Source organism: Procambarus clarkii, chromosome 45 (assembly GCF_040958095.1).
Source record: "Procambarus clarkii isolate CNS0578487 chromosome 45, FALCON_Pclarkii_2.0, whole genome shotgun sequence".
NCBI classification, from domain to species: Eukaryota; Metazoa; Arthropoda; class Malacostraca; order Decapoda; family Cambaridae; genus Procambarus; species Procambarus clarkii.
In genome coordinates this window covers 35,838,507-35,910,595 of record NC_091194.1, presented here as the reverse complement: position 1 = coordinate 35,910,595, position 72,089 = coordinate 35,838,507, and the positions used below count along the sequence as shown (strand labels likewise).

Here is a 72,089-nt window from a genome sequence, read left to right as displayed (position 1 = left end):
ACATACGAGTTTATGCGATCACAATATTAACTGGAATGGGGCAAAAAGCATTACCAATTGTGGGGATTTCGTGGAACGGAATTTGATTGAGTCTGCTCTAATCAGTCAGTGTCCAAATCTTCTTAATGTTAGTACTGGAATGTACAAACTTGATCCATTTTTAAGTTATAATATTGCACAACAGTTTAAGAAACAACTCTGATAGAGAGGCTTACAATGTCTGATTATAATTGTATATTCATATATTGTGTGTTCATGAGGCTTTTCTTTAATCTCTCATCCTTATTCTCTGACCGCTTAATCCTCTTTGACCATTCTAAGCTAAGCTATACCTGTTTTTGGTTAATTACACCTGACCAACCCAAGGGATGGGTTGGTCAGGTGTCGGCCTATATATCCTCCACCTTCTCCCTTCTCCTTAGTCAGTCTGGTGTTGACAAAGGCTTTAACAAAGCCGAAACGTTCACCTCATTTCATATTTCTCTGTGGATTTTCCGCATAAAATGATCAGTGTTTTGTGATCGTCAATTGCATATATATATATATATATATATATATATATATATATATATATATATATATATATATATATATATATATATATATATATATATATATATATATATATATATATATATATATATATATATATATATATTATTAAATATGACCGAAAAAGTAAGATTGATAATTCTAACACGAATTTTCTCAATCTTTCGTATATTACGCTTCACTGTTGGAGGTAAATCAAAAATCAATTCTCCAAAATTCATTTTTATTTCTAGTCTGACGCGACACGGGCGCGTTTCGTAAAACTTATTACATTTTCAAAGACTTCAGTTCACAAATACACAACTGAATAGAACTTCCGTATCTCCGATTTTATATCTACATTAGAGTGAGGTGGAAGGGGTGATGTGGCATTAACACAAGACAGAACAAAATGTGGTATTAATAGGGTATTAATATTTCATCAACACAAGACAGAACACGAAACAATGGATATTGAATAGAAGTGTTTGTAGAAAGCCTATTGGTCCATATTTCTTGATGCTTCTATATTGGAGCGGAGTCTTGAGGTGGGTAGAATATAGTTGTGCAATAATTGGCTGTTGATTGCTGGTGTTGACTTCTTGATGTGTAGTGCCTCGCAAACGTCAAGCCGTCTGCTATCGCTGTATCTATCGATGATTTCTGTGTTGTTTACTAGGATTTCTCTGGCGATGGTTTGGTTGTGGGAAGAGATTATATGTTCCTTAATGGAGCCCTGTTGCTTATGCATCGTTAAACGCCTAGAAAGAGATGTTGTTGTCTTGCCTATATACTGGGTTTTTTGGAGCTTACAGTCCCCAAGTGGGCATTTGAAGGCATAGACGACGTTAGTCTCTTTTAAAGCGTTCTGTTTTGTGTCTGGAGAGTTTCTCATGAGTAGGCTGGCCGTTTTTCTGGTTTTATAGTAAATCGTCAGTTGTATCCTCTGATTTTTGTCTGTAGGGATAACGTTTCTATTAACAATATCTTTCAGGACCCTTTCCTCCGTTTTATGAGCTGTGGAAAAGAAGTTCCTGTAAAATAGTCTAATAGGGGATATAGGTGTTGTGTTAGTTGTCTCTTCAGAGGATGCATGGCTTTTCACTTTCCTTCTTATGATGTCTTCGACGATACCATTGGAGAAGCCGTTATTGACTAGGACCTGCCTTACCCTACAGAGTTCTTCGTCGACTTGCTTCCATTCTGAGCTGTGGCTGAGAGCACGGTCGACATTTGCGTTAACAACACTCCTCTTGTACCTGTCTGGGCAGTCGCTGTTGGCATTTAGGCACATTCCTATGTTTGTTTCCTTAGTGTAGACTGCAGTGTGGAAACCTCCGCCCTTTTCCATGACTGTTACATCTAGAAAGGGCAGCTTCCCATCCTTTTCCATCTCGTAAGTGAAACGCAGCACAGAACTCTGCTCAAATGCCTCCTTCAGCTCCTGCAAATGTCTGACATCAGGTACCTGTGTAAAAATGTCGTCAACATACCTGCAGTATATGGCCGGTTTCAAGTTCATGTCGACTAAGACTTTTTGCTCGATGGTACCCATGTAGAAGTTTGCAAACAGGACACCTAGGGGAGAACCCATGGCGACCCCATCTACTTGCTTATACATGTGCCCATCCGGGCTCAAGAAGGGTGCCTCTTTAGTACAAGCTTGGAGTAGTTTCCTCAGAATATTTTCTGGTATGTCAAAAGGAGTACAGGCTGGATCACGATACACTGTCGGCTATCATTCCGATTGTCTCGTCCACAGGTACGTTGGTAAACAGCGATTCTACGTCCAACGAGGCTCTTATCCCTGTGGCCCGTGTGCCCCGCAGTAAGTCAACAAATTCCTTTGGAGACTTCAGGCTGAAGGCGCAAGGAACATAAGGAGTCAGCAGGCCGTTGAGTCGCTTCGCCAGTCTGTACGTGGGTGTGGGTATCTGGCTAATGATTGGCCGAAGTGGGTTTCCAGGCTTGTGCGTCTTGACATTTCCATACGCATATCCAGGTTTATATTCCCCAATGATCTTTGGCAGGTGGAGTCCGGATTTCTTGGCGTTCACAGTTTCGATTAGTTTGTTGACCTTTGCTTTTAATTCGGCTGTAGTGTCCTTCGTTACCCTTTGGAACTTAGTTTGGTCAGAGAGTATGATGTTCATTTTCGCCAGATATTCGTCTTTTTTAAGAATGACATATATTGGCGACTTGTCACCTCTCCTGACAACTATCTCCTTGTTCTCACGAAGGCTTTTAGCTGCCGCTTTAAGCTCGGGGGACAGTATGGTGCTTCTGTAGTTGCCTCGATTCTTTCCTCCTTCTGCAATAAGTTCTGCTTGTAAGGTATCTTTGGTAGTGACCTTCTTTTGTGTCTCGAGGTCGAATATGTCGTCCAACAGAATTTCCAACTCTACTTTCCGGGCCATCTCACTCGGTCTGGACATAACATGACAGTTTATGCCCAGATTTAGGAGAGTGACTTGGTCCTCAGTGAGGTTAATTCCTGCAAGGTTCAGGAAGCCATCTCTTGGTCGTGGAATTGCCATAGGTCCTCCATATAATGTCGTTAGTTTCTTGATAATCCTTGTTTCAGGTCTGAGGTGATGTTGGTCTGTGAGGATGTCGAGGTGTTGTTCAATGCGGGTACGGATACTATCGACGATGTTGCTATTTCTCCACTCCACTTGTTGCTATTTCTCCATATATATATATATATATATATATATATATATATATATATATATATATATATATATATATATATATATATATATATATATATATATATATATATTTCTTTATAGGCCCTTCGCCCTGCCGCCCCCATCCTCACCGAACATAGGTGCATCTGCGGAACTGCGATGGCAGACCAATATGGTCGTCATGGTCTGGTATGTCGTAAATCACAGGGTAAAATTGCAAGACATGAAGAAGTCAACGACATCATCAAGAGGAGCCTCGCCACAGCCCGCTGCCCGGCACAAAGAGAACCACACTTATCCAGACCTAACGACCCTCAGAAGCGCCCTGATGGGGTCACCTTGCTACCTTGGAAGGATGGTAAGCAAGTGGTATGGGACTACACGTGCGCTGCCACACTGGCCAGTACCTACCTCCACTACAGCACACGTGAAAGCGGTGGTGCTGCTTCTTTCAGGGAATCGCAGAAAATTATTAAATACAGAGGTCTAGCACACTGCTACAGCTTTGTTCCGATCGGCTCGGAGACCCTCGGTTCGTGGGGAAAATGTGCATTGAAGTTCCTGAAGGAATTGGGGGACAAATTGATCAGCGCTACAAAAGACCAGAGAGCAAAAAGTTTCTTGTTCCAGCGCCTCAGTGTTGCGATTCAGAGGGGAAATGCCTGTTGCGTCTTGGGCACTAGTCCAACTTCAGAGGAATTCGAAGAAGTGTTTGACTTGCAACAATGATCGAACCCGTCTGTGACATTCATCAATGTTTCCCATTGTTGTGTTCTTCAAGAGATCCATAACCTTTAAGCACCTTTTTGCATTATTATTTTTGTATCAACCCATGTATATCTTGTAACCATCAAATGCATAATAAAGCACAAAAAATATTCAAGGAAGGGGGTGGTAGGAGAAAAGCACACAGAAACTGTATTGGAGGGGATCTAAACATTCCCTCTAATGCGTTATGCGTGGTTTCCTCCGAGGCTATGGGTCCCCCTTCTTCCAGCTAGAGGTGGTACTCCCTTCCCCTATATATATATATATATATATATATATATATATATATATATATATATATATATATATATATATATATATATATATATATATATATATATTTATATTTGTATTTATATATAAATATATACATATATATATATATATATATATATATATATATATATATATATATATATATATATATATATATATATATATATATATATATACTACAATATGGAAGGGAGTACCACCTCTAGCTGGAAGAAGGGGGACCCATAGCCTCGGAGGAAACCACGCATAACGCATTAGAGGGAATGTTTAGATCCCCTCCAATACAGTTTCTGTGTGCTTTTCTCCTACCACCCCCTTCCTTTTTTATTTTTTGTGCTTTATTATGCATTTGATGGTTACAAGATATACATGGGTTGATACAAAAATAATAATGCAAAAAGGTGCTTAAAGGTTATGGATTTCTTGAAAAACACAACAATGGGAAACATTGTTGTGTAACAACAATATATATATATATATATATATATATATATATATATATATATATATATATATATATATATATATATATATAAAAGTTTGTGAGGGTACCACGTCTGGTGCCAATGTGGGGACCCATAGCCTCGGAGAAGAAAATAAAAAGTATTCAGAGGAGAACTTGTGGTTTCTCACTGAACACTAATATTATCTTCTCCTACCACCCCCATTCTTTTGTATGTACACATATATATTTACTTTATTTGAACTTTGTTACAAAAAAGGAGTTACATATGGGTTACAAAGATGGTTATCATAGGTTGTCGAGTTCCTCCAGCTCCTCAGATGGCGGGCAGGAACCCTGGATGCAGTACGCATTTCCCCTCTGTATCGCCACACTGAGGCGCTGGAAAAGAAAGCTTGCAGCTCTTGGGTCCCTTGTTGTTTCAATGAGCCTAGAACCCAGTTCCTTCAAAAAACTGGTAGCACTTTTACCCCAGGCGCCGAGTGTCTCAGAAGCAATGGGGACAAAATTGTAGTGGTGATCCAGTTCTCTATACTTACGGGATTTGGCTGCTTCCCTGTGGGTGGCAGCGCCACATGGTTGTGCAACACTGAGGTTAATGTAGGTGTTAGCCAGGGTTGATACGCACGTGTAGTCCCATACCAACTGCTTGCCATTCTTCCAGGGGTTCACTGTGATACCATCCGGGCAACCAATAAGAGCATCAGAGTTACGGGGCATTAGGTAACGGGGCTCTCTTTCAGCTGGGCATCCAGCTGTGGTGAGGCTCCTCTTGATGATGTCGTTAATTTCACTGTGCCTCGAGTGCCATCCCCCTGTGCTTTGGCAGAGTAGGCCATGGTGGCCGTACCTGTCAGCCACCACCTCGCCGCAAATACACCTATATCTGGTGTGGATTGGGGCAGCAAGGCGGAGGGCCACAGCAATTCGGAGGGCGTGTGGTGTGAGACGCGTGCCAGTTGCCAACATTGGGGTTGCTAACAGGAAATCCCCTGCATGTGGTGCTGCTACTGCTGTGAGGCGAGCAATGTCGTGTTGTGTTGTTGCAGCACCCAGGCACTCTGCAGCAACTTGGTCTACAATGGGGCCATCCCAGCTGGATTGCTTGTGGGCTTTTGGGGATGGTGGTTGAGGTGATGGGCCTGCATGAGAGACCCACTCTGTGGCACAGCGTGTAAAATTGGGATCATGTACACCTTCCAGCTGATGTAAGTGGACAGGTAGAATTTCCTTCACAAGGTCGTCGGATGATGATAAGGAGGACAGGAAGGCTGGAACAGCGATTTGCGTTGCTGTTCGAACTCCGAGGCCCCCAAGTCTTACGGGAAGAGAGACTTGTTTCCACTGTAGGTCATCGAGAGAGAGGTTAAGGGCTTTTTCTAGCATTGATTTCAGTAACCGGTCATACTCACTTAGTTTTTGGCTACTGTAAGATGGTGAACACCTCAGAAAGTAGGTTAACCTGGGGAGGGGCAGACATCTGGTGATGAGGTAGAGTGCATCATGAGCATCAATATCCTCAATCCTCCCATCCATCCTCTTAAGGTCGGCGATTTTCTTATCAAGGACCTCATCGATGGCTTTCAACCCCAGGGGAGCTCCTAGGAGTGTGCTGTCTTCAGGTTTAGTTTTATGGATATTTGGCAGAAGACCCTCTATTCTCTCTACGATGCCCTGGTTGGAACATATTATTTCACATTTAGAAGGGTTCAGGGTGAGGCCTAAAACTGCACCTTGCTCCTGGATTTTTCTGATGTCTTCCAGGAGGGAGTCTTGGGAACCAGCTAGGGTACCATCATCCAAGAACCAGATGTTAAGCTCGCTGGACAGGACCTCTGTGACTTGTTTGATGACTAAACAGAAAAGGAGAGGAGCAAGGGGTCACCCTGTTGGACGCCTTCTCGCGAGTCAATTTTATGTTCGCCAAAAAGTAGCTTTAGATCCATACTGTAGCATGAATGTACAAAAGGGTAGAGGGAAGGGAGATGACTATGAACCGCACGGAGTACAGCATCCCTCCGCACCAAATTGAAGGCATTTTTGAAATCTAGCTTGATAAGGGCCTTTTCGTCTGTGATGTTGGCGATGAAGGCTCGAGCTGCATGGGCTGCCGCCTCACACCCTTGTGGAATGCCAAACCCGAGCTGTTTTGGCTTCAGCATGTTGGCCGCTGCATCACTAACCGTTCTTGCAGCTGCCTTTGCGACGAGACGCCGGAGAGAATTGCCCACAGCTATTGGCCTGATCCCTCCATCCTTTTTCTTTAGAGCACAGAGAGATGCTCCAAAAAAGATAGGTCTTATGGACGCTGATATGTTGCCAGCTAGACATGTGTTGGTGAATCTGGTTAGTTCCACCAAGAGGTTCTTTGCAATGTCACCCAGTGCAGGGTTCAGCATTTGCTTGAAGTGGTTGGGTTTTAGTCCTGTGAACCCACCTGCTGATCCTGTAGGGAAGGACATGGCTGCTTTATGGACCACAGATTCAGCCACCCAGAGAGGTTCTGCTCCGGTAGCCCCCACTTGTACAATGTCGTCCTCACGCGGAGCCCTGGGTGGGTGTTTCTCCCTTAGGGCTTGAGCTGTTGCGGCATCTCTGTCGGCAATTGAGTCCTCACTGGTGATGACTCGTATTGCGCCAATAGTGTTTTCTTCTTCTATTTTCTTGGTGACTGATGTTCTGATTTTTGATGTCTCGGATATGCCACTGTTACTCTTCCTGCCGTGGGTGTTTCTCGCGCGAGTGGGAAGGCGCACCTGGTTGTCCTCCCTGGGAAAATCATTTATTGCTTTGATGACTGAGGCAGCTAAGGTTTTGTCTCTCCTTGCAGGGGTGGCTAGACAAATGTTGCCACACAGTAGGAGGTTGTGCCATGCTTGGGTCGTTCCAGGAGAGTCGTTGACCTTTCTCAGGAGGGCAGATAATTTGGCTGCTGCATGGGGGCGGGCTGCTTTAGGGATGTGTTGCAAGGTTCTGGCCGATGTTGCTTTGATAGCTTCTAATAAATTTTCTGTGGGAATGAAGGTCTGGGAGGTGTTTTGCCTTACGGGCGGTGTGGGCTGTTGACTGGTGTTCTCGCTGGGAGGGCGCCCAGAACCCAAACACCTGACTCCGTTGTTGGAATGAAAGCGCACATTATCGTCCCTCAACCGGATATAGCATACCCTGTCACACGTCTGACATCTACCTTGTCTACCCCTCCTTGATGGCTTATCTTGGCTTGGAGAAGCCAGGCTATCTGTTGAGAGCTGCGACATGGGCGGGCGCTGGGCGGGCGCTGGGCGGGAGGGTGGACGGCGGGTGGAGACTGGAGGGTGGGCGGCGGTTGTGGGCTGGGGGGGATGATCAGCTGGCCGTGGCACTTACTACTCAGATGAGTGGTAATACATATACCACCTCTATACAAAGTGTGGGTATACACCCACTACACAATATGTGGGTATACATTGGGTGGGTGGGTGGTGTAGACACACATGGGAGCCTCCCGGCTTATATGGGCGGGTGGCAAGGTGGCCTCGTGGGTGGGGAGGCGACGTGGTGGGGTGGGTAGGAGGGGGAAGAGCAGGTACTTCCCGGCCTGGGCGCTGGGTGGGGGCGGGGGTCAGGGCGACACTAACACTGGTATAATTACCCCGTATATCACTGCACAATAATGAATGAATCACACACTTGTAATCTGGCTCACTGCACGTGTGATGTACTAACAATATGATAGATATGTTGCGCCAATTATCGCTGACAACGTAACTTGTTAAACGAAACTTTCAAAAAAGAAAAACACAAAACACTATTTGGCACACGCGTAACCCCCACCTCTCTCTCCTGACCACACAACACCCCTCACTCACCCCCCACCTCCCCTCGCTATGGGAGGCCTGCAGGGTCCATCCTGGCCCATCACTCCAGCCTCCATCACTCCACACTGCCAACCCACCTGTTTTGATAAGTTTTCACATAGATGGTACACAGTAGGCACTTCCGGCCAATTCGACGTCTGCTTGGTGTATTCACGGTGAATATGGTTGAGTCTTGGTACGGTGAGGCCAAGATGTCTCAGGGTAATGGCTGAGAAGGCAGCAGCTCCTCCGCCACACGTCCGTCCCCTAGGCCTCTCCCTATATATATATATATATATATATATATATATATATATATATATATATATATATATATATATATATATATGTATATATATATATATATATATATATATATATATATATGTATATATATTGTGACGGTAACGCGTTGGTGTTCGGCTGTTCAAAAGCTAGGGGTATGGCCTCGTCACATATAGAAACAAAAAATAGAAAATCTGGAACTTCGTCTGTGGTAAGGTAATGAGAAGACACACAAAACACAAGTAAATTTAACAATGCGATTTTAATTCAGTTAGAAAAAGCAAAACATGAATAAAATGGACATACAAATGCGTATAATAAAATCAATCAAAGTAATACGAATAATCAAATGACAAAATGAAAAGTTACGTTAAGACAAGTAAGTAATAACAAGTGTATAACAGACAATGTAAATATGGGTGCCGGAATATTGGCTTTAAGCTGCCACCTCTCTTAGTACACGTAAGCCTGGGGCTTAGTCTACCAACGAGACGTGTTAACTTGATGAAAGCACTGGATATTCTGAGAGCGGTAGGTCGTGTGGCCCCAGACATCAGGTAGTGTGGGGGGGTGGAGGGCAGGTGCAACTGGACACGCAGCCAATCAGCGAGGAGCAGGCGACAGACAGGTAGTTTGGCGGTTCGAGGTGGAGCAGGTGTTCCTGGCTGCATACGTTTTGCGCTCTGGCAAACCTTGCTGGTGTAGTTGTTGGATATTTCTTCCATAGTAGTTTTATATAGATGTATATATCGACGTATTTTTGGAGGGAAGAGCAGGCTCAATCTCTTGAAGGAGATTATCATCACAAAAGTAAGATTAATAATTCTAACACGAATTTCCTCAATCTTTCGTACATTTCTTTTCACTGTTAGAGGTAAATCAAAAATCAATTCTCCAAAATTCATTTTTATTCATTTTGGAGAATTGATTTTTGATTTACCTCCAACAGTGAAAAGAAATGTACGAAAGATTGAGAAAATTCGTGTTAGAATTATTAATCTTACTTTTTCGGTCATATTTAATAATATATGACTACAGGAAAGACTGCTACCAAAATATACTAATATATATATATATATAATATATAATAATAATATATATATATAATATATATATATATATATATATATATATATATATATATATATATATATATATATATATATATATATATATATATATATATATATATATTTATATTGTCACGTGGGTGTGGGTGGTCCGGGGCTCTGCTAACACTCGGCTGTTAGGGGCTCAAAGGCCCAAATACTCAGCCCCTCCGACTCCCTGGATTCACCGGAGTCTCCTTGGTCACACAAGAGAGGACCAACAATGCCCACCTCCGCAGGTCTTTGCTTCCACCACAAAGGGGTGCCACTGATTCACCCTGGAAGCCCTTCAGTCAAACACAAGGAAACTGCTGTTAACAGTTCCGGCCTAGACCAGTGGGGGAGTGAAGGAAGACTCAGGCTTACCTATAACCATAACCTCCCTGAGTCTTGCCTGCCAGACAAAAAAAGGTTGCAGGAACTCCTTTCCCGCCTGTCTTCTCTATCTTCCTCTTAGCAAGGTCGCCAGCTGGGTTATTATATCTGCACCCCAGCAATGCAGTTCAGTGGGTGTATTATATATTGTTTGTAGCCAGAAATGTATGCTCATAGAGAAATATCATAAATGGAGGCACACTCAAACACAGTAATAAAATGTGTGGATTTACTGATGCAAATTACATGAACACACACACACAATCACAAGTAATACATGAATATGGAATATGAATAATGAGTCTGCATGGAGATCGTCAGCCTCTTCTTCCACGACCATCCAACACTCCTTCAACTGGGCAGGAAGACAGGAGTCTCACACTCTCACAGGAAGGCCTCTTCACCACGTCGGCACCTCTTCTTCACTGTCCTGCCATCCATACACACTGTCCTCTCTGACAGTCCTGGACTCAAGCTGCCTTGCAGCCTATTCTACTCTCAAAGTAATCAAGTCTTGCTGCCACATACACAAGTAAATATTGTGGCCTAACTAGCCTACTCATACAAGGGGTAATGGGAGGGAAAATGATCTACCTTACATTCCTGGCTCACGACGCCTGTCCCTCGATGGTGTGAGGTTCCCACGCTTCCTTGGGTCGATCCTTGACGATCCAGGACGTTCCACAGGTCCTCAGGTGTCGTGGAGCCTTCGCGTCGTCGCCGTTCCAATCCCTGAGATTCAGCTGCCCCAATCCTGGTTCATCGATGGGCGCTGAGCTAATCACTATTTTTCCCCACACTCGCCTCTCCCACAAGGCGGTGCTCCTTGTCCTAGGCACGGTGTCGTCCTTCCAAGATTCTCAGTGGATGTGACCCCAGTCACAGCTAGGCCTGCCCGCCCACCTTCCAGACCTCCACGTCCAGCCAGCGGCGCCGCCCAGCGTCGTCGCCGACTATTTCCCAAGTTTGGCACTCCTCTGCTCAATGAACTTGGTTCCTCTTTTGCTTCCCAGAAGCGCAGGGTCTCCAATAACTATGGTGGACTGCGACGGCTAGTTCAATCCACTGAATAAGGCTTGCAGAGCCTCCAATCCTTGAGAGCAGACCGAGGCGCGTCCTGTCGCTTCCAAGGTCAGAACCACTCTGACGTTGGCGCCGCCCTGGGCACTCGGTGACGTCATGGCGGGCCCTGATTTGTCGCCCGCGACCTACATCGACCAATCCGCGATCGGCTAATGTCCCTTCCAAAAGGTCATATCCGCCGTAGGGGATACTGTTTCATTTTATAACAGGGCGCCAATTTTCCTTTATTTACAACTTATAATATAACTTCCTTCCCTTAACGGGCAGCCGGTCTGGTCGCCACATATATCATTAGCCTCCCTGAACCTCAGAGAATCAGTAGGGAGAGCTGAAATATGACTCTTTAAGCCGGCAAACGAAAGAAATAGGAGAGGGCACCGTAACATACCCCTCCCCTTAAAATAAGAGTCATATCGGAAGAGCAGCACTCAAGAGGGCAATCTATACTCTTGCTCCCTCCGTTCCTGAAGTGTCACTCCTCCAGTTGGTGACGTGGCTCGTACCACCTTGCCAGTCACTCGCTTCATTGTATCTCCACCTCGCATAGTACCGGGTGTGATGGGTGTTCCCTGAACACCTACAAGAAATCCCCTCTCCGTGGCTACGAGTGTACTCCCACGGCTCGTTACCACTGTAAGATTCAGTGCATGCGGCGCCTCCACCGCGTCGTGCACTCCGAGATAGTCTTGCATTTCCACTGCGTCCTACAGGTACTCCATGTTTCCTCTCATGATCTCCTCTTCGCCAATCTTCTCTCTTCTCGGTTCCTCTTCTCCCGTAGGTGCGTTGTCTTCTCACAGTGGCACTTGTAACCTGTACTCCATCCAGCAGCTTCCTCTCTTCCACACTAGGCTTTTGCAATGGCCCAATGCCCCTCTGGTTAGGCTGGCGCCTATCCTGGGTGTACCTATTCCCTGCTTTCTTCGTATTGCCTTTCCTATACCACTCGATCCTTCGTTCCCGACGAACATCTTCACTCCTCCATGAGATTCTCTTCCCTGCAGACGTCTTCTTCGGTTCGTGGTTGGGCTCATCCACCTCCCTGTGGCTCACCTCACCACGGTGGTTCATCTTGCACCTACCACTATTCATCTGGCCGGCATAGGGTGCCTTGCGTCGTGGCTCCTCCACTCTGCCCCTCACTGCCGTTCGCTCATCCACTGAGCTTACTTTATTCACGTTTCTGTATGGAGGGAGTGCGGTCTGCAGCCTCTTCACCGCCCCAGGCGTTTGTACAGCTGCTCCTCGCCACTCCTCCACACGCATCATCAGGCTTAGTCGGAGGTCCTCGTCGGGGTTTTCCACAACCTCCGACGACCTCTCTGCACTCTCGCCCTCGTTGTCGTCGTCTCTGGCGACGTTTCCCCTGGCGAAGTCGGCTTCCTCACTATTATTTGGAGCGACTGATACCTCACCTGGCAGGGTTGTACCGCTGCTTGAAACATAGGCACTCCTGGCCCAATCAGCTGTACTTCGTGAAGTGGCAACCTGTATTCCTCCCCCACACTGCGTATCCTCACCACTCCCACAGGTGAATCATTAAATTCCTTGGGGAGAATACTCCTGGTTACCATACTTATGTCAGCACCCGTATCTCGAAGAACGGCCACCTCCACTGGGTCTGACTTTCCAAACTTCACGTTGGCCCCGAAAACGAAGGGATGTTCACCCAACTTCATTTCCCAACCATTCACGTTGGGTCCACTATAATATGGGGTGTGAACCAACACTCTCTCCTCTTCCAACATTAATCCTACATTCCTTTGGTGCTCCTCACACTCGTGGGCATAATGTCCTCTCACACCACAGTTGTAGCATCGGCCACCTCCCCTGGGCAGCCACTCGCTAGTCACTCTGGCGGTATCACTTGCAGACGTCCCCTGGGTCCTCCTTGGACTCCCTGTCGTCGTATCCGGGACTGCAGCACTTGCTCCCGAGTTATGTCCACTGCTCACAGCTTGGGGCTTCCTCCCCGCGTCTCTTGAGCTCTTGAACCGCGTCACTTCATCGGGCACACTACTCATGGGAGAGTCCCCACTCGTCCTCGCTCCTCCTGAACTCCTAAAGTTCCCTCCCGACCTGGGGTAAGGCGAGTGTCTGGGCGGCCCCTCCCTCCTGATATGTAGTGCCTCCTCCAGCATGTCGGCTCGGTCCGCTGCAGCCTTCAGGTCCTTAATACCTGCTTCTCTCAACCTTACTCGCAACTCAGGATGGAGCACTGACATAAACTTCTCCATCACTATCAGTCGTTTGATATCATCCACCGACTCCGCTTCCTCCGCCTTCAACCATCGTAGGAATTTCCGTTCCATATCCCTGGCGGTCTCGGCGTAAGTCTTTCCCGACGCTCTTGTATACTCTCTGAACCGCTTCCGGTACAGCTCCGGAGTCAGCCGGAATGAGTGGAGCACCGCATTCTTAATCGCGTCGTAACTAGTACACTCCTCTAGGTCCAGCATGTTATAGGCTTCCCGGGCCTCACCAGTCAACCTGCCCTGGACCAGAGCAGCCCAATCATCTTCCGGCCACTCCTTCAGAGTCGCTATCCGTTCAAAGTGTTCGAAGAACGCCTCAGCTTCTTGTGGTTCGAACGTAGGTAAGTCACGTTCCCTTACCTTGAGGTCATCCCGCCGTGCAGGTAGTGAGGGCAGACCACGTTCAACGCGACGCAATTCGACTTCTTTCTTTGCCTTTATCTCCTCCAGTCGCAGTTGTCTCTCTCCTTCTTCTCGCTGCAGCCGAGCTTCTCGCTCCTCTCGCTGCATTTGCGCTTCTCTCTCCTCTCGTCGCAGCTGGGCTTCCAGTTGCATCTTCATTAATTCCAGTTGCAGGCTCCTCTTACTACAGCTGGACCTTCCACTGCTCCCATGTTCACTGTGAATTCTCTCCACACTGGTAGGCGCTTGGGGAGGCCCTAGTCGGGACGGTTCACCTTGCGACGGCTCTCCTCGGGACGGCTCCTCTTGAGATGGCTCCTCTCCCGTCGCTTCCTCTCGAGCTGTGAGCTGTGCTATGATCTCTATCCTTCGCTCCGCTACCTTAGTCGTCCTCAACCTGATCCCAAAGTGGTTTGCCACTTGTTGGAGCTGGGCCTTGGTACACTCTTCCAAAATTCTCTCGTCCCTTGTGTCAATAAATTTCTTTACTTTGTCTTCCTCCATCTCTATATCATCAAGCATACACGACAGCACAGACAAGTTAGTAGGCACTAATTTCACCGTTTCAGTCCCTTAGCTGGTTGAGTAACAGTACCACCGAATTCACTGGCCACACTGTATTAGTACCCTGGCAACACTTGTCTTGAAATTTGGTCCACACTGTAGCTTGATCCACGCTTCCTGGCGAAGTTCCCAGTTCTTGGCTACTGGGGTTCGAATCCTGGCAAGGTCGCCAGTTCTCTGTCACGTGGGGGTGGGTGGTCCGGGGCTCTGCTAACACTCGGCTGTTAGGGGCTCAAAGGCCCAAATACTCAGCCCCTCCGACTCCCTGGATTCACCGAAGTCTCCTTGGTCACACAAGAGAGGACCAACAATGCCCACCTCCGTAGGTCTTTGCTTCCACCACAAAGGGGTGCCACTGATTCACCCTGGAAGCCCTTCAGTCAAACACGGGGAAACTGCTGTTAACAGTTCCGGCCTAGACCCGTGGGGGAGTGAAGGAAGACTCAGGCTTACCTATAACCATAACCTCCCTGAGTCTTGCCTGCCAGACAAAAAAAGGTTGCAGGAACTCCTTTCCCGCCTGTCTTCTCTATCTTCCTCTTAGCAAGGTCGCCAGCTGGGTTATTATATCTGCACCCCAGCAATGCAGTTCAGTGGGTGTATTATATATTGTTTGTAGCCAGAAATGTATGCTCATAGAGAAATATCATAAATGGAGGCACACTCAAACACAGTAATAAAATGTGTGGATTTACTGATGCAAATTACATGAACACACACACACAATCACAAGTAATACATGAATATGGAATATGGATAATGAGTCTGGAGATCGTCAGCCTCTTCTTCCACGACCATCCAACACTCCTTCAACTGGGCAGGAAGACAGGAGTCTCACACTCTCACAGGAGGGCCTCTTCACCACGTCGGCACCTCTTCTTCACTGTCCTGCCATCCATACACACTGTCCTCTCTGACAGTCCTGGACTCAAGCTGCCTTGCAGCCTATTCTACTCTTAAAGTAATCAAGTCTTGCTGCCACATACACAAGTAAATATTGTGGCTTAACTAGCCTACTCATACAAGGGGTAATGGGAGGGAAAATGATCTACCTTACATTCCTGGCTCACGACGCCTGTCCCTCGATGGTGTGAGGTTCCCACGCTTCCTTGGGTCGATCCTTGACGATCCAGGACATTCCACAGGTCCTCAGATGTCGTGGAGCCTTCGCGTCGTCGCCGTTCCAATCCCTGAGATTCAGCTGCCCCAATCCTGGTTCATCGATGGGCGCTGAGCTAATCACTATTTTTCCCCACACTCGCCTCTCCCACAAGGCGGTGCTCCTTGTCCTAGGCACGGTGTCGTCCTTCCAAGATTCTCAGTGGATGTGACCCCAGTCACAGCTAGGCCTGCCCGCCCACCTTCCAGACCTCCACGTCCAGCCAGCGGCGCCGCCCAGCGTCGTCGCCGACTATTTCCCAAGTTTGGCACTCCTCTGCTCAATGAACTTGGTTCCTCTTTTACTTCCCAGAAGCGCAGGGTCTCCAATAACTATGGTGGACTGCGACGGCTAGTTCAATCCACTGAATAAGGCTTGCAGAGCCTCCAATCCTTGAGAGCAGACCGAGGCGCGTCCTGTCGCTTCCAAGGTCAGAACCACTTTGACGTTGGCGCCGCCCGGGGCACTCGGTGACGTCATGGCGGGCCCTGATTCGTCGGCCGCGACCTACGTCGACCAATCCGCGATCGGCTAATGTCCCTTCCAAAAGGTCATATCCGCCGTAGGGGATACTGTTTCATTTTATAACAGGGCGCCAATTTTCCTTTATTTACAACTTATAATATAACTTCCTTCCCTTAATGGGTAGCCGGTCTGGTCGCCACATATATCATTAGACTCCCTGAACCCCAGAGAATCAGTAGGGAGAGCTGAAATATGACTCTTTAAGCCGGCAAACGAAAGAAATAGGAGAGGGCACCGTAACAATATATATATATAATATATATATATATATATATATATATATATATATATATATATATATATATATATATTATATATATATATATATAACAGCAACATCGACGAAAACCTCCGTACTCGTATCGAGCAAGACCTCGACATCCTCACACATCGACATCACCTCAGCAAGACTAGAAATAAAAATGAATTTTGGAGAATTGATTTTTCAATTACCATCGACAGTGAAAAAAACTCCCAGGTATCTATTCATGGTAGGTGAGCAGGGGCATCAGGGTGAAAGAAGCTCTGCCCATTTGTTTCTGCCTCGGCCGGGAATCGAACCCGAGCCACAGGATTGCGAGTCCCGCGTGCTATTCACTCTAACCATCCAGACCCACACATTGTGTGTGTGTGTATTAGTGTGTGTATTCACCTAGTTGTATTCACCTAGTTTTGCTTGAGAAGGTTGAGCTTTGATCTTTCAGCCCGTCTCACAACTGTCAATCAGCTGTCACTAACTACTAACAATTCCCCCCCCCCCCTACACACACACCCAAGAAGCAGCTCCGTAACAGCTGTCTAACTCCCAGGTACCTACTTATTGCTAGGTAACAGGAGCATTCAGGGTAAAAGAAATTTTTCCCATTTGTTTCTGCCTGGTCCAAGAATCGAACCCGGGCCACAGAATTATGAGTACTGCCCGCTATCCACTCAGCTACCAGACCCCGCTGTGTACTTACCTAGTTGTGCTTGCGGGGGTTGAGCTCCGGCTCTTCAGTCCCGCCTCTTAGCTGTCAATCAACTAATGTACAGGTTCCTGAGGCTATTGGGCTCTATCATATCTACACCTGAAGCTGTGTATGGAGTCAGCCTCCACCACATCACTGCCTAAGGCATTCCATTTGTCTAACGTCTCTATGGCTCATTTGGACACTCAATTTCCACCTATGTCCCCTAGTGCGTGTCCCCCTTGTGTTAAATAGTCTATCTTTATCTACCCTATCAATTCTTCTGAGAATTTTGTATGTGGTGATCACGTCCCCTCTAACTCTTCTGTCTTCCAGTGACGTGAGGCTTAATTCCCGTAGTCTCTCCTCATAGCTCATACCCCTCAGTTCGGGTACTAGTCTTGTGGAAAACCTTGGAACCTTTTCCAGTTTAGTCTTATGCTTGACTAGATATGAACTGAATGCTGGAGCCGCAAACTCCAGGATTGGTCTGACATATGTGGTATATAATGTTATGAAAGATTCCTTACAGAAGTTTCTAGAGGCCGCTCCTATGTTAGCCAACCTGGCATGTGCCGCTGATGTTATCCTCTTGATATGAGCTACAGGGGACAGGCCTGACGTGATATCAACCCCTAGGTATTTCTCTCTCTTTGACTCTTGAAGATTTCATCTCCCAAATGATACCTTGTATACAGTCTCCTGCTCCCTACACCTATCTTCATTACATTATATTTCCTTGGGCTAAATCTAACAACAATTTGTTCGACCATTGCTTCAGTTTGTCCAGATCTTCTTGAAGCCTCAAGCAGTTCTCATCTGTCTTAATCCTTCTCATAATTTTGGCGTCGTCAGCAAACATTGAGAGGAATGAGTCTATTCCCTCCGGGAGATCATTTACATATATCAGAAACAGGACAGGTTCGAGTACAGAGCCCCGTGGGACTCCAATGATGTGTGTGTATGTGTATGTGTACTCACCTAATTGTACTCACCTAATTGTGCTTGCGGGGGTTGAGCTCTGGCTCTTTGGTCCCGCCTCTCAACCGTCAATCAACTGGTGTACAGATTCCTGAGCCTATTGGGCTCTATCATATCTACATTTGAAACTGTGAATGGAGTCAGCCTCCACCACATCACTTCCTAATGCATTCCATTTGCTAACTACTCTGACACTGAAAAAGTTCTTTCTAACGTCTCTGTGGCTCATTTGGGTACTCAGCTTCCACCTGTGTCCCCTTGTTCGCGTCCCACCAGTGTTGAAAAGTTCATCCTTGTTTACCCGGTCGATTCCCCTGAGGATTTTGTAGGTTGTGATCATGTCCCCCCTTACTCTTCTGTCTTCCAGTTTCGTGAGGTGCATTTCCCGCAGCCTTTCCTCATAACTCATGCCTCTTAGTTCTGGGACTAGTCTAGTAGCATACCTTTGGACTTTTTCCAGCTTCGTCTTGTGCTTGACAAGGTACGGGCTCCATGCTGGGGCCGCATACTCCAGGATTGGTCTTACATATGTGGTGTACAAGATTCTGAATGATTCCTTACACAGGTTCCTGAACGCCGTTCTGATGTTAGCCAGCCTCGCATATGCCGCAGACGTTATTCTCTTTATGTGGGCTTCAGGAGACAGGTTTGGTGTGATATCAACTCCTAGATCTTTCTCTCTGTCTGTTTCATTAAGTACTTCATCTCCTATTCTGTATCCTGTGCCTGGCCTCCTGTTTCCACTGCCTAGTTTCATTACTTTGCATTTACTCGGGTTGAACTTCAACAGCCATTTGTTGGACCATTCACTCAGTCTATCCAGGTCATCTTGTAGCCTCCTACTATCATCCTCTGTTTCAATCCTCCTCATAATTTTTGCATCGTCGGCAAACATTGAGAGGAACGAATCTATACCCTCTGGGAGATCATTTACATATACCAGAAACAGTATAGGTCCAAGGACTGACCCTGCGGGACTCCACTTGTGACGTCTCGCCAATCGCCAGTCTCGTGTGTGTGTGTATGTGTGTTTGTGTGTTTGTGTGTGTGTGTGCGTGTGTGTGTGTGTGTGTGTGTGTGTGTGTGTGTGTGTGTGTGTGTGTGTGTGTGTGTGTGTGTGTGTGTGTGCTTGTGTGTGTGTGTATGTGTACTCACCTATCACCTATTACACAAAATATGTGTGTGTGTGAGAGAGAGAGAGAGAGAGAGAGAGAGAGAGAGAGAGAGAGAGAGAGAGAGAGAGAGAGAGAGAGAGAGAGAGAGAGAGAGAGAGGGAGAGAGAGAGAGAGAGAGAGAGAGAGAGAGAGAGAGAGAGAGAGAGAGAGAGAGAGAGAGAGAGAGAGAGAGAGAGAGAGAGAGAGAGAGAGAGAGACTGCTGTGCGGATCTGATGTGGATATTCTAATGAGATATAATTGTTTAAGATAAATAATAATTTCCATATAGTCATCATTAGTGCCGAGAAAAAACGAATATTCATCATTCTTTTGACATATAAATTAACACAAATTTCCCGTAGCATACTAGAAAATACTGATCTTGCACAATCCAGATGTTATATATTTTGTCAGACATAATTACGTGTTATGCTTAGCTGGTGATGGCTTAACTTCCATACAAAATAACAAATTCTTTGTTAGAACGAGTTAAACAAAAATGTTGTGTAGAAAAACAATGGTCCTTCTTATTTCCTTTATTCATATGCTCACAATATTTTATATGAAAATATAATGTGTAATGTTGTCTGCCCTCAGGTCTGCGGCCTCTGGGCACCTCTCTCAGCTCCTCGTGTTCCAGTTTCCGCAGCGGAGTGCCCATGGGAGGAGCAACAAACATGGGGGCCATGGGCGTCATGGGAGGTGTTTCGGGTATGCTGGAAGCCTCGGGGCTGGTCAACACGCCCTCCGCCTCCTCCTCCCATCTTCTTCACGTGTCTCTACTTCCCGAGAATATAGGGAAGGACCGCGGGCCAACGCCATCACCTCGGGGAAATGAGGGTGTGAGTGTGTTGTGAGGCCAGCCTTAACCACAGGAACCAGTGGTGTCTGAGGCCGGCCTTAACCACAGGAACCAGTGGTGTCTGAGGCCGGCCTTAACCACAGGAACCAGTGGTGTCTGAGGCCGGCCTTAACCACAGGAACCAGTGGTGTCTGAGGCCGGCCTTAACCACAGGAACCAGTGGTGTCTGAGGCCAGCCTTAACCACAGGAACCAGTGGTGTCTGAGGCCGGCCTTAACCACAGGAACCAGTGGTGTCTGAGCCCGGCCTTAACCACAAGAACCAGTGGTGTCTGAGGCCGGCCTTAACCACAGGAACCAGTTGGGTCCTCTGGCAGGTTAGGAGAGGACACTTTACTCTGACCGTTTTCTGGACCTTTGGAAACCTTAGGAGGACGGGCCTGAGTGCGGCCATGGTCACGGGCCTGAGGGCGGCCATGGTCACGGGCCTGAGGGCGGCCATGGTCACGGGCCTGAGGGCGGCCATGGTCACGGGCCTGAGGGCGGCCATGGTCACGGGCCTGAGGGCGGCCATGGTCACGGGCCTGAGGGCGGCCATGGTCACGGGCCTGAGGGCGGCCATGGTCACGGGCCTGAGGGCGGCCATGGTCACGGGCCTGAGGGCGGCCATGGTCACGGGCCTGAGGGCGGCCATGGTCACGGGAACTAGAGACGTCTGAAAGTTTCCCAGCATAAGTGTAAATCACTGTAGTGAACGGCACTACAACATACAGTGAAGCAATTACAGTGCAACAGTGTACATTCCATGCAGTGCACAGTGCAGCAGTGTACAGTGCAGCAATTACAAAACTCTGTGCCGTGCATTAGTGCACCTTGATGAATAATTACCAAACTAGACAATTCAATCCTGAAATATATGTATTTATTTAGTTGCATTATGACGGAGTGTTGATCACAGGGACTTCAAACTGGCTGAAGTCGTCTGAATCACAGTTGTCGGCAGATGTTAATGCCAGGAAATCGTTGTAACAAAGTAAAGAGCTACAAAAGCATCTGTATGCCACAAATAAGCCTTAACTAATTCATCACAGTGCTTTCTGAAGCTTCGTTCCTCAAAGGTGGTAAACAGTGGCATAACCTTAGAGGTGTTGCAAGAGAATGTGTTGAGCCCAAGTAACCAACAAGGACTACTAAGTGCTCCAGACACGCCTCATTCAAGAGACCGTCAACTGCAGAAGTGCCGGATGGACAGAACAGAGGAGTCGTATAAAAAACACAAACCGTAAACTATTAAACTTGATGCGATCGAGAAGGCCAGATAGCGGTTGTCACTCGTTACTTAAGACTCACTTGACCTCAAGGAATTAAAAGGATGTTTTACGAAACGCGTTCAAGTGTCGCGTCAGACTAGAAATAAAAATGAATTTTGGAGAATTGATTTTTCAGTTACCATCAACAGTGAAAAGAAATATAAGAAACAGAAAAAATTCGTGTTAGATTAATTAGTCTTACTTTTTCGGTCATATTTAATAATATATATATATATATATATATATATATATATATATATATATATATATATATATATATATATATATATATATATATATATATATATATATTTATATATATTTATATATATATATATATATATATATATATATATATATATATATATATATATATATATATATATATATATATATATATCATATATATATGTTCATATATATATGAACATATATATATGTTCCTGTAGACATATATTATTAAATATGATCGAAAAAGTAAGATTAATAATTCTAACACGAATTCTCTCAATCTTTCGTACATTTATTTTCACTGTTGGAGGTAATTCAAAAATCAATTCTCCAAAATTAATTTTTTTTTTTTATTTCTAGTCTGACGCGACACTTGAGCGCGTTTCGTAAAACTTATTACATTTTCAAAGACTTTACACATACACAACTGAATAGAACTTGCACATCTCCGATTTTGTTTATATCTACATTTGAGTGAGGTGGATGGGGTGAGGTGGTATTTAATAAGGTATTAATTTCATCAACACAAGCCAGAACATGAAACAATGGGTATTGAATAGAAGTGATTGTAGAAAGCCTATTGGTCTATATTTCTTGATGCTTCTATATTGGAGCAGAGTCTTGAGGTGGGTAGAATATAGTTGTGCATTAATTGGCTGTTGATTGCTGGTGTTGACTTCTTGATGTGTAATGCCTCGCAAATGTCAAGCCGCCTGCTATCGCTGTATCTATCGATGATTTCTGTGTTGTTTACTAGGATTTCTCTGGCGATGGTTGGGTTGTGGGAAGAGATTATATGTTCCTTAATGGAGCCCTGTTGCTTATGCATCGTTAAACGCCTAGAAAGAGATGTTGTTGTCTTGCCTATATACTGGGTTTTTTGGAGCTTACAGTCCCCAAATGGGCATTTGAAGGCATAGACGACGTTAGTCTCTTTTAAAGCGTTCTGTTTTGTGTCTGGAGAGTTTCTCATGAGTAGGCTGGCCGTTTTTCTGGTTTTATTGTAAATCGTCAGTTGTATCCTCTGATTTTTGTCTGTAGGGATAACGTTTCTATTAACAATATCTTTCAGGACCCTTTCCTCCGTTTTATGAGCTGTGGAAAAGAAGTTCCTGTAAAATAGTCTAATAGGGGGTATAGGTGTTGTGTTGGTTGTCTCTTCAGAGGTTGCATGGCGTTTCACTTTCCTTCTTATGATATCTTCGACGAAACCATTGGAGAAGCCGTTGTTGACTAGGACCTGCCTTATCCTACAGAGTTCTTCGTCGACTTACTTCCATTCTGAGCTGTGGCTGAGAGCACGGTCGACATAAGCATTAACAACACTCCTCTTGTACCTGTCTGGGCAGTCGCTGTTGGCATTTAGGCACATTCCTATGTTCATTTCCTTAGTGTAGACTGCAGTTTGGAAACCTCCGCTCTTTTCCATGACTGTTACATCTAGAAAGGGCAGCTTCCCATCCTTATCCATTTCGTAAGTGAAACGCAGCACGGAACTCCGCTCAAATGCCTCCTTCAACTCCTGCAGATGTCTGACATCAGGTACCTGTGTAAAAATGTCGTCAACATACCTGCAGTATATGGCCGGTTTCATGTTCATGTCGACTAAGACTTTTTGCTCGATGGTGCCCATGTAGAAGTTTGCAAACAGGACACCTAGGGGAGAACCCATGGCGACCCCATCTACTTGCTTATACATGTGCCCATCCGGGCTCAAGAAGGGTGCCTCTTTAGTACAAGCTTGGAGTAGTTTCCTTAGGATATTTTCTGGTATGTTAAGAGGAGTACAGGCTGGATCACGATACACTCTGTCGGCTATCATCCCGATTGTCTCGTCCACTGGTACGTTAGTGAACAGCGATTCTACGTCCACCGAGGCTCTTATTCCTGTGGCCCATATGCCCCGCAGTAAGTCAACAAATTCCTTTGGCGACTTCAGGCTGAAGGCGCAAGGGACATAAGGAGTCAGCAGGCCGTTGAGTCGCCTTGATAGTCTGTACTTGGATGTGGGTATCTGGCTAATGATTGGCCGAAGTGGGTTTCCAGGCTTGTGTGTCTTGACATTTCCATACGCATATCCAGGTTTATATTCCCCAATAATCTTTGGCAGGTGGAGTCCTGATTTCTTGGCGTTCACAGTTTCGATTAGTCACATTAGATATAAACAAAATCGGAGATGTGTAAGTTCTATTCAGTTGTGTATGTGTAAAGTCTTTGAAAATGTAATAAGTTTTACGAAATGCGCTCAAGTGTCGCGTCAGACTAGAAATAAAAATGAATTTTGGAGAATTGATTTTTGAATTACCTCCAACAGTGAAAAGAAATGTACGAAAGATTGAGAAAATTCGTGTTAGAATTATTAATCTTACTTTTTCGGTCATATTTAATAATATATATATATATATATATATATATATATATATATATATATATATATATATATATATATATATATATATATATAAATATATATATATATATATATATATATATATATATATATATATATATATATGTAACGTTCTGCGCATTGAAGATGTGTTAAGACATTATCATGTGTTCAGACGGATGAGTTGTGAGAGCCTCACTCACTGTTTTTGTGGAATATGAGTCCATGTATTATTATGAGTGCTTTGGGGCACTTTGTTTTATTGACAAAAGTATGCAGTTGATATTTTTTTTCCAGAGTATGATTAACCTAATGAAAAATTTTGTTCAAGAGATCGTATTGTGTTTTGAAAACGATTTATGTCCCTCAGGAATTGATGAGGCAGACTTGCTTGGTGAATTTGGTTGTGGAATTCTGAAATTTCACGCAGACTTCAACCACTTCGCTGGACTGGAGACATTACGGTCAGGGAAAAGTCGCTCATCACCATCTAGAGGAGTCTTGCTCACTATTAATAGAAACACTAATAATCTCAAACAAAATGAGAAATGCTTCTGCGAGATGTTAATTAGAACTTAAATGGTGAAATATTTTTTAGTTTTATATTTTCCTTACTCTTTAAATATTGGGATCATAATTTTGCTTTAAAATACTTTGGATGCGTCAAATCAAGATGTCATCCAGTTCGGTAAAATTATCAGTAATAGAAATACGATTCTAAGGAACAAAACAATAGGAAGAGAGGAGGATACTAACCTCAGCGGAAGCTGCTGAGGCAGTACTTCGATACTCTGTCATGAGCAATAGCTCTCACGCATGAAATAGCTACAGGTTTAGCAAGTAGCTCATCACGACGCCTCACGCAGCTGAGGAAGTAGCTACCAGGTCACCAGGACAGCTCACGCAGCTGAGGAAGTAGCTACCAGGTCACCAGGACAGCCTCACGCAGCTGAGGAAGTAGCTACCAGGTCACCAGGACAGCCTCACGCAGCTGAGGAAGTAGCTACCAGGTCACCAGGACAGCCTCACGCAGCTGAGGAAGTAGCTACCAGGTCACCAGGACAGCCTCACGCAGCTGAGGAAGTAGCTACCAGGTCACCAGGACAGCCTCACGCAGCTGAGGAAGTAGCTACCAGGTCACCAGGACAGCCTCACGCAGCTGAGGAAGTAGCTACCAGGTCACCAGGACAGCCTCACGCAGCTGAGGAAGTAGCTACCAGGTCACCAGGACAGCCTCACGCAGCTGAGGAAGTAGCTACCAGGTCACCAGGACAGCCTCACGCAGCTGAGGAAGTAGCTACCAGGTCACCAGGACAGCCTCACGCAGCTGAGGAAGTAGCTACCAGGTCACCAGGACAGCCTCACGCAGCTGAGGAAGTAGCTACCAGGTCACCAGGACAGCCTCACGCAGCTGAGGAAGTAGCTACCAGGTCACCAGGACAGCCTCACGCAGCTGAGGAAGTAGCTACCAGGTCACCAGGACAGCCTCACGCAGCTGAGGAAGTAGCTACCAGGTCACCAGGACAGCCTCACGCAGCTGAGGAAGTAGCTACCAGGTCACCAGGACAGCCTCACGCAGCTGAGGAAGTAGCTACCAGGTCACCAGGACAGCCTCACGCAGCTGAGGAAGTAGCTACCAGGTCACCAGGACAGCCTCACGCAGCTGAGGAAGTAGCTACCAGGTCACCAGGACAGCCTCACGCAGCTGAGGAAGTAGCTACCAGGTCACCAGGACAGCCTCACGCAGCTGAGGAAGTAGCTACCAGGTCACCAGGACAGCCTCACGCAGCTGAGGAAGTAGCTACCAGGTCACCAGGACAGCCTCACGCAGCTGAGGAAGTAGCTACCAGGTCACCAGGACAGCCTCACGCAGCTGAGGAAGTAGCTACCAGGTCACCAGGACAGCCTCACGCAGCTGAGGAAGTAGCTACCAGGTCACCAGGACAGCCTCACGCAGCTGAGGAAGTAGCTACCAGGTCACCAGGACAGCCTCACGCAGCTGAGGAAGTAGCTACCAGGTCACCAGGACAGCCTCACGCAGCTGAGGAAGTAGCTACCAGGTCACCAGGACAGCCTCACGCAGCTGAGGAAGTAGCTACCAGGTCACCAGGACAGCCTCACGCAGCTGAGGAAGTAGCTACCAGGTCACCAGGACAGCCTCACGCAGCTGAGGAAGTAGCTACCAGGTCACCAGGACAGCCTCACGCAGCTGAGGAAGTAGCTACCAGGTCACCAGGACAGCCTCACGCAGCTGAGGAAGTAGCTACCAGGTCACCAGGACAGCCTCACGCAGCTGAGGAAGTAGCTACCAGGTCACCAGGACAGCCTCACGCAGCTGAGGAAGTAGCTACCAGGTCACCAGGACAGCCTCACGCAGCTGAGGAAGTAGCTACCAGGTCACCAGGACAGCCTCACGCAGCTGAGGAAGTAGCTACCAGGTCACCAGGACAGCCTCACGCAGCTGAGGAAGTAGCTACCAGGTCACCAGGACAGCCTCACGCAGCTGAGGAAGTAGCTACCAGGTCACCAGGACAGCCTCACGCAGCTGAGGAAGTAGCTACCAGGTCACCAGGACAGCCTCACGCAGCTGAGGAAGTAGCTACCAGGTCACCAGGACAGCCTCACGCAGCTGAGGAAGTAGCTACCAGGTCACCAGGACAGCCTCACGCAGCTGAGGAAGTAGCTACCAGGTCACCAGGACAGCCTCACGCAGCTGAGGAAGTAGCTACCAGGTCACCAGGACAGCCTCACGCAGCTGAGGAAGTAGCTACCAGGTCACCAGGACAGCCTCACGCAGCTGAGGAAGTAGCTACCAGGTCACCAGGACAGCCTCACGCAGCTGAGGAAGTAGCTACCAGGTCACCAGGACAGCCTCACGCAGCTGAGGAAGTAGCTACCAGGTCACCAGGACAGCCTCACGCAGCTGAGGAAGTAGCTACCAGGTCACCAGGACAGCCTCACGCAGCTGAGGAAGTAGCTACCAGGTCACCAGGACAGCATCACGCAGCTGAGGAAGTAGCTACCAGGTCACCAGGACAGCCTCACGCAGCTGAGGAAGTAGCTACCAGGTCACCAGGACAGCCTCACGCAGCTGAGGAAGTAGCTACCAGGTCACCAGGACAGCCTCACGCAGCTGAGGAAGTAGCTACCAGGTCACCAGGACAGCCCACGCAGCTGAGGAAGTAGCTACCAGGTCACCAGGACAGCCTCACGCAGCTGAGGAAGTAGCTACCAGGTCACCAGGACAGCCTCACGCAGCTGAGAAGTAGCTACCAGGTCACCAGGACAGCCTCACGCAGCTGAGGAAGTAGCTACCAGGTCACCAGGACAGCCTCACGCAGCTGAGGAAGTAGCTACCGGTCACCAGGACAGCCTCACGCAGCTGAGGAAGTAGCTACCAGGTCACCAGGACAGCCTCACGCAGCTGAGGAAGTAGCTACCAGGTCACCAGGACAGCCTCACGCAGCTGAGGAAGTAGCTACCAGGTCACCAGGACAGCCTCACGCAGCTGAGGAAGTAGCTACCAGGGTCACCAGGACAGCCTCACGCAGCTGAGGAAGTAGCTACCAGGTCACCAGGACAGCCTCACGCAGCTGAGGAAGTAGCTACCAGGTCACCAGGACAGCCTCACGCAGCTGAGGAAGTAGCTACCAGGTCACCAGGACAGCACCACGCAGCTGAGGAAGTAGCTACCAGGTCACCAGGACAGCCTCACGCAGCTGAGGAAGTAGCTACCAGGTCACCAGGACAGCCTCACGCAGCTGAGGAAGTAGCTACCAGGTCACCAGGACAGCCTCACGCAGCTGAGGAAGTAGCTACCAGGTCACCAGGACAGCCTCACGCAGCTGAGGAAGTAGCTACCAGGTCACCAGGACAGCCTCACGCAGCTGAGGAAGTAGCTACCAGGTCACCAGGACAGCCTCACGCAGCTGAGGAAGTAGCTACCAGGTCACCAGGACAGCCTCACGCAGCTGAGGAAGTAGCTACCAGGTCACCAGGACAGCCTCACGCAGCTGAGGAAGTAGCTACCAGGTCACCAGGACAGCCTCACGCAGCTGAGGAAGTAGCTACCAGGTCACCAGGACAGCCTCACGCAGCTGAGGAAGTAGCTACCAGGTCACCAGGACAGCCTCACGCAGCTGAGGAAGTAGCTACAGGTCACCAGGACAGCCTCACGCAGCTGAGGAAGTAGCTACCAGGTCACCAGGACAGCCTCACGCAGCTGAGGAAGTAGCTAACCAGGTCACCAGGACAGCCTCACGCAGCTGAGGAAGTAGCTACCAGGTCACCAGGACAGCCTCACGCAGCTGAGGAAGTAGCTACCAGGTCACCAGGACAGCCTCACGCAGCTGAGGAAGTAGCTACCAGGTCACCAGGACAGCCTCACGCAGCTGAGGAAGTAGCTACCAGGTCACCAGGACAGCCTCACGACAGCTTGAGGAAGTAGCTACCGGTCACCAGGACAGCCTCACGCAGCTGAGGAAGTATGCTACCAGGTCACCAGGACAGCCTCACGCAGCTGAGGAAGTAGCTACCAGGTCACCAGGACAGCCTCACACAGCTGAGGAAGTAGCTACCAGGTCACCAGTACAGCCTCACGCAGCTGAGGAAGTAGCGACCAGGTCACCAGGACAGCCTCACGCAGCTGAGGAAGTAGCTACCAGGTCACCAGGACAGCCTCACGCAGCTGAGGAAGTAGCTACCAGGTCACCAGGACAGCCTCACGCAGCTGAGGAAGTAGCTACCAGGTCACCAGGACAGCCTCACGCAGCTGAGGAAGTAGCTACCAGGTCACCAGGACAGCCTCACGCAGCTGAGGAAGTAGCTACCAGGTCACCAGGACAGCAACGCAGCTGAGGAAGTAGCTACCAGGTCACCAGGACAGCCTCACGCAGCTGAGGAAGTAGCTACCAGGTCACCAGGACAGCCTCACGCAGCTGAGGGAAGTAGCTACCAGGTCACCAGGACAGCCTCACGCAGCTGAGGAAGTAGCTACCAGGTCACCAGGACAGCCTCACGCAGCTGAGGAAGTAGCTACCAGGTCACCAGGACAGCCTCACGCAGCTGAGGAAGTAGCTACCAGGTCACCAGGACAGCCTCACGCAGCTGAGGAAGTAGCTACCAGGTCACCAGGACAGCCTCACGCAGCTGAGGAAGTAGCTACCAGGTCACCAGGACAGCACCACGCAGCTGAGGAAGTAGCTACCAGGTCACCAGGACAGCACCACGCAGCTGAGGAAGTAGCTACCAGGTCACCAGGACAGCCTCACGCAGCTGAGGAAGTAGCTACCAGGTCACCAGGACAGCCTCACGCAGCTGAGGAAGTAGCTACCAGGTCACCAGGACAGCCTCACGCAGCTGAGGAAGTAGCTACCAGGTCACCAGGACAGCCTCACGCAGCTGAGGAAGTAGCTACCAGGTCACCAGGACAGCCTCACGCAGCTGAGGAAGTAGCTACCAGGTCACCAGGACAGCCTCACGCAGCTGAGGAAGTAGCTACCAGGTCACCAGGACAGCACCACGCAGCTGAGGAAGTAGCTACCAGGTCACCAGGACAGCCTCACGCAGCTGAGGAAGTAGCTACCAGGTCACCAGGACAGCCTCACGCAGCTGAGGAAGTAGCTACCAGGTCACCAGGACAGCCTCACGCAGCTGAGGAAGTAGCTACCAGGTCACCAGGACAGCCCACGCAGCTGAGGAAGTAGCTACCAGGTCACCAGGACAGCCTCACGCAGCTGAGGAAGTAGCTACCAGGTCACCAGGACAGCCTCACGCAGCTGAGGAAGTAGCTACCAGGTCACCAGGACAGCCTCACGCAGCTGAGGAAGTAGCTACCAGGTCACCAGGACAGCCTCACGCAGCTGAGGAAGTAGCTACCAGGTCACCAGGACAGCCTCACGCAGCTGAGGAAGTAGCTACCAGGTCACCAGGACAGCCTCACGCAGCTGAGGAAGTAGCTACCAGGTCACCAGGACAGCCTCACGCAGCTGAGGAAGTAGCTACCAGGTCACCAGGACAGCCTCACGCAGCTGAGGAAGTAGCTACCAGGTCACCAGGACAGCCTCACGCAGCTGAGGAAGTAGCTACCAGGTCACCAGGACAGCCTCACGCAGCTGAGGAAGTAGCTACCAGGTCACCAGGACAGCCTCACGCAGCTGAGGAAGTAGCTACCAGGTCACCAGGACAGCACCACGCAGCTGAGGAAGTAGCTACCAGGTCACCAGGACAGCCTCACGCAGCTGAGGAAGTAGCTACCAGGTCACCAGGACAGCCTCACGCAGCTGAGGAAGTAGCTACCAGGTCACCAGGACAGCCTCACGCAGCTGAGGAAGTAGCTACCAGGTCACCAGGACAGCCTCACGCAGCTGAGGAAGTAGCTACCAGGTCACCAGGACAGCCTCACGCAGCTGAGGAAGTAGCTACCAGGTCACCAGGACAGCCTCACGCAGCTGAGGAAGTAGCTACCAGGTCACCAGGACAGCCTCACGCAGCTGAGGAAGTAGCTACCAGGTCACCAGGACAGCCTCACGCAGCTGAGGAAGTAGCTACCAGGTCACCAGGACAGCTCACGCAGCTGAGGAAGTAGCTACCAGGTCACCAGGACAGCCTCACGCAGCTGAGGAAGTAGCTACCAGGTCACCAGGACAGCCTCACGCAGCTGAGGAAGTAGCTACCAGGTCACCAGGACAGCCTCACGCAGCTGAGGAAGTAGCTACCAGGTCACCAGGACAGCCTCACGCAGCTGAGGAAGTAGCTACCAGGTCACCAGGACAGCCTCACGCAGCTGAGGAAGTAGCTACCAGGTCACCAGGACAGCCTCACGCAGCTGAGGAAGTAGCTACCAGGTCACCAGGACAGCCTCACGCAGCTGAGGAAGTAGCTACCAGGTCACCAGGACAGCCTCACGCAGCTGAGGAAGTAGCTACCAGGTCACCAGGACAGCCTCACGCAGCTGAGGAAGTAGCTACAGGTCACCAGGACAGCCTCACGCAGCTGAGGAAGTAGCTACCAGGTCACCAGGACAGCCTCACGCAGCTGAGGAAGTAGCTACCAGGTCACCAGGACAGCCTCACGCAGCTGAGGAAGTAGCTACCAGGTCACCAGGACAGCCTCACGCAGCTGAGGAAGTAGCTACCAGGTCACCGGACAGCCTCACGCAGCTGAGGAAGTAGCTACCAGGTCACCAGGACAGCCTCACGCAGCTGAGGAAGTAGCTACCAGGTCACCAGGACAGCCTCACGCAGCTGAGGAAGTAGCTACCAGGTCACCAGGACAGCCTCACGCAGCTGAGGAAGTAGCTACCAGGTCACCAGGACAGCCTCACGCAGCTGAGGAAGTAGCTACCAGGTCACCAGGACAGCCTCACGCAGCTGAGGAAGTAGCTACCAGGTCACCAGGACAGCCTCACGCAGCTGAGGAAGTAGCTACCAGGTCACCAGGACAGCCTCACGCAGCTGAGGAAGTAGCTACCAGGTCACCAGGACAGCCTCACGCAGCTGAGGAAGTAGCTACCAGGACAGCCTCACGCAGCTGAGGAAGTAGCTACCAGGTCACCAGGAAAGCCTCACGCAGCTGAGGAAGTAGCTACCAGGTCACCAGGACAGCCTCACGCAGCTGAGGAAGTAGCTACCAGGTCACCAGGACAGCCTCACGCAGCTGAGGAAGTAGCTACCAGGTCACCAGGACAGCCTCACGCAGCTGAGGAAGTAGCTACCAGGTCACCAGGACAGCCTCACGCAGCTGAGGAAGTAGCTACCAGGTCACCAGGACAGCACCACGCAGCTGAGGAAGTAGCTACCAGGTCACCAGGACAGCCTCACGCAGCTGAGGAAGTAGCTACCAGGTCACCAGGACAGCCTCACGCAGCTGAGGAAGTAGCTACCAGGTCACCAGGACAGCCTCACGCAGCTGAGGAAGTAGCTACCAGGTCACCAGGACAGCACCACGCAGCTGAGGAAGTAGCTACCAGGTCACCAGGACAGCCTCACGCAGCTGAGGAAGTAGCTACCAGGTCACCAGGACAGCCTCACGCAGCTGAGGAAGTAGCTACCAGGTCACCAGGACAGCCTCACGCAGCTGAGGAAGTAGCTACCAGGTCACCAGGACAGCCTCACGCAGCTGAGGAAGTAGCTACCAGGTCACCAGGACAGCCTCACGCAGCTGAGGAAGTAGCTACCAGGTCACCAGGACAGCCTCACGCAGCTGAGGAAGTAGCTACCAGGTCACCAGGACAGCCTCACGCAGCTGAGGAAGTAGCTACCAGGTCACCAGGACAGCCTCACGCAGCTGAGGAAGTAGCTACCAGGTCACCAGGACAGCCTCACGCAGCTGAGGAAGTAGCTACCAGGTCACCAGGACAGCCTCACGCAGCTGAGGAAGTAGCTACCAGGTCACCAGGACAGCCTCACGCAGCTGAGGAAGTAGCTACCAGGTCACCAGGACAGCCTCACGCAGCTGAGGAAGTAGCTACCAGGTCACCAGGACAGCCTCACGCAGCTGAGGAAGTAGCTACCAGGTCACCAGGACAGCCTCACGCAGCTGAGGAAGTAGCTACCAGGTCACCAGGAAGCCTCACGCAGCTGAGGAAGTAGCTACCAGGTCACCAGGACAGCCTCACGCAGCTGAGGAAGTAGCTACCAGGTCACCAGGACAGCCTCACGCAGCTGAGGAAGTAGCTACCAGGTCACCAGGACAGCCTCACGCAGCTGAGGAAGTAGCTACCAGGTCACCAGGACAGCCTCACGCAGCTGAGGAAGTAGCTACCAGGTCACCAGGACAGCCTCACGCAGCTGAGGAAGTAGCTACCAGGTCACCAGGACAGCCTCACGCAGCGGAGGAAGTAGCTACCAGGTCACCAGGACAGCCTCACGCAGCTGAGGAAGTAGCTACCAGGTCACCAGGACAGCCTCACGCAGCTGAGGAAGTAGCTACCAGGTCACCAGGACAGCCACGCAGCTGAGGAAGTAGCTACCAGGTCACCAGGACAGCCTCACGCAGCTGAGGAAGTAGCTACCAGGTCACCAGGACAGCCTCACGCAGCGGAGGAAGTAGCTACCAGGTCACCAGGACAGCCTCACGCAGCTGAGGAAGTAGCTACCAGGTCACCAGGACAGCCTCACGCAGCTGAGGAAGTAGCTACCAGGTCACCAGGACAGCCTCACGCAGCTGAGGAAGTAGCTACCAGGTCACCAGGACAGCCTCACGCAGCTGAGGAAGTAGCTACCAGGTCACCAGGACAGCACCACGCAGCTGAGGAAGTAGCTACCAGGTCACCAGGACAGCCTCACGCAGCTGAGGAAGTAGCTACCAGGTCACCAGGACAGCCTCACGCAGCTGAGGAAGTAGCTACCAGGTCACCAGGACAGCCTCACGCAGCTGAGGAAGTAGCTACCAGGTCACCAGGACAGCCTCACGCAGCTGAGGAAGTAGCTACCAGGTCACCAGGACAGCCTCACGCAGCTGAGGAAGTAGCTACCAGGTCACCAGGACAGCCTCACGCAGCTGAGGAAGTAGCTACCAGGTCACCAGGACAGCACCACGCAGCTGAGGAAGTAGCTACCAGGTCACCAGGACAGCACCACGCAGCTGAGGAAGTAGCTACCAGGTCACCAGGACAGCCTCACGCAGCTGAGGAAGTAGCTACCAGGTCACCAGGACAGCCTCACGCAGCTGAGGAAGTAGCTACCAGGTCACCAGGACAGCTCACGCAGCTGAGGAAGTAGCTACCAGGTCACCAGGACAGCCTCACGCAGCTGAGGAAGTAGCTACCAGGTCACCAGGACAGCCTCACGCAGCTGAGGAAGTAGCTACCAGGTCACCAGGACAGCCTCACGCAGCTGAGGAAGTAGCTACCAGGTCACCAGGACAGCCTCACGCAGCTGAGGAAGTAGCTACCAGGTCACCAGGACAGCCTCACGCAGCTGAGGAAGTAGCTACCAGGTCACCAGGACAGCCTCACGCAGCTGAGGAAGTAGCTACCAGGTCACCAGGACAGCCTCACGCAGCTGAGGAAGTAGCTACCAGGTCACCAGGACAGCACCACGCAGCTGAGGAAGTAGCTACCAGGTCACCAGGACAGCCTCACGCAGCTGAGGAAGTAGCTACCAGGTCACCAGGACAGCCTCACGCAGCTGAGGAAGTAGCTACCAGGTCACCAGGACAGCCTCACGCAGCTGAGGAAGTAGCTACCAGGTCACCAGGACAGCACCACGCAGCTGAGGAAGTAGCTACCAGGTCACCAGGACAGCCTCACGCAGCTGAGGAAGTAGCTACCAGGTCACCAGGACAGCCTCACGCAGCTGAGGAAGTAGCTACCAGGTCACCAGGACAGCCTCACGCAGCTGAGGAAGTAGCTACCAGGTCACCAGGACAGCCTCACGCAGCTGAGGAAGTAGCTACCAGGTCACCAGGACAGCCTCACGCAGCTGAGGAAGTAGCTACCAGGTCACCAGGACAGCCTCACGCAGCTGAGGAAGTAGCTACCAGGTCACCAGGACAGCACCACGCAGCTGAGGAAGTAGCTACCAGGTCACCAGGACAGCCTCACGCAGCTGAGGAAGTAGCTACCAGGTCACCAGGACAGCACCACGCAGCTGAGGAAGTAGCTACCAGGTCACCAGGACAGCCTCACGCAGCTGAGGAAGTAGCTACCAGGTCACCAGGACAGCCTCACGCAGCTGAGGAAGTAGCTACCAGGTCACCAGGACAGCCTCACGCAGCTGAGGAAGTAGCTACCAGGTCACCAGGACAGCCTCACGCAGCTGAGGAAGTGCTACCAGGTCACCAGGACAGCCTCACGCAGCTGAGGAAGTAGCTACCAGGTCACCAGGACAGCCTCACGCAGCTGAGGAAGTAGCTACCAGGTCACCAGGACAGCCTCACGCAGCTGAGGAAGTAGCTACCAGGTCACCAGGACAGCCTCACGCAGCTGAGGAAGTAGCTACCAGGTCACCAGGACAGCCTCACGCAGCTGAGGAAGTAGCTAACAGGTCACCAGGACAGCCTCACGCAGCTGAGGAAGTAGCTACCAGGTCACCAGGACAGCCTCACGCAGCTGAGGAAGTAGCTACCAGGTCACCCGGACAGCCTCACACAGCTGAGGAAGTAGCTACCAGGTCACCAGGACAGCCTCACGCAGCTGAGGAAGTAGCTACCAGGTCACCGGACAGCCTCACGCAGCTGAGGAAGTAGCTACCAGGTCACCGGACAGCCTCACGCAGCTGAGGAAGTAGCTACCAGGTCACCAGGACAGCCTCACGCAGCTGAGGAAGTAGCTACCAGGTCACCAGGACAGCCTCACGCAGCTGAGGAAGTAGCTACCAGGTCACCAGGACAGCCTCACGCAGCTGAGGAAGTAGCTACCAGGTCACCAGGACAGCCTCACGCAGCTGAGGAAGTAGCTACCAGGTCACCAGGACAGCCTCACGCAGCTGAGGAAGTAGCTACCAGGTCACCAGGACAGCCTCACGCAGCTGAGGAAGTAGCTACCAGGTCACCAGGACAGCCTCACGCAGCTGAGGAAGTAGCTACCAGGACAGCCTCACGCAGCTGAGGAAGTAGCTACCAGGTCACCAGGAAAGCCTCACGCAGCTGAGGAAGTAGCTACCAGGTCACCAGGACAGCCTCACGCAGCTGAGGAAGTAGCTACCAGGTCACCAGGACAGCCTCACGCAGCTGAGGAAGTAGCTACCAGGTCACCAGGACAGCCTCACGCAGCTGAGGAAGTAGCTACCAGGTCACCAGGACAGCCTCACGCAGCTGAGGAAGTAGCTACCAGGTCACCAGGACAGCCCACGCAGCTGAGGAAGTAGCTACCAGGTCACCAGGACAGCCTCACGCAGCTGAGGAAGTAGCTACCAGGTCACCAGGACAGCCTCACGCAGCTGAGGAAGTAGCTACCAGGTCACCAGGACAGCCTCACGCAGCTGAGGAAGTAGCTACCAGGTCACCAGGACAGCACCACGCAGCTGAGGAAGTAGCTACCAGGTCACCAGGACAGCCTCCACGCAGCTGAGGAAGTAGCTACCAGGTCACCAGGACAGCTCACGCAGCTGAGGAAGTAGCTACCAGGTCACCAGGACAGCCTCACGCAGCTGAGGAAGTAGCTACCAAGGTCACCAGGACAGCCTCACGCAGCTGAGGAAGTAGCTACCAGGTCACCAGGACAGCCCACGCAGCTGAGGAAAGTAGCTACCAGGTCACCAGGGAACAGCCTCACGCAGCTGAGGAAGTAGCTACCAGGTCACCAGGACAGCCATCACGCAGCTGAGGAAGTAGCTACCAGGTCACCAGGACAGCCTCACGCAGCTGAGGAAGTAGCTACCAGGTCACCAGGACAGCCTCACGCAGCTGAGGAAGTAGCTACCAGGTCACCAGGACAGCCTCACGCAGCTGAGGAAGTAGCTACCAGGTCACCAGGACAGCCTCACGCAGCTGAGGAAGTAGCTACCAGGTCACCAGGACAGCCTCACGCAGCTGAGGAAGTAGCTACCAGGTCACCAGGACAGCCTCACGCAGCTGAGGAAGTAGCTACCAGGTCACCAGGACAGCCTCACGCAGCTGAGGAAGTAGCTACCAGGTCACCAGGACAGCCTCACGCAGCTGAGGAAGTAGCTACCAGGTCACCAGGACAGCACCACGCAGCTGAGGAAGTAGCTACCAGGTCACCAGGACAGCCTCACGCAGCTGAGGAAGTAGCTACCAGGTCACCAGGACAGCTCACGCAGCTGAGGAAGTAGCTACCAGGTCACCAGGACAGCCTCACGGCAGCTGAGGAAGTAGCTACCAGGTCACCAGGACAGCCTCACGCAGCTGAGGAAGTAGCTACCAGGTCACCAGGACAGCCTCACGCAGCTGAGGAAGTAGCTACCAGGTCACCAGGACAGCCTCACGCAGCTGAGGAAGTAGCTACCAGGTCACCAGGACAGCCTCACGCAGCTGAGGAAGTAGCTACCAGGTCACCAGGACAGCCTCACGCAGCTGAGGAAGTAGCTACCAGGTCACCAGGACAGCCTCACGCAGCTGAGGAAGTAGCTACCAGGTCACCAGGACAGCCTCACGCAGCTGAGGAAGTAGCTACCAGGTCACCAGGACAGCCTCACGCAGCTGAGGAAGTAGCTACCAGGTCACCAGGACAGCCTCACGCAGCTGAGGAAGTAGCTACCAGGTCACCAGGACAGCCTCACGCAGCTGAGGAAGTAGCTACCAGGTCACCAGGACAGCCTCACGCAGCTGAGGAAGTAGCTACCAGGTCACCAGGACAGCCTCACGCAGCTGAGGAAGTAGCTACCAGGTCACCAGGACAGCCTCACGCAGCTGAGGAAGTAGCTACCAGGTCACCAGGACAGCCTCACGCAGCTGAGGAAGTAGCTACCAGGTCACCAGGACAGCCTCACGCAGCTGAGGAAGTAGCTACCAGGTCACCAGGACAGCCTCACGCAGCTGAGGAAGTAGCTACCAGGTCACCAGGACAGCCTCACGCAGCTGAGGAAGTAGCTACCAGGTCACCAGGACAGCCTCACGCAGCTGAGGAAGTAGCTACCAGGTCACCAGGACAGCCTCACGCAGCTGAGGAAGTAGCTACCAGGTCACCAGGACAGCCTCACGCAGCTGAGGAAGTAGCTACCAGGTCACCAGGACAGCCTCACGCAGCTGAGGAAGTAGCTACCAGGTCACCAGGACAGCCTCACGCAGCTGAGGAAGTAGCTACCAGGTCACCAGGACAGCCTCACGCAGCTGAGGAAGTAGCTACCAGGTCACCAGGACAGCCTCACGCAGCTGAGGAAGTAGCTACCAGGTCACCAGGACAGCCTCACGCAGCTGAGGAAGTAGCTACCAGGTCACCAGGACAGCCTCACGCAGCTGAGGAAGTAGCTACCAGGTCACCAGGACAGCCTCACGCAGCTGAGGAAGTAGCTACCAGGTCACCAGGACAGGCCTCACGCAGCTGAGGAAGTAGCTACCAGGTCACCAGGACAGCCTCACGCAGCTGAGGAAGTAGCTACCAGGTCACCAGGACAGCCTCACGCAGCTGAGGAAGTAGCTACCAGGTCACCAGGACAGCCTCACGCAGCTGAGGAAGTAGCTACCAGGTCACCAGGACAGCCTCACGCAGCTGAGGAAGTAGCTACCAGGTCACCAGGACAGCCTCACGCAGCTGAGGAAGTAGCTACCAGGTCACCAGGACAGCCTCACGCAGCTGAGGAAGTAGCTACCAGGTCACCAGGACAGCCTCACGCAGCTGAGGAAGTAGCTACCAGGTCACCAGGACAGCCTCACGCAGCTGAGGAAGTAGCTACCAGGTCACCAGGACAGCCTCACGCAGCTGAGGAAGTAGCTACCAGGTCACCAGGACAGCCTCACGCAGCTGAGGAAGTAGCTACCAGGTCACCAGGACAGCCTCACGCAGCTGAGGAAGTAGCTACCAGGTCACCAGGACAGCCTCACGCAGCTGAGGAAGTAGCTACCAGGTCACCAGGACAGCCTCACGCAGCTGAGGAAGTAGCTACCAGGTCACCAGGACAGCCTCACGCAGCTGAGGAAGTAGCTACCAGGTCACCAGGACAGCCTCACGCAGCTGAGGAAGTAGCTACCAGGTCACCAGGACAGCCTCACGCAGCTGAGGAAGTAGCTACCAGGTCACCAGGACAGCCTCACGCAGCTGAGGAAGTAGCTACCAGGTCACCAGGACAGCCTCACGCAGCTGAGGAAGTAGCTACCAGGTCACCAGGACAGCCTCACGCAGCTGAGGAAGTAGCTACCAGGTCACCAGGACAGCCTCACGCAGCTGAGGAAGTAGCTACCAGGTCACCAGGACAGCCTCACGCAGCTGAGGAAGTAGCTACCAGGTCACCAGGACAGCCTCACGCAGCTGAGGAAGTAGCTACCAGGTCACCAGGACAGCCTCACGCAGCTGAGGAAGTAGCTACCAGGTCACCAGGACAGCCTCACGCAGCTGAGGAAGTAGCTACCAGGTCACCAGGACAGCCTCACGCAGCTGAGGAAGTAGCTACCAGGTCACCAGGACAGCCTCACGCAGCTGAGGAAGTAGCTACCAGGTCACCAGGACAGCCTCACGCAGCTGAGGAAGTAGCTACCAGGTCACCAGGACAGCCTCACGCAGCTGAGGAAGTAGCTACCAGGTCACCAGGACAGCCTCACGCAGCTGAGGAAGTAGCTACCAGGTCACCAGGACAGCCTCACGCAGCTGAGGAAGTAGCTACCAGGTCACCAGGACAGCCTCACGCAGCTGAGGAAGTAGCTACCAGGTCACCAGGACAGCCTCACGCAGCTGAGGAAGTAGCTACCAGGTCACCAGGACAGCCTCACGCAGCTGAGGAAGTAGCTACCAGGTCACCAGGACAGCCTCACGCAGCTGAGGAAGTAGCTACCAGGTCACCAGGACAGCCTCACGCAGCTGAGGAAGTAGCTACCAGGTCACCAGGACAGCCTCACGCAGCTGAGGAAGTAGCTACCAGGTCACCAGGACAGCCTCACGCAGCTGAGGAAGTAGCTACCAGGTCACCAGGACAGCCTCACGCAGCTGAGGAAGTAGCTACCAGGTCACCAGGACAGCCTCACGCAGCTGAGGAAGTAGCTACCAGGTCACCAGGACAGCCTCACGCAGCTGAGGAAGTAGCTACCAGGTCACCAGGACAGCCTCACGCAGCTGAGGAAGTAGCTACCAGGTCACCAGGACAGCCTCACGCAGCTGAGGAAGTAGCTACCAGGTCACCAGGACAGCCTCACGCAGCTGAGGAAGTAGCTACCAGGTCACCAGGACAGCCTCACGCAGCTGAGGAAGTAGCTACCAGGTCACCAGGACAGCCTCACGCAGCTGAGGAAGTAGCTACCAGGTCACCAGGACAGCCTCACGCAGCTGAGGAAGTAGCTACCAGGTCACCAGGACAGCCTCACGCAGCTGAGGAAGTAGCTACCAGGTCACCAGGACAGCCTCACGCAGCTGAGGAAGTAGCTACCAGGTCACCAGGACAGCCTCACGCAGCTGAGGAAGTAGCTACCAGGTCACCAGGACAGCCTCACGCAGCTGAGGAAGTAGCTACCAGGTCACCAGGACAGCCTCACGCAGCTGAGGAAGTAGCTACCAGGTCACCAGGACAGCCTCACGCAGCTGAGGAAGTAGCTACCAGGTCACCAGGACAGCCTCACGCAGCTGAGGAAGTAGCTACCAGGTCACCAGGACAGCCTCACGCAGCTGAGGAAGTAGCTACCAGGTCACCAGGACAGCCTCACGCAGCTGAGGAAGTAGCTACCAGGTCACCAGGACAGCCTCACGCAGCTGAGGAAGTAGCTACCAGGTCACCAGGACAGCCTCACGCAGCTGAGGAAGTAGCTACCAGGTCACCAGGACAGCCTCACGCAGCTGAGGAAGTAGCTACCAGGTCACCAGGACAGCCTCACGCAGCTGAGGAAGTAGCTACCAGGTCACCAGGACAGCCTCACGCAGCTGAGGAAGTAGCTACCAGGTCACCAGGACAGCCTCACGCAGCTGAGGAAGTAGCTACCAGGTCACCAGGACAGCCTCACGCAGCTGAGGAAGTAGCTACCAGGTCACCAGGACAGCCTCACGCAGCTGAGGAAGTAGCTACCAGGTCACCAGGACAGCCTCACGCAGCTGAGGAAGTAGCTACCAGGTCACCAGGACAGCCTCACGCAGCTGAGGAAGTAGCTACCAGGTCACCAGGACAGCCTCACGCAGCTGAGGAAGTAGCTACCAGGTCACCAGGACAGCCTCACGCAGCTGAGGAAGTAGCTACCAGGTCACCAGGACAGCCTCACGCAGCTGAGGAAGTAGCTACCAGGTCACCAGGACAGCCTCACGCAGCTGAGGAAGTAGCTACCAGGTCACCAGGACAGCCTCACGCAGCTGAGGAAGTAGCTACCAGGTCACCAGGACAGCCTCACGCAGCTGAGGAAGTAGCTACCAGGTCACCAGGACAGCCTCACGCAGCTGAGGAAGTAGCTACCAGGTCACCAGGACAGCCTCACGCAGCTGAGGAAGTAGCTACCAGGTCACCAGGACAGCCTCACGCAGCTGAGGAAGTAGCTACCAGGTCACCAGGACAGCCTCACGCAGCTGAGGAAGTAGCTACCAGGTCACCAGGACAGCCTCACGCAGCTGAGGAAGTAGCTACCAGGTCACCAGGACAGCCTCACGCAGCTGAGGAAGTAGCTACCAGGTCACCAGGACAGCCTCACGCAGCTGAGGAAGTAGCTACCAGGTCACCAGGACAGCCTCACGCAGCTGAGGAAGTAGCTACCAGGTCACCAGGACAGCCTCACGCAGCTGAGGAAGTAGCTACCAGGTCACCAGGACAGCCTCACGCAGCTGAGGGAAGTAGCTACCAGGTCACCAGGACAGCCTCACGCAGCTGAGGAAGTAGCTACCAGGTCACCAGGACAGCCTCACGCAGCTGAGGAAGTAGCTACCAGGTCACCAGGACAGCCTCACGCAGCTGAGGAAGTAGCTACCAGGTCACCAGGACAGCCTCACGCAGCTGAGGAAGTAGCTACCAGGTCACCAGGACAGCCTCACGCAGCTGAGGAAGTAGCTACCAGGTCACCAGGACAGCCTCACGCAGCTGAGGAAGTAGCTACCAGGTCACCAGGACAGCCTCACGCAGCTGAGGAAGTAGCTACCAGGTCACCAGGACAGCCTCACGCAGCTGAGGAAGTAGCTACCAGGTCACCAGGACAGCCTCACGCAGCTGAGGAAGTAGCTACCAGGGTCACCAGGACAGCCTCACGCAGCTGAGGAAGTAGCTACCAGGTCACCAGGACAGCACCACGCAGCTGAGGAAGTAGCTACCAGGTCACCAGGACAGCCTCACGCAGCTGAGGAAGTAGCTACCAGGTCACCAGGACAGCACCACGCAGCTGAGGAAGTAGCTACCAGGTCACCAGGACAGCCTCACGCAGCTGAGGAAGTAGCTACCAGGTCACCAGGACAGCCTCACGCAGCTGAGGAAGTAGCTACCAGGTCACCAGGACAGCCTCACGCAGCTGAGGAAGTAGCTACCAGGTCACCAGGACAGCCTCACGCAGCTGAGGAAGTAGCTACCAGGTCACCAGGACAGCCTCACGCAGCTGAGGAAGTAGCTACCAGGTCACCAGGACAGCCTCACGCAGCTGAGGAAGAAGTAGCTACCAGGTCACCAGGACAGCCTCACGCAGCTGAGGAAGTAGCTACCAGGTCACCAGGACAGCACCACGCAGCTGAGGAAGTAGCTACCAGGTCACCAGGACAGCCTCACGCAGCTGAGGAAGTAGCTACCAGGTCACCAGGACAGCCTCACGCAGCTGAGGAAGTAGCTACCAGGTCACCAGGACAGCCTCACGCAGCTGAGGAAGTAGCTACCAGGTCGCCGGACAGCCTCACGCAGCTGAGGAAGTAGCTACCAGGTCACCAGGACAGCCTCACGCAGCTGAGGAAGTAGCTACCAGGTCACCAGGACAGCCTCACGCAGCTGAGGAAGTAGCTACCAGGTCACCAGGACAGCACCACGCAGCTGAGGAAGTAGCTACCAGGTCACCAGGACAGCCTCACGCAGCTGAGGAAGTAGCTACCAGGTCACCAGGACAGCCTCACGCAGCTGAGGAAGTAGCTACCAGGTCGCCAGGACAGCCTCACGCAGCTGAGGAAGTAGCTACCAGGTCACCAGGACAGCCTCACGCAGCTGAGGAAGTAGCTACCAGGTCACCAGGACAGCCTCACGCAGCTGAGGAAGTAGCTACCAGGTCACCAGGACAGCCTCACGCAGCTGAGGAAGTAGCTACCAGGTCGCCAGGACAGCCTCACGCAGCTGAGGAAGTAGCTACCAGGTCACCAGGACAGCCTCACGCAGCTGAGGAAGTAGCTACCAGGTCACCAGGACAGCCTCACGCAGCTGAGGAAGTAGCTACCAGGTCACCAGGACAGCACCACGCAGTGTTAAACTTACCCGGATGTTATATTATAAAGTTTACAGCATTTTAGGATCTTTGTATATTGGCGTTATTGAACAGTTACACTTAGAAGATTACACATGAACTGGTGCAATTTACAATATATGACGGGATGATCATCCTGCAAAACTGCAGTTGCATGTGGATCATATTGGGATGAAATAACGTTGTTTTTGCGTGTACAACAACTCAGTATTTAACGCAAATTTACAAGCATTCTTTGTCTTAAAACTAGGACTAACGTCACTAGTCCGATACGTTACAAAAAAGGTTCCCAGTATTAACATGCACAGAAACGGGCCAGCATAGCTTGTGTGTGGTCAGTAGAGAGACGTATGTTGCGAATTCACGGCGGTAAGAATGTGCCAGCATCTATATCATACAGAGAAGTTTGCAACCATGTATGTTTATCCGCAGGATGCAATAATAATTATGTACACATAACAAAAAGCTAGGTTTTTATTTTTTTTACTGGCATGACTTCTATAAGGATGAAGGATGCAGCTGAGAGACAGGGAAGGTTCAGACGCTGTGTGTACATGGCCAGTGAGCTGATCACAATGATGTTTGTTGGGACCACTAGCTAATTCAGAACCCATTTTACAGCCCTCCTGAAGGAAGTTGCACTGGATCTGTGATTAAACGAAGCTCCCAAACAAGGGTTTCCCATAAATATAATCACCCAAATTCATTCATCCTCCATAAAAGCTCGACACAGCCAACTGATCCTAGGTAATTAGTCCTGTGACTTGTTCAACACGTTTTGTTTAAAGCAGTAACACTTTCTGTATAGTTATGAATAACTGAAGATTTTGTAGTGTTGAGAAAAAAAACAGAGTTTCATTAAGTTGATTCATTCATGAATTTATAAGAATCCAAACACACGCACACACACTCACACTCACACACACACACACACACACACACATACACACACACACACACACACACACACACACACACACACACACACACACACACACACACACACACACACACACACACACACACACACACACACACACACACACACACACACAGGGCCTCGGGGGGCCTCGTAGCCTGGTGGATAGCGCGCAGGACTCGTAATTCTGTGGCGCGGGTTCAATTCCCGCACGAGGCAGAAACAAATGGGCAAAGTTTCTTTCACCCTAAGTGCCCCTGTTACCTAGCAGTAAATAGGTACCTGGGAGTTAGTCAGCTGTCACGGGCTGCTTCCTGGGGTGTGTGTGTGGTGTGGAAAAAAAAAAAAAAAAAATAGTAAGTTAGTAGTTAGTTAGTAAACAGTTGATTGACAGTTGAGAAGCGGGCCGAAAGAGCAAAGCTCAACCCCCGCAAAAACACAACTAGTAAACACACACACACACACACACACACACACACACACACAGACTCAGCCTAAATTGCTGCATAGACACAGCAGGAGAAAAACAACAGTAAAGAACAGGTTATGAACTTAAGGATAGGGGCAGAAGGACTCACTACTAACGACAAGGAAGTGTGTGAGGAACTGAATAAGAAATTCCAAAAGGTCTTCCCCCTTAGAGCAAGGAAAAATTCCAGAGATAAGAGAGAAAATAGCTAACCAGGAACCACTGGAAGAGTTTGAGAATACCAGCGGGGAAGTAAGGAAGTGTTTACTAGAGTTGGATGTGACAAAGGCTATAGGCCTAGATGGAATCTCCCCTTGGATTTTAAAGGAAGGAGCAGAAGAACTGTGCCTGCCACTCTCCATAGTGTATAACAAATCACTGGCAACAGAGGAACTGCCAGAAATTTGGAAAGCAGCTAACGTAGTCCCGATATACAAGAAAGGGAATAGACAGGAGACACTGAACTACAGGCCAGTGTCCCTAACCTGCATACTATGCAAGCTAATGGAGAAGATTGCGCGAAGAAAGCTAGTGGAACAACTGGAGCGAAAGAACTTTGTAACACAGCATCAACATGGGTTCAGGGATGGCAGGTCCTGCATCACAGGGTTACTTGAATTCTACGACCAGGCAACAAAAATCAGGCAAGAAAGAGAAGGGTGGGCAGACTGCATATTTTTGGATTGCCAGAAAGCCATTGATACAGTACCACACAAGAGGCTAGTGAAAAAGCTGGAGATGCAGGCTGGAGTGAAAGGGAAGGTACTCCATTGGATAAAGGAGTACCTAAGCAACAGGAGACAAACGAGTCAGTGTGAGGGATGACGTGTCAGATTGGCGGGACGTTACAAGTGGAGTCCCGCAGGGGTCAGTCCGTGGGTCTATACTGTTTCTGATATATGTAAATGATCTCCCCAGAGGTACAGATTCGATTCTCTCAATGTTTGCTGATGATGCAAAAATTATGAGAAGGATTGAAACAGAGGATGATAGTAGGAGGCTACAAGATGACCTAGACAGACTGAGAGAATGGTTCAACATATGGCTGTTGAAGTTCTACCCGAGTAATTGCAAAGTAATGAAACTAGGCAGTGGAAACTGGAGGCCAGACACAGGATACAGAATAGGAGATGATGTACTTAATGAAACGGACAGAGAGAAAGATCTAGGAGTTAATATCCCACCAAACCTGTCCCCTGAAGCCCACATAAAAAGAATAACGTCTGCAGCATATGCGACGCTGGCTAACATCAGAACAGCGTTCAGGAACCTGTGTAAGGAATCATTCAGAATCTTGTACACCACATATGTAAAGCCAATCCTGAAGTATACGGCTCCAGCATGGAGCCCGTACCTTGTCAAGCACAAGACGAAGCTGGAAAAAGTTAAAAAATATGCCACTAGACTTGTCCCAGAACTAAGAGACATGAGTTACGAAGAAAGGCTGCGGGAAATGCACCTTACGACACTGGAAGACAGAAAAGTAAGGGGAGACATGATTACAACCTACAAAATCCTCAGAGGAATCGACCGGGTAAACAAGGATAAACTATTCAACACTAGTGGAACGCGAACAAGGCGACACAGGTGAAAACTGAGTACCCACATGAGCCACAGGGACGATAAAAGGAACTTTCTCAGTGTCAGAGTAGTTAATGGATGGAATGCAGTAGGCAGTGTTGTGGCGGAGGCTGACTCCATACACAGTTACAAATGTAGATATGAGAGATCAATGTAGATATGGTAGATCTGTACACCAGTTGATTGACAGTTGAGAGACGGGACCAAAGAGTCCAAGCTCAACCCCCACAAGCACAATAGGTGAGTACACATACACTACACACACATAAGGCTTAAGTAATTTAAAAAAATGTTTTGTCATTGTGTACAAATATAAAATATATTTAATGTTCCAATAACATGTCTAAAAAAAAAGATTTTTTCAAATATATATATATATATATATATATATATATATATATATATATATATATATATATATATATATATATATATATATATATATATATATAAATATATATATATATATATATATATATATATATATATATATATATATATATATATATATATATATATATAAATATTTATATATATATATATAACTGAAAACTCACACCCCAGAAGTGACTCGAACCCATACTCCCAGAAGCAACGCAACTGGTATGTACAAGATGCCTTAATCCACTTGACCATCACGACCGGACATAATGAGGTGATAGCCTAAGCTATTTGAACCACCCCACCGCCGGCACTCGGATAGTAATCTTGGGCATAGCATTTTACCAAATCACCTCATTCTTTGGGGCACACGTGAGGAACACAAATGCGAACAAGCCTGAATGGTCCCCAGGACAATATGCAACTGAAAACTCACACCCCAGAAGTGACTCGAACCCATACTCCCAGAAGCAACGCAACTGGTATGTACAAGATGCCTTAATCCACTTGACCATCACGACCGGACATAATGAGGTGATAGCCTAAGCTATTTGAACCACCCCACCGCCGGCACTCGGATAGTAATCTTGGGCATAGCATTTTACCAAATCACCTCATTCTTTGGGGCACACGTGAGGAACACAAATGCGAACAAGCCTGAATGGTCCCCAGGACAATATGCAACTGAAAACTCACACCCCAGAAGTGACTCGAACCCATACATAGAATGAGGTGATTTGGTAAAATGCTATGCCCAAGATTACTATCCGAGTGCCGGCGGTGGGGTGGTTCAAATAGCTTAGGCTATCACCTCATTATGTCCGGTCGTGATGGTCAAGTGGATTAAGGCATCTTGTACATACCAGTTGCGTTGCTTCTGGGAGTATGGGTTCGAGTCACTTCTGGGGTGTGAGTTTTCAGTTGCATATTGTCCTGGGGACCATTCAGGCTTGTTCGCATTTGTGTTCCTCACGTGTGCCCCAAAGAATGAGGTGATTTGGTAAAATGCTATGCCCAAGATTACTATCCGAGTGCCGGCGGTGGGGTGGTTCAAATAGCTTAGGCTATCACCTCATTATGTCCGGTCGTGATGGTCAAGTGGATTAAGGCATCTTGTACATACCAGTTGCGTTGCTTCTGGGAGTATGGGTTCGAGTCACTTCTGGGGTGTGAGTTTTCAGTTGCATATTGTCCTGGGGACCATTCAGGCTTGTTCGCATATATATATATATATATATATATATATATATATATATATATATATATATATATATATATATATATATATATATATTGGTAGCAGTCTTACTTGTAAACATATTTTATATATACATATTAATAATTCTAACACGAATTTTCTCAATATTTTTTATGTTTCTTTTCACTGTCAGTGGTAATTGAAAAATCAATTCTCCAAAATTCATTTTTATTTCTAGTCTGGCGCGACACTTGAACGCGTTTCGTAATAACTTGTTACATTTTCAAAGACTTTTGTTTACACTCACACAACTATAACCTGTAAACACTAAACAGAGTTTTACTATTCTATCATTTAAACAGCTTTAATCTTATATGCTTGCATTTGGGTGAGATCATGTTACAACAGTTTTGGATGAGGTGAACAAAACTTTCAACCTCTGAAGAGACAACTAACACAACACCTGTACCCCCTATTAGACTATTTTACAGGAACTACTTTTCCACAGCTCATAAAACGGAGGAAAGGGTCCTGAAAGATATTGCTAATAGGAACGTTATCCCTACAGACAAAAATCAGAAGATACAACTGACGATTTACTATAAAACCAAAAAAACGGCCAACCTACTCATGAGAAACTCTCCAGACACAAAGCAGAACGCTTTAAAAGAGACCAACGTCGTCTAGGCCTTCAAATGCCCACTAGGGAACTGTAAGCCTCAAAGAACTCAGAGGAGCAACAGGGCTCCATTAAGGAACATATAATCTCTTCCCACAACCAGACCATCACAAGAAAAGTCTTAACAAACAACAAAGAAATCATCGATAGATACAGCGATCGAAGCGGCTTGACATCTGCAAGGCACTACACATCAAGAAGTCAACACCAGCAATCAACAGCCAATTAATTCACAACTATATTCTACCCACTTCAAGACTCCGCTCCAATATAGAAGCAGCAAGAAATATGATCCAATAGGCCCTCTGCAGTTACTTCCATTCTTCCCTCTAATTTATGCAATTTATACCCAGTGCACCGTGTTCTGTCTTGTGTGGAAAGTTTGCTCTATCTTGTGTTGAAAGTTTTGTTCACCTCATCCAAAACTGTTGTAACATATCACCTCACCCAAATGCGAGTATATAAGATAAAAGTTGTTTAAATGATAGCTTAGTAAAAATCTGTTTAGTGTTTGCAGGTTATAGTTGTGTGTGTATAAACTAAAGTCTCTGAAAATGTAATAAGTTATTACAAAACGCGTTCAAGTGTTGCGTCAGACTAGAAATAAAAATGAATTTTGGAGAATTGATTTTTAAATTACCATCAACAGTGAAAAGAAACATAAGAAATATTGAAAAAATTCGTGTTAGAATTATTAATATGTATATATAACATATGTTTACAAGTAAGACTGCTACCAATATATATATATATATATATATATATATATATATATATATATATATATATATATATATATATATATATATATATAAGCCCATACTTGCTTAAACCACAAGTGAAGATTAACAATCTTTGGACAACACCCACCAGTGGGCCTCGAACCCAGAAAGCACAACTACCTTCCAGTAGCTGCCATATCTAGTACGCCTTAACCCACTACACAACATCAGACCCTTAAAAGAAGTAGAGATTTTGAGGTATATATACACCTCAAATATCCCCACTTCCCAAGGGCACCAGATAAGTGAGGGGTTTCTATACGTTTTTCATCAAGCCACTGTTAATGTGGGAGAACTCGTGTCCATGCTATAAGCCTATACTTGCATAAACCACACGTGAAGATTAACAATCTTTGGACAACACCCACCAATTGGGCCTCGAACCCAGAAAGCACAACTACCTTCCAGTAGCTGCCATATTGGAGTAACCCCTCACTTATCTGGTGCCCTTGGGAAGTGGGGATATATGAGGTGTATATATACCTCGAAATCTCTACTTCTTTTAAGGGTCTCATGTGGTGTAGTGGGTTAATGCGTACTAGTTATGGCAGCTACTGGAATGTAGTTGTGCTTTCTTGGTTCGAGGCCCACTGGTGGGTGTCGAGAATGAAACATTTTTTTACAGTACTCATTCTCTTGTAATTTCCTGTCTAAATAAGTTTTCAAAAAGTCTTTAAATCAGCAATGGTTTTTCTAGAGTTGGTAGATAGAACGTGGTTTACAATATTATATACCCATTTCAATACCGGCTAAGAAGAATATGAAATATTTTTATATTAGCTCCTTATCTATTACAACTGATGATGGGACCGAACCTCACTAAATATCCACAATTTGTATTACATTGTAAATAATAATATTTGTGCTACAGTTTTTCAGTCATGCATCTGGTTTATGAAACTTTTATCACATACAATAAAACGCTTTTATGTCTTGAGTATATATATATGTTTCCTTAATGCCTTTTAAGTACCGATATATATATATATATATATATATATATATATATATATATATATATATATATATATATAGTATATACTACTCTATTTTTACTTTTACTGTTTTTACTGTTTTACTTTTACTGTTTTTACGTGTTAATCTCCACCTGGGAAGGAGAGGGTGCACTCAGTGGGCAGCCAGGCGTCATCACATCTAGGCATGGCACATGCCGCACCTGACACACAGCCTCTTTCCAGCCAAGAAGATGGCCACCCAAGAGGAAACTGTCAAGTGTGTGACATACGGTATCGTCTCAATTCAAATGGAACTGTCCGCTATCATTCTCTCAATTCAGGTGGTTGTCTAGGGTCTAGGCGCCTGCCCCGGGGCAGTGACGATGGACAACCTGCTGCAAGGGCGAGGAACAATACCTCCCTCAACTTCATTTCAGCAGATAATCTGCTTGAAGCAATCAAAGCGACGTCCACCAGGACCTTGCCCCACATCCCCAAGGCTGCCCGTCACCAAGCAGCAGCCAAACTCACCAGTCTGCTGACAAAGTTCAACAATGCTCCCAGAACCTCTGGATCGTGGCACAATCTCCTTCTATTAGGGAATGCATGCCTTACATTACCGCCCAGGAGAGACAAGTCATTAGCAACTTCTGTAATCAGGGCACTTAATGAATTCCCCAGAGCAGACCACCTGGTCCGCCTCCCCCCTCGTGCCAAGAACACCAGCCGCAGGACGACCAACAATAACTCATCTGAGAACCACAAAATGAGAGCACAGATCACCAGGAAAATAGAAGAGGGCAATACCACAGGTGCCATCAGAATCATGACCAGCGATGACACTATTGCCCCCAGGAACGCCACGACAGCAGAGGCTCTTCAAGACAAACACCCACCCAGAGCCCCCGACAGCAGCAGGGATCCCCAGGAAAACAATGCTGGCATAGAACCCTTGACTGTTCGAGAATCTGAGGTGTACAAGGCAGCCATGTCTTTCCCAACAGGTTCAGCAGGGGGCTTTACAGGCCTAAGACCCCAGCACATCAAACAAATGCTGAACCCGGTGCTTGGAGAAGCTGCAAAGGATCTTCTAGTGGAACTTACCAGATTCTCCAACATGTGTTTGGCTGGCGGCATCCCTGAGGACATCAGGCCTGTCTTTTATGGAGCAGCACTCTGTGCTCTAAAGAAGAAGGATAGGGGTATCAGGCCCATTGCCGTTGGCAACACCCTCCGACGCCTTGTAGCTAAGGCTGCAGTGAGATCTATCAGCCAGGAAGCAGCCACCTTGCTGAAACCTCGTCAGCTCGGGTTTGGGATTCCCCTAGGTTGTGAAGCTGCAGCACATGCAGCGCGGGCTTACATTGTTGATCTCCCGGACCAGAAGGCACTAGTAAAGCTTGACTTCAAAAATGCCTTCAATCAAGTCAGACGAGACGCTGTCCTCAGGGCTGTACACAACCATTTCCGTCCCCTTTACCCATTCATCCGATCGTGCTACAGTGGGGACTCTAAGCTTCTTTTTGGGGAGCATGAAATAAACTCTTGTGAAGGTGTCCAACAAGGTGACCCCTTAGCCCCCCTCCTTTTCTGCCTAGCTATCAAAGAGGTCACTGATAGTCTGACAAGCGAGCTAAACATCTGGTACCTGGATGATGGCACTCTAGCTGGAACTCCGGAAACCATTTTGGAGGATATAAGGAAAATCCAGGAGCAGGGAGCATCCTTAGGCCTCATTCTCAATGCATCCAAATGTGAAATAATCTCCCGCAACCCAGACATCACTGGGCAAATACAAAATGTTCTTCCAGACATTCTCGTTGTCGAGCCACCGGACTGCACTCTCCTGGGTGCCCCCATTGGCCCTCGAGCAATCGAGGAGGTCTTGGCTGCAAAAATCACTGACCTAAAGAGAATGTTGGACAGGATTGACAAGATTGATGCCCATGATCCTCTCTTTCTCCTTACAAGATGCCTGTCTCTCCCTAAGTTGACCTACTTTCTGAGATGTTCTCCATCCTACAGCAGCCCTAAGTTAAATGTGTATGACACCCTTCTGAGGTCCATGCTGGTGAAAGTCCTGAACCTGCCATTGGACGACTCTCAGTGGGAGCAAGCAACCCTTCCTGTAAGACTCGGCGGCCTTGGTGTCTGCACAGCCTCCCAAATTGCTCTACCAGCCTTCCTTCCCTCCTCCCATGCATCGCACGACCTCGTCAGAGATATTTTACCTGCAACCCTGAGAGATTCAGCAGGAATACACGATCCTGCTTTCACTGAATGTTCAAATCAGTGGGATGTTCTTGCAGCCCCAGCAACCATTATAGAGCCAACAAAACAACACAAACAGTCCGGATGGGACCACCCTCTAGTGGAAAAAGTAGCATATACTCATGGAAGGAGGGTAGACAGTTGGTGTGGGACTACACATGTGTATCCACCCTGGCTGACACCTATGTACACTTCGGAGCTGATCAAGCAGGTGGGGCGGCCAACCACAAGGAAACATCAAAATCACTCAAGTACAGGCGACTGGAAGGTCAATACCTCTTTGTTCCCATAGCGTCTGAGACGCATGGCCCCTGGGGCAAGAGTGCCTTGGGATTTCTCAAGGAATTGGGTTCCAAGCTCATTGACGTCACCAGAGACCCAAGGGCTTCCAGTTTTTTGTTTCAGCGCCTCAGTGTAGCGATCCAGAGGGGAAATGCTTGCTGCGTCCTCGGTTCCTGTCCAGTAGCGGAGGAGCTTCAAGAGATCCATAACCTTTAGGCATTTGTCTTGTATGTTTTGTAACCTTTAAATACACAATAAAGGAAAAAAAAAGGGAAGGGGGTGGTAGGAGAAAAGCACACAGAAACTGTATTGGAGGGACCTACATTCCCTCCAATGCGTTATGTGTGGTTTCCTCCGAGGCTATGGATCCCCCTTCTTCCAGCCAGAGGTGGTACTCTCTTCCCTTTTGAATGTAAAAAAAAAATATATATATGTATATATATATAACTGAAAACTCCACACCCCAGATGGATTCGAACCCAGACAGCCAGGAGCACAGTGCACCTTGGCGTACCTGGTTCTTTAACCACTCGACCACCGTGACTGTACAAAAGTCATTGGGAGCCGAGGCTATATCCCCAACGACCCGACAGCACTTGGTGGTATGCCTGGGCATAGATATTTCATGCTCATGGTTCGAATCCTGCTGGGATGGGGAGTTTTCAGTTGCATATTGGCTTGGGGACCACTCAAGCTTGTTCGCATTTGTGTTGCTCCCGTGGCCCCACAAATTGAGGTGATTCGATGAAATACCATGTTTACGGTGTTGCAAATAGACGAAGAGTCAAATGAATGGAAAGCAGTGAAGTCGAGCGTCCACACCTTGTGACAGCAGACAACTAAATGACACAGAGAAATCCCATTATTGTGATATATACAATGAACAAATCCCAGTGGGTGCAGTTGTACTCCAGGTTGCAATTATTTGGACCATGTCGTGGCGCAGTTGACTAGAGCGCGCCTGAGAACACCCAGCGCATAGGTTCGAACCTTCATCACGGCTCCTGATGATTTGTGATTTGTTCTTTAAATAAGTGACGTTTTGCCTTCGAATCTCCAAGTGACTCGATGATGAATGTGATGGAAGATGTCCTATTTTTGGTCACACCACGTCACGTGACTTGTAAAGTGACGTCAGTGTATTAAACGTCAGAGATAAACTATTCACCATCCTGTTCGCTAAAAATGATACACGAAGGTTATAGATATTTCTAAATGAAAAGAAAACCTTCTGCTCTACTCAGAAAATAAATTTGAGCTGGTGGAAGATATTTGAGGATGTTGTTCCCAAAAAGAACGTTACTGAGAGGAAACATTCACGATGTATTAAACATTATGTAACCATTTAGTAACTTCCTTACTTCTAGTCTCAGAAAATTATTTGGTTAATATAAAAGACTGACAAAGAGAAGAGGTCAGAGCACAAAATGTCCCGACATATTTTTCAGGGAAAAATCAGTAATACAAATTTATATATAATTGCCCTGTAATGCAAATAATATGTTCTGAACTAAAATATAAACTCAGCACGAATGAGAACTTATATTTCCTTAATAAAGTTATACAACAATTGCCTTACATAATCTTGAAGTCAATGTGAGTGAATTAAACATTAACTTCAGTACAGTAGTTGCTACTAACGTGACACTGTAATGAACATTGACGCAGGGAGCTTTAACCAGAGCTTTAGCTATGATAAAGTAAATTTCTCAGTTTCAAATGAGCAAATGCACAGATCACTTTATCGCGCTCAAATGTTAATAAGACACACTAAGCAAAATCACGATGTAATTACACTCATAAGTGATAAACAACTTTCTAATATAAAATAAAACATGTTCATGACATCCAACCCACACATCTGAAAATGATGAAACGATGACAACTTGTTCCGTCATGTTCATATTCTTACCTTTCATCTTATTCACAACCCATCCTCCGAATTGACAGTACGTCTTAATACTAAGTGTAATAATAACATTTCCTGATTGTCATACTTAGTACGTAATACCTACGTCCAAGAGCATCCCAGACGCTGCATCAATCGACTGAGCTACAACATGGTAAAAGAGTTGAAACCAGAACTTCTACTGAACTTACTTGGATCCTGCAGCCTCTCCGAGACACAAACAAGGGCTTTACACAACTCCTCCATGCAACTGTGATTTCTGTGTGTAATGAAGTAAAGGCGAAGAGGTAGAACGGTCTATTGACATAGACATAGATCGAGTGCATTGGGGAGATGTGTAAAACCCTGGTTTGTGTCTCGGAGAGGCTGCAGGATCCAAGTAAGTTCAGTAGAACTTCTGGTTTCAACTCTTTTACCATGTCGTAGCTCAGTCAATTAAGGTAGCGTCTAGGATGCTGTCGGACGTAGGTTCGAATCCTCATCACGACCCTTGTGGATTTGTTCATATATTATCTATGTTGTTTTTAAACTTGTATATAGAACAGCGTGGGAAGTATAATAGTGCATTCTAAAAGTATTGAATATATATAGATATATATATATATATATATATATATATATATATATATATATATATATATATATATGCAGAAAATCCACAGAGAAATATGAAATGAGGTGAACGTTTCGGCTTTGTTAAAGCCATTGTCAACACCAGACTGACTAAGGAGAAGGGAAGGGGAGGATATATAGGCCGACACCTGACCAACCCATCCCAAGGGTTGGTCAGGTGTAATTAACCAAAAACAGGTATAGCTTAGCTTAGAATGGTCAAAGAGGATTAAGCGGTCAGAAAATAAGGATAAAAGATTAAAGAAAAGCCTCATGAACACACAATATATGAATATACAATTATAATGAGACATTGTAAGCCTCTCTATCAGAGTTGTTTCTTAAACTGTTGTGCAATATTATAACTTAAAAATGGATCAAGTTTATACATACCAGTACTAACATTGTAACACTGTAAAAGTGTTTGGGTTAGTTTATTTAAAATATATATAGAGTACACGAGTCACAGACAAGGATCTGAGAGGCGCCAGTTGTCTGCCTGAGATCTCACACCTCTAACCGTTAATGACCCCAAGTGACCTGAGGTCAGATCATGATAATTTCACCTTGCTTCCGCTAAGCGTATAATTGGAGCCGGGTAGCCTTCAAACATGCCGACGTTTAAGGAGTGGCTTGGTAGTGCCGGAGGCTATCTACTTGTGGGCGGAGTTAGCTACTAGGTTCCCCAATATAAACTCGGAGAGCTATCCAGCATAGAGCATTAAGAGACAGAACAGCAGACGAGAGCAGAGACGACGTCCCTACCAGGGAGGCTGTCGGCCGGCAGGGGCGAGACAGTCTCTGTCAACTACAGACCCCCCCCCCCCCTCTCTATTCAACTTAGACTCAGTCCTCGGTGAGTGAACATTTAGGTGACTTGGTCGTGTTTACATATGTTGTGTGATGATCAGGGGCAGTCAAGTTGTAGGGTTCTCGAATTCTTGGATGATGACTCACTTTGCATATTAAACTGGAACATTTTAATTGAATTGCTAAATTATGATACTTCATGTGAAATATAATTATGAATTTATTATTTAAATTGTGTTTAACTTTGTTCCCTAGAGATTTTGAGTTGAGGTGAGAAAGCCTCTGTAGTTACTGGTTTCATGGTTTAGAATGAGTACATGATAAAGATGGGAACTACTAATAATGAACTCATGATAACATCTTTTGAGAACATTTTGATACAGACAAGTTCCATTCCTTGTCTTGTATGTAATAGTCTAGAATGGATGGTGGCAGCATTTCGTCTTCTACTATCTACTCTTCTACTTCTACTATCTACTCTTCTCCTTCTACCTATCTACACCTCTCCCTCCACCCCTCTCTAAACTCTCACTTTCAACTAATGACTCTCCTCGCCCCTCCCACCTCCCTACCTCTCACCCCAAACCCTCACTAATTACTTCACTATTCATTTCTTTCCTCTCGTTTTCTCTTATACGTTTGTGGCAATGATTCTGTATTCTAGAGGTCTCTCTAGAGTTTCGGGTAACTGATCAAGTGACGGCGCCTTGTAGTCTTAGAACCTAGGTAGTCAAATACCTAGGTTACAAGGTGTTGAACGAGAGAGGTTGCCTTAGGAACTCTGGGAGTGCTCTAGAATAGTTGGCTAACTGGGGACGGGATAACGGACTAGAGAGAGCTGTTTCCCCCGGCCTCGTTAGTTAACTGGGGGGGGTGGAATAATGGACAAGATAGAGCAATTTCCCCCACCCCCGTTACAATGGTGGCAGCGGTGTTGAACAATGTTGTAGGTAGTTGGTGTTCTTTTAACATTGTTCAGTCCCACGTGTCTTTTTGCCGCTCAGGCGCTATCAGGAAGATCTTGACAGGTGTTTTACTTTCGCGAGTTAGCGAGTTTTTTTCAGGCTAGGAGATAGTGATTCTCTAGTGTTGTGGTTTAGTGATTTTGTGAGTTTTGTGAAGTTCAGGGAATGTTCACCAGAACTTGCGTGTGTAGTGATTAATGTTAGTGATAAGATTTGGTGATTTGGGAACCTAGCGGTTGGTGGGTAGGGGAGGTCACCTGAGTGTGACAGGTGACCTCGCATGTCCCACGGGGACACCCAGCCACCGCTGGTCTCCAGGTCAGTGGGGAGTGGCAGGTGTAGTTTTTAAATAGTTTAAGTAGTGGTTCTGCTCAGATTATTGCGATCGACTGTTTTACTCCATTTGAACGCAATAACCCGAGGTGTACTGGTATTGTACAGCATGCTAGGGGGAGGCTTAGTATGTCAGTAGACTTCACGTTGGGGACGCTCGACGTTAGATAGTCTGGTCACAGGGGTGGCAACAGTTTTGAGTTGTTGACCGGCGGAGAAGCTAGGAAAACACTCTGGGTCACGTAGGTGGCTGTAGGTTAAGGGTGGGAGTAACGGTTAATTATGTACTTAAGATTAGGAAAGGTACAGTTAAGTTTAGGCTAGTGTTTTGTCTATTAGTTTTGATTTTTTTTTTGTGACAAGTTAAAAGTAGTGATGACCTTATTCTCTCTTCTCTAACTTTCCTCTGTTACTGTCTTATGTTCCACCAAGTCAGTATCATTCAGTGTTAATTGGATTATTTAAAAAAAATTTAAGTGTAGTTGTTGCCAGGAGGAGAGCTTATAATTGGACTGTGTGAACCCTATACAAACTACAGGGTCACACAACAGCATGGAACACGGGTATTGTCGCCTTTATGTTCAATTCACAGGTGGGAGCCAGAGGAGAGGCGCGACGCATATACAGAAGAGGGAGACGGCTGCTGTGTACCACACTCAGGGGCGTTTATCACCACCACCACGACCAGCCCCACTACCTGGAGGTCATGGCTCCACCACCATCACCGCCCCAGGGGACCCCAAGATGCAGCCCTCTCGGTCGGTCAACATTGGTCTACCCAGTGGACCCCAGGACGGACGGACCCCAGTGGACCCCAGGTCGTTCTGCAGACGACCCCAGACGACCCAGTAATGATGGAAGAGGAGCAACAACGACTCCAGTCTGTCCCACCAACATCGGTCTACCCAGCATGGACCCCAGGACGGACAGACCCCCAATGGACCCCAGGTCGCTTGTCTAAGACCCATGGGAGGAGGAAGAGAGAAGAAAGAAGAGAGAAGAAAGAAGAAAGAAGAAAGAAGAAGGAAGAGAGAAGAAAGAAGAGAGAAGAAAGAAGAAGAAGATAAGACAAGCTGAGTGAGACACGATACCTAGTGTCCCTTGCTGGTGTCAGCATCATTGCATGGAGCGTAATTGCAAGACAGGATCGTTTGCCTTGACTGGCCGCCCCTCCTGCAAGCAGGTAGCTCTGTTGAGTGATTCTTCCTGTGTCATGCAGACTTGATGTGGCTGTCAGAAGTAGCTCTCTGAAGGAGGCGTGCTGGAGCAACAGGGAGGAAGAAGAGTAGGATGGGATTTCTACTGTTGGCAACTATATGAAGGTCTCGAAACTTGTAGTCCCTATAGCTGTGAAGAACCCCAATATACGTCTCTCATGGTGACTGACGTAGGGCCAATTACAGATCAGCTGGACAACCGAATTCCACGGTCCTGTGCGCAGTTCAAGTAGTAACGGCTTTCGGGTTGACCAAGTGTTGTTGTGCGTTAACGACGGAGAAGCGACGGAGGCAGTTGTGTTGAAGAAATGTGGTACAGGATTATCTACAAGACCAAGCAGTGACGTCGCCCAGCCAGAGACAATGGACGTCTGTCTACATATTTCATTTTTTAGAGTAGGATGATGTATATTTGTTTAGCTAGGATGTATTTTTTTTTCGTTAATAAAGTTGTTGCACACAGCTAGCTTGCTTTAGCAGTGTTGCAAAAACTTTATTTCGGGGAGAAGGGGAGATGTAACACTGTAAAAGTGTTTGGGTTAGTTTATTTAAAATATATATAGAGTACACGAGTCACAGACAAGGATCTGAGAGGCGCCAGTTGTCTGCCTGAGATCTCACACCTCTAACCGTTAATGACCCCAAGTGACCTGAGGTCAGATCATGATAATTTCACCTTGCTTCCGCTAAGCGTATAATTGGAGCCGGGTAGCCTTCAAACATGCCGACGTTTAAGGAGTGGCTTGGTAGTGCCGGAGGCTATCTACTTGTGGGCGGAGTTAGCTACTAGGTTCCCCAATATAAACTCGGAGAGCTATCCAGCATAGAGCATTAAGAGACAGAACAGCAGACGAGAGCAGAGACGACGTCCCTACCAGGGAGGCTGTCGGCCGGCAGGGGCGAGACAGTCTCTGTCAACTACAGACCCCCCCCCCCCTCTCTATTCAACTTAGACTCAGTCCTCGGTGAGTGAACATTTAGGTGACTTGGTCGTGTTTACATATGTTGTGTGATGATCAGGGGCAGTCAAGTTGTAGGGTTCTCGAATTCTTGGATGATGACTCACTTTGCATATTAAACTGGAACATTTTAATTGAATTGCTAAATTATGATACTTCATGTGAAATATAATTATGAATTTATTATTTAAATTGTGTTTAACTTTGTTCCCTAGAGATTTTGAGTTGAGGTGAGAAAGCCTCTGTAGTTACTGGTTTCATGGTTTAGAATGAGTACATGATAAAGATGGGAACTACTAATAATGAACTCATGATAACATCTTTTGAGAACATTTTGATACAGACAAGTTCCATTCCTTGTCTTGTATGTAATAGTCTAGAATGGATGGTGGCAGCATTTCGTCTTCTACTATCTACTCTTCTACTTCTACTATCTACTCTTCTCCTTCTACCTATCTACACCTCTCCCTCCACCCCTCTCTAAACTCTCACTTTCAACTAATGACTCTCCTCGCCCCTCCCACCTCCCTACCTCTCACCCCAAACCCTCACTAATTACTTCACTATTCATTTCTTTCCTCTCGTTTTCTCTTATACGTTTGTGGCAATGATTCTGTATTCTAGAGGTCTCTCTAGAGTTTCGGGTAACTGATCAAGTGACGGCGCCTTGTAGTCTTAGAACCTAGGTAGTCAAATACCTAGGTTACAAGGTGTTGAACGAGAGAGGTTGCCTTAGGAACTCTGGGAGTGCTCTAGAATAGTTGGCTAACTGGGGACGGGATAACGGACTAGAGAGAGCTGTTTCCCCCGGCCTCGTTAGTTAACTGGGGGGGGTGGAATAATGGACAAGATAGAGCAATTTCCCCCACCCCCGTTACAACATTAAGAAGATTTGGACACTGACTGATTAGAGCAGACTCAATCAAATTCCGTTCCACGAAATCCCCACAATTTGATTGAGTCTGCTCTAATCAGTCAGTGTTCAAATCTTCTTAATGTTAGTACTGGTATGTATAAACTTGATCCAGTTTTAAGTTATAATATTGCACAACAGTTTAAGAAACAACTCTGATAGAGAGGCTTACAATGTCTCATTATAATTGTATATTCATATATTGTGTGTTCATGAGGCTTTTCTTTAATCTTTCATCCTTATTCTCTGACCGCTTAATCCTCTTTGACCATTCTAAGCTAAGCTATACCTGTTTTTGGTTAATTCCTTCCCTAGGTATTGGTTGGGTCAGGTGTCGGCCTATATATCCTCCCCTTCCCTTCTCCTTAGTCAGTCTGGTGTTGACAAAGGCTTTAACAAAGCCGAAACGTTCACCTCATTTTATATTTCTCTGTGGATTTTCCGCATAAAATGATCAGTGTTTTGTGATCGTCAATTGCATATATATATATATATATATTTATATATATATGCACTTCTCAGCCTACTATGCAAGGCCCGATTTGCCTAATAAGCCAAGTTTTCCTGAATTAATATATTTTCTCTAATTTTTTTCTTATGAAATGATAAAGCTACCTATTTCATTATGAATGAGGTCAATTTTTTTTATTGGAGTTAAAATTAACGTAGATATATGACCGAACCTAATAAACCCTACCTAACCTAACCTAACCTATCTTTATAGGTTAGTTTAGGTTAGGTAGCCAAAAAAGTTAGGTTAGGTTAGGTTAGGTAGGTTAGGTAGTCGAAAAATAATTAATTCATAAAAACTTGGCTTATTAGGCAAATCGGGCCTTGCATAGTAGGGAAAGAAGTGCGTTCTGGCTACTAGGTACGACATATATATATATATATATATATATATATATATATATATATATATATATATATATATATATATATATATATATATATATATATATATATATATATATGTCGTACCTAGTAGCCAGAACGCACTTCTCAGCCTACTATGCAAGGCCCGATTTGCCTAATAAGCCAAGTTTTCCTAAATTAATATATTTTCTCTAATTTTTTTCTTATGAAATGATAAAGCTACCCATTTCATTATGTATTTAGGTCAATTTTTTTTTATTGGAGTTAAAATTAACGTTGATATATGACCGAACCTAACTAACCCTACCTAACCTAACCTAACCTATCTTTATAGGTTAGGTTAGGTTAGGTTAGGTAGCCGAAAAAGTTAGGTTAGGTTAGGTAGGTTAGGTAGTGGAAAAACAAATAATTCATGAAAAGTTGGCTTATTAGGCAAATCGGGCCTTGCATAGTAGGCTAAGAAGTTCGTTCTGGCTATTAGGTACGACATATGTCTATATATATATATGTCGTACCTAGTAGCCAGAACGCACTTCTCACCTTACTATGCAAGGCCCGATTTGCCTAATAAGCAAAGTTTTCATGAATCAATGTTTTTTCGACTACCTAACCTACCTAACCTAACGTAACCTAACTTTTTCGGCTACCTAACCTAACCTAACCTATTAAGATACGTTAGGTTAGGTTAGGTAGGGTTGGTTAGGTTCGGTCATATATCTACGTTAATTTTAACTCCAATAAAAAATAATTGACCTCATACATAATGAAATGGGTAACTATCATTTCATAAGTAAAAAATTAGAGAAAATATATTAATTCAGGAAAAAATTGGCTTATTAGGCAAATCGGGCCTTGCATAGTAGGCTGAGAAGTGCATTCTGGCTACTTGGTACGACATATATATATATATATATATATATATATATATATATATATATATATATATATATATATATATATATATATATATATATATATATATATATATATATAATCCTAGGACTAATAGTAACAGAATCAACCTCGACTAAAGAGTGTGATAGTTGGAATTGCTTTCTTTTAGTGTTTGCATGTTGGCCTTCATCTCGCGTCAATGTTTAGTCGAATATCCAAATATCCGAATCATTGTCGCTGTCGGAAAATCCGACACCATTTAATATATCATACATACAGATAATTGTAGCTGTGTTGTATAAACAAGTTAACCCATAGAAAACGTAACTTGTAGTGGAATTACCGTCTAAAGAAAACGGGATATCATCACCACATACCATTATAAATTCACCAGCTATTCTGCTGGGAATTATTCTTAAATACATTAGTCTTTGGACTTTACCATCATAAAACATCTCATATAAATTAACTTAATTATCAGTATTAAAGTAGAGTAAATGTGACCCTTCTATCACTTATTGACATCTGGACAATGTAAGCTAGGCGTCAGGGTGAGGGAGGGCAGCCATTGTTTATACTAGACCAGAGGCGCAGGGAGCTATTCGGCTCCTGTTAATTTTACTTGGACGTAGTGTTATGGAAACCAAAGGTGTACCATCTTCAACACGCTGTCAACAAATTCAGGTTAAGTGTTCTTTCCGAAACCCATGTATCTTTCATTTGTGGCCATTAATGTCATTATATAGGGTGAGCCGGTTAGAGCACGTGGTAGCCTCAAACTAAAGGTAATTAAGCCAGGTCTTTAAGGTTCCATGTACAGTGTTTTCTCTGATATAGCTTGTCATATATAAGTATCTGGCTTTACAGCTAGCGCCCTTTTGACAGGTCAAGACGAGGAAGCATGCTTTGTGCATCAGTTACCAGGGTGATGGAAGCTACCTCAAAGAGGGAAAATGTGGTGTCTACATCCTGGTTATACCTGGTGGACTAAGGCCTGCTGTACAAATAAGATAAGGAACCTCTTCAATGTATGTAGTCTAATACTGTAGTTTGATTGGCTGCATATATATAAATTTAATTAATATAAACCCCCCTAATGTGTAGAGGATCGATTTGTGAGATTGAGATTATTGCAGAAATACAGTCCACTTAACATCATACAAATTGCTATCGAAGTATATAAATTAACGTAAATATAAATTCATATAAATTAAATAAATATAAATCTCACAGGTCGGTTCCCACAGTCGCAAGGAAAGTGCCGGATATGTTAAAACCTAACTAGAATGAATGGGTAAAGGAATCAGACTTCATAACATTTGGACAGATGAAGGAAGAACGACCAAAAAAAAAAAAACACAAGATACTTATAGGAACTGACGGAGTGAACAAACATGAGGGATTCAGCCCTCACTCTCTTCCTTCATTTAATAATGCCCCACAAGGCAGCGTGACAACTATAAATAAATTGTTTTCTCTTCTTTGTGTTTCTTTACAAAATGTTCTATGTTCAAAATTACATGTTAAAAAAATTACAAAATTAATATTAAAAATGTTCAAAAATATTAAATTCAAGGGTCAAAATTATAAACTCTGAGAAGCCAAAGGGATATTTGGAGAGACGTATTAGTGTGCGAGTAATATACACGGGAAATAAAGGTAGACTAGAAACCAGCGACGCAACATTTATATACACGAGGAAATATGATAATAAATGAGATGAGCGGTAAGACAATGCTCTTGGCAACTGACAACTAACAAAACTGGGGCCAGATTCACGAAAGCACTTACGCAAGCACTTACGAACGTGAACATCTTTCAACTCAATCTTTGACGGCTTTGGTTACATTTATTAAACAGTTTGCAAGCTTGAAAACTTCCCATTCAACTGTTGTTATTGTTATAAACAGCCTCCTGGTGCTTCGGAGCTCATTAACTGTTTAATAATTGGAAACAAAGTCGCCAAAGCTTCTGAAAAGATGTACAGGTTCATAATTGTTTGCGTAAGTGCTTTCGTAAATCTGGACCTTGGTTCTCAAGAGCTGTTCTTTGGTCTTCCAAATACAACTCTGCGAGTACATGCACAGTGAAAGAGTGCACGAGTTCCAGCACTTCCCCTCCTTATCAATAAGTTTCTCACCCCTCCTCACCAACTACCACCAATAAACTACCCTCCCTCCCTCCCTCCCTCCCATTTACCATCACAGACCACCATAGCCACGTACACCTCCCTCCCTCCCTTTATCAGTCATCCTGGCTTTAATGCCACCTCTCTCCCCACCTCCAGTGCCTCAGTGGGTTAACCTTCCCAGTCCTTCCCACGTCTTATCCAAAACAGGATAAGGAGAGGAGATAGAAACGAGGCAATACTGGTCAAGGAAAAAATCTTTTTAGCGTAATTTTTTGTAGAATACACTGACTTGTACTTTGCACTAAGAATCCTTTTAGTGTCAGGAGAGACAATGGTGATGACACTTTAGTGTCAGGAGACTGTGATGGTGTCATTTTAGAATCAGGAGAGGTCGTCATGTGACACCTTAGTGTCAGGAGACTGTTAGGGTTGTCATTTCAGAGTCAGGAGAAGGCATGGTCGTGTTATTTTAGTGTCAGGAGAGAGAGGGAGAGAGAGAGGTTGTGATGGTGACATTTTAGGATCAGCAGAGGGTGTGATGGTGACATTTTAGGGTCAGGAGAATATGATGGTGACATTTTAGGGTCGTGTGATGGTCACATTTTAGAGTCAGGAGAGCGTGATGGTCACATTTTAGGGTCAGGAGAGCGTGATGGTCACATTTTAGGGTCAGGAGAGCGTGATGGTCACATTTTAGGGTCAGGAGAGCGTGATGGTCACATTTTAGGGTCAGGAGAGCGTGATGGTCACATTTTAGGGTCAGGAGAGCGTGATGGTCACATTTTAGGGTCAGGAGAGTGTGATGGTGATATTTTAGGGTCAGGAGAGCGTGATGGTGACATTTTAGGGTCAGGAGAGTGTGATGGTGACATTTTAGGGTCAGGAGAGCGTGATGGTCACATTTTAGGGTCAGGAGAGCGTGATGGTCACATTTTAGGGTCAGGAGAGCGTGATGGTCACATTTTAGGGTCAGGAGAGCGTGATGGTCACATTTTAGGGTCAGGAGAGCGTGATGGTCACATTTTAGGGTCAGGTGAGCGTGATGGTCACCTTTTAGGGTCAGGAAAGCGTGATGGTCACATTTTAGGGTCAGGAGAATATGATGGTGACATTTTAGGGTCGTGTGATGGTGACATTTTAGAGTCAGCAGAGGGTGTGATGATGAACTACAATTCCTGGAGAACCAGGGAATATTCAAACAAGAGTTCAAGGACATTAACAAAGTATGAATAAACATCACTCATGAGGTAGTAGAGACCTACCATAGGCCAAGAGTAGAGTTGTTAGTAACAAGGTACTTAAATTATTACCAAATTACCTGTAATCATTGGTACCGGTCCGGAGCCTGCTCTGTGTTTAGTATATGAAGGCGTAGTGGCAATGAAGGCTATTGATGTAGAGAGAAAAGGAGAGAGTGAACAGCAAATGTTCAATAAACAGCAATAAAAGACCAGATAATTCATGGTGATAATTTTAAGGAAAACAAAACTTAACGGAACGACACAAGACACGACGGAATACATAGAGAACTTATAATAAACGTGGCTCATATATAGCAAGACTTGCTTCATTGCTGAGGGGGAACTGAGTGATGTGGATAGACTGAGGAGCACACCACAGTGGAGATGGGGAATATGGTGGAAAAGACATATAAAGGGAATAGATGGAGAAGACAAAGGGGCAATATTCCAAGCCAGAGAGTATGGTAACAGACATATATGCCAGGAAGACCTTGTTTTGTGTTAGAGTTGTAAATTAGGCAGACAAAGAAGTGGTTGAAACTAACACAATAGTTTGTACAACGAAACACTTTACTTTAAGATGGTTACCTTGTGATGATTTCGTGGCTTAGTGACCACGCGGCCCGGTCCTTAACCAGGCCATCAAATTATATCACAATGACGTAATATATCTTGGCAAAAGTCATCGGAGCAGACCGGGGATCGAACCAGAGTTATGAGACGTCTGAAGCTAACTTCATACAAAATTGTTAATGATGATCTTATAAAATACTAGAGAGCCGAGGTTGTGCTCTAAACTGCGAAACATTCGTTGTTGTAGTTACGACCTGACTTTTGGCCTGCAAGCACATATAGGTAGTTACAAACACACACAACTAAACATGCGCATTCATACACTTACACGACTAAACATGCACACACACACACACACACACACACACACACACACACACACACACACACACACACACACACACACACACACCTCCCGAGTCCTCCCTCCCCCCCTTTCCTTCCCGTCCTCCCTCCCCTTTCACCCCATACCCTCCCTGTCCCTCCCCCTTCACTGGATCCCCCGCCCCTCATCCCAGTATCCTCTGAGACCCTGTTATCCACCTCACAGGTCCTCACACCCATGGAACAGCCTCCCCCACCAGCAGAACACTCACCAAGGAGGCGATTTGAGAAGGGACAGAAGAAAGTGAGCCTCAAAGCGATGTACACAAACATAGATGGAATTACAAATAAAGCAAATGAGCTTGGAGAACTGGTCCTAGAGGAAAACCCAGACATAATAGCCCTCACAGAAACAAAGATCACGAAAACAATAACAAATGCAGTGTTCCCACAGGACTATTATGTTATGAGGAAAGAGAGGGAAGGAAGAGGTGGGGGTGGTGTAGCTCTGCTGGTAAGACAAGGCTGGGATTTTGAGGAGATGGATATTCAGGGCTGCGAAGGTTTCAGTGACTACATAGCAGGTACTGTAACAAATGGAGGGAAAAAAATTATAGTCGCAGTCATATATAATCCACCACCAAATGACAGAAGACCTAGACAGGAATATGATAGAAACAACATGGCCACCATTAACATAATAGAAAGAGCAGCTTCTGTTGCTAGCAGGAATGGATCTGGACTACTAATTATGGGAGACTTCAACCATGGGAAGATAGATTGGAAGAACAGAGACCCGCATGGAGGACCAGAAACATGGAGAGCTAAGCTGCTGGACGTGGCAACAAGAAACTTTCTAAGCCAGCACACCAAAGAACCAACAAGAATGAGAGGAGAAGATGAACCAGCAATGCTTGATTTGATATTTACCCTAAATGAATGGGATATAAGGAAAGTTAAGATGGAAGCGCCCTTGGGAATGAGTGACCACAGTGTATTGAACTTTGAGTACCTGGTAGAGCTAGGACTTATCTCCCCCCAAAAAGAACTAGGAATCAAAAGGCTGGCATACCGAAAGGGGAATTATGAACAGATGAGAAGTTTCCTAAGTGAAATACCTTGGGACACAGACCTCAGAGACAAGTCTGTACAGGGTATGATGGACTATGTTACCCAAAAGTGTCAGGAGGCAGTAAACAGGTTCATCCCGGCCCAAAGGGAAAAATCCGAGAAGCAACAGAAGAATCCATGGTATAATAGGGCATGTATGGAAGCGAAGAAACTGAACAAAAAGGCGTGGAGGAACTTCCGGAATAACAGAACACCAGAAAGCAGAGAGAGATACCAGAGAACCAGGAATGAGTACGTCAGGGTGAGAAGAGAAGCAGAGAAAAATTTTGAAAATGATATAGCAAACAAAGCCAAGACCGAACCAAAGCTACTCCACAGTCACATCAGAAGGAAAACAACAGTGAAAGAACAGGTATTGAAACTTAGAACAGGCGAGGACAGGTATACAGAGAATGACAGAGAGGTGTGTGAGGAACTCAACAAGAGGTTCCAGGAGGTCTTCACAATAGAACAGGGTGAGGTCACTGTGCTAGGAGAAAGGGAGGTAAACCAGGCGGCCTTGGAGGAGTTCGAAATTACGAGAGAGGAGGTCAAGAGACACCTGCTGGATCTGGATGTTAAAAAGGCTGTTGGTCCAGATGGGATCTCACCATGGGTACTGAAAGAGTGTGCAGAGGCACTTTGCCTGCCACTCTCCATAGTGTATAGTAAGTCACTAGACACGGGAGACCTACCAGAAATATGGAAGACGGCGAATGTGGTCCCAATATACAAAAAGGGCGACAGATAAGAGGCACTGAACTACAGGCCAGTGTCCTTGACTTGTATACCATGCAAGGTGATGGAGAAGATCGTGAGAAAAAACCTGGTAACACATCTGGAGAGAAGGGACTTCGTGACAAATCGCCAACATGGATTCAGGGAGGGTAAATCTTGCCTTACAGGCTTGATAGAATTCTACGATCAGGTGACACAGATTAAGCAAGAAAGAGAGGGCTGGGCGGACTGCATTTTCTTGGATTGTCGGAAAGCCTTTGACACAGTACCGCATAAGAGGCTGGTACATAAGCTGGAGATACAGGCAGGTGTAGCTGGTAAGGTGCTCCAGTAGATAAGGGAGTATCTAAGCAATAGGAAGCAGAGAGTTACGGTGAGGGGTGAGACCTCCGATTGGCGTGAAGTCACTAGTGGAGTCCCACAGGGCTCTGTACTCGGTCCTATCTTGTTTCTGATATATGTAAATGATCTCCCGGAGGGTATCGATTCATTTCTCTCAATGTTTGCGGACGATGCTAAAATTATGAGAAGGATTAAAACAGACGAGGACTGTTTGAGGCTTCAAGAAGACCTAGACAAGCTGAAGGAATGGTCGAACAAATGGTTGTTAGAGTTTAACCCAACCAAATGTAATGTAATGAAGATAGGTGTAGGGAGCAGGAGGCCAGATACAAGGTATCATCTGGGAGAGGAAATTCTTCAGGAGTCAGAGAAGGAAAAAGACTTGGGGGTTGATATCACGCCTGACCTGTCTCCTGCAGCACATATCAAGCGGATAACATCAGCGGCATATGCCAGGCTGGCCAACATACGAACGGCATTCAGAAACTTGTGTAAAGAATCATTCTGAACTTTGTATACCACATATGTCAGGCCAATCCTGGAGTATGCAGCCCCAGCATGGAGTCCATATCTAGTCAAGGATAAGACTAAACTGGAAAAGGTTCAAAGGTTTGCCACCAGACTAGTACCCGAGCTGAGAGGTATGAGCTACGAGGAGAGACTACGGGAATTAAACCTCACTTCGCTGGAAGACAGAAGAGTTAGGGGGGACATGATCACAACATTCAAGATTCTGAAGGGGATTGATAGGGTAGATAAAGACAGTCTATTTAACACAAGGGGAACACACACAAGGGGACACAGGTGGAAACTGAGTGCCCAAATGAGCCACAGAGATATTAGAAAGAACTTTTTTAGTGTCAGAGTGGTTGACAAATGGAATGCATTAGGAAGTGATGTGGTGGAGGCTGATTCCATACACAGTTTCAAGTGTAGATATGACAGAGCCCGATAGGCTCATGAATCTGTACACCTGTTGATTGACGGTTGAGAGGCGGGACCAAAGAGCCAGAGCTCAACCCCTGCAAACACAACTAGGTGAGTACAACTAGGTGAGTACACACACACACACACACACACACACACACACACACACACACACACACACTTCACTACAAATGACAAGGAAGTGTGTGAGGAATTGAATAAGAAATTCCAGGAGGTCTTCACCTTAGAGCAAGGAGAAATTCCAGAGGTAAGTGAGGGAATAGCTAACCAGGAACCAATGGAAGAGTTTGAGATTACCAGTGGGGAAGTAAGGAAGTGTTTACTAGAGTTGGACGTGACGAAGGCTATAGGCCCAGATGGAATCTCCCCTTGGGTTCTAAAGGAAGGAGCAAGAGAACTGTGCCTACCACTCTCCATAGTGTATAACAAATCACTGGCAACAGGGAAACTGCCAGATATTTGGAAAGCAGCTAACGTAGTCCCGATATACAAGACAGGGGATAAACAGGAGGCACTGAACTACAGGCCAGTGTCCCTAACCTGCATACCATGCAAGCTGATGGAGAAGATTGTGCGAAGAAAGCTAGTGGAGCATCTGGAGCGAAGGAACTTTGTAACACAGCATCAACATGGGTTCAGGGATGGCAGGTCCTGCCTCACAGGGTTACTTGAATTCTACGACCAGGCAAGAAAGAGAAGGGTGGGCAGACTGCATATTTTTGGATTGTCAGAAAGCCTTTGATACAGTGCCACACAAGAGGCTAGTGCGAAAGTTGGAGATGCAGGCTGGAGTGAGAGGGAAGGTACTCCGGTGGATAGAGGAGTACCTAAGCAACAGGAGACAACGAGTCTGTGTGAGGGGTGAGGTCTCAGATTGGCGAGACGTCACAAGTGGAGTCCCGCAGGGGTCAGTCCTTGGACCTATACTGTTTCTGGTATATGTAAAGTGTCTTCTTATAACCTCTTCGCGTAAGCCGGACAACTCAAATAGAAAACGGAACAAAACGTCACTTGTGAGTCGATTTCATTTCAAATTACTTCCAAATTTGGCCATAGCGCTCATAAGAGCCAAAAGTGACGTTATTTTTAAGAGGTCGGGTTGACCACACACCATACCCAGAAGGTCCCCCACCACCCCCACTTCCCCCCCCCCCCCCTACACCTAGCACTCGGGTCGTTTTACATCTTCCCTTCCGATGTTGAGGGGGGCTTACACTCATGTCTCTATATTCCCAACAAATAACGACTATAGCCTGAGGTACAGAGCTTTTAATTTTGCTTTCACTCTGAGTAACGAGCCTCATCACTTACCAGTCTTAAATTTTCTTCGATCTAATTAAACTACTGCCCCGCATTTAGCATCACTCAGTAAACTCTGTCAAAATCAGTAGGTAATTGTTTACTGAATGAAGGAAAAAAATTACATTTTAAAAAATGACTACCAGTCCTCAATTTTTTTTCTATCAAATCAAATCAGTGCCAGCATCACTCAGTAAACTCAAAGTCAGTAGGTAGCCGTTTACTGAATGACGGAAACATTTTGGGCGGGGAGCAAGACTTCGGAGGCGGCTCGGCTCTGTAAAGTTTGTCACATAACTGGGGCTAAATGAGGCCATACTGCCCACCATACCCGCTCCCTTCCCTCACACTTACCAATCACTTGAGACCCATAATAAATAAATAATTAGTTAGAAGTTAATCCGTTTACATATAATTTTTATTCTTTTGTTATATTAAATGCTTAAGCAGCACCGCATGTCTCTGTGTTCATGTCAAATAATGACTATAGCCTGAGGTATAGATATTTTAATTAAGCTTTTGACTCTGAGTAACGAGCCTCATGGTATACCAGTCTTCAATATTCGTTTATCACATCAAATCAAATCTCTGCCAGTAAAACAGTCACTCAGGTAAAGTCAGTAGAAATTTTTACTGAATGTGGGAAAGACAACTTCTGGAGACAGCAGCAGCACTAGAAGACTTGCAGGTATGTGTTTTCCACTACTGAATGAATATATGTAATTTTAGATCAATCCCAGGAACATCGCCATTACACTCATCTATGGTGCTGGTTTGAGGTGTAGTGAGATGCACGAGGTCGGCAAACACACCGCGGTCTAACCTCCGCTATACCTCAAATACGCCATTTATTCTCTATCCCTTAGGTGAGCAATGTTCCCCACATACAAATTCCAAGCATGCGCTGTTAGCAAAGTAAACATGTATAAGACTAATGTGGAAAATCTTAGTCTTGTTACTATTATTATTATTATATTTTAAATTGACTTTTTCATTATCACTGAGTTCAAAGCTGACTCTAAGACCAACATTATCCACATGTAAACAGTAACCGATGAGAATAAGACCGGATGAGTCGATAGTGAAATAGTTAGCTCGGGGTTAAGTGAGTTTGAGAATAAGGACCCCATCAGACCTTCAACCATTTAGCGCTGTAGTTCATTCTAAGCATTTTACTGAATGAGGGGAAACATTTTACATCTTAAAAGGTGTCTACCAGTCTTCATTTTTTGCGACTTGATGAAATAGCTTTTACCATCACTCAGTAAAGGCAGTCAGCCAGTCAGTCAAA

At 47.6% G+C, this 72,089-nt stretch overlaps 2 protein-coding genes across 2 annotated transcripts; one reads left to right on the top strand and one right to left on the bottom strand.

Moving 5' to 3' along the window:
• Nucleotides 1-20,552: 20,552 nt before the first annotated feature.
• On the bottom strand, nt 20,553-54,759 carry LOC138350339 (testis-specific H1 histone-like). The gene is made up of 2 exons (XM_069300965.1): nt 54,705-54,759; nt 20,553-20,923 (listed from the first exon to the last, which is right to left on the bottom strand). The coding sequence occupies exons 1-2, from the start codon at nt 54,757-54,759 to the stop codon at nt 20,553-20,555; spliced, it is 426 nt and encodes a 141-aa protein (XP_069157066.1).
• An 87-nt stretch (nt 54,760-54,846) lies between these two features.
• On the top strand, nt 54,847-65,456 carry LOC138350338 (ATP-dependent RNA helicase glh-2-like). The gene is made up of 2 exons (XM_069300964.1): nt 54,847-54,892; nt 64,777-65,456. The coding sequence occupies exons 1-2, from the start codon at nt 54,847-54,849 to the stop codon at nt 65,454-65,456; spliced, it is 726 nt and encodes a 241-aa protein (XP_069157065.1).
• The last annotated feature ends 6,633 nt before the right edge of the window (nt 65,457-72,089 follow it).

Excerpts from the sequence above, each read along its gene's own strand:
- LOC138350339 (XM_069300965.1), bottom strand. The coding sequence starts at position 54,759 with ATGGAGGAGTTGTGTAAAGCCCTTGTTTGTGTCTCGGAGAGGCTGCAG. Across the intron at positions 20,924-54,704 it reads GGAGAGGCTGCAGGATCCAA|ACGTCTCTAGTTCCCGTGAC; the intron begins GTAAGTTCAGTA and ends GGAAACTTTCAG.
- LOC138350338 (XM_069300964.1), top strand. The coding sequence starts at position 54,847 with ATGTGTAAAACCCTGGTTTGTGTCTCGGAGAGGCTGCAGGATCCAA. Across the intron at positions 54,893-64,776 it reads GGAGAGGCTGCAGGATCCAA|GGTCAGGAGAATATGATGGT; the intron begins GTAAGTTCAGTA and ends GTGACATTTTAG.